This window comes from Myotis lucifugus, unplaced genomic scaffold, assembly GCF_000147115.1.
Source record: "Myotis lucifugus unplaced genomic scaffold, Myoluc2.0 scaffold_138, whole genome shotgun sequence".
NCBI classification, from domain to species: domain Eukaryota; kingdom Metazoa; phylum Chordata; class Mammalia; order Chiroptera; family Vespertilionidae; genus Myotis; species Myotis lucifugus.
In genome coordinates this window covers 2,484,600-2,548,367 of record NW_005871186.1, presented here as the reverse complement: position 1 = coordinate 2,548,367, position 63,768 = coordinate 2,484,600, and the positions used below count along the sequence as shown (strand labels likewise).

Below are 63,768 nucleotides of genomic sequence, written 5' to 3'. Positions count from 1 at the left end.
GATTTTCCTGACCCTAGAGGGCTTACTTATGAAACCTCTGATGTTGAAGAGAGGAGGAAGGAAGGACTGTGATGAGTAGTGAAGGTTTATTCTCTGACCATGAAACAATGGGACCTCTCTTAGATCAAGCCATCCTGTCTCACTGTATTTTATCTAGTTCCTCATACCTTGCCTGAAGAATTGTTCCATTGTGAAAAAATTATTTTCATCTGTCTAAGCCAACCTTAAGCTTTCTCAATTCTGTAAAATATTTTGGCCCATTCTTTACTCCCTAGAAAGAACCTTGAGAATCATATCTTTGACCCCCTTAATCTTTATTAAGTATGAAAAATACTGTAATACTGGATTATCATTAACTATTGTTTTGACTCGGACTCCTGGAAGGCAAGACACGTTACATATCTTATTCTTATTTATGATTCAAGCACTAAAATTAGTGTCTGGCACATAGAAGGTACTCTGGGAACATTTGATAGATGACTGTACTTTCTATAAGCCCAGCCCTCTCTATCCTCTCCAGCCTCCTCAGCTCTGACTAAATAAGCTTCATGTTCCATTTTTGTCTAATCCTCCATTGCTGCCTTCCTATAGTCCCAGCATAGACATTTCTGCCTGGGCCCCAGTCTGAGTCAGTGCCATGCTCTCTATCTTCATGATCTGCATATGCTTCTAGGCAAGGATCTGGCCCCAGGACAGCCATGCTGAATCATGCTGAGTCATGCTGACGCTTAGAGTGTGTGGCCAGATGTTTTCAGCCTTGAGTGATGACTGCTATCTGGGTCCCCAGCAGGAGGCTTAGAGGACAGATGGCAAGAAAAGAAGAAGTTGACTGCAAGACCAACTCCACCCCAACCAGCATTGTGAAGAGAAAGGGATCCCTGAGGCAGAATGTAACATCTTAGACTATATTCTCTTCTGATTTAAAAGGTTATTTCTGCTTGTCCCAATAGGTGGCATAGAATTATCAGTCAATGTTTATCAGATATTCATTTTGCAGGTTGCATCATATGCATAGAAGCAGAAAAATCTCTCTTGTCTGGATATGTATGGATCTTTAGTTCATAATCTAATGTTATCAGAATAACTTGAAACATAAGACCTTTGCCAGTGAGCTCCCTGACCCTTTCTCATAAACCAGGGCAGAACCTTAGTTTCTTCTTCTATATAAAGATGTGGCAGGACTAGGTGGCTAAAGGTATTTCCCAGCTCTCACCTTTCTAACAGTGCACATACTGAACAGCCACCTTAAACATAATTTTGTAGGTGTGGACAGAGATATGAGTATAAAAGAGAAAGGCATGAAACAGAAAAAAAAGACATCATTATTTGCCATTTCAGTGAACTTCCAGACATTCAGGTGACAAAGGGCCTGAGCTCTGAGAGGGCACAGGCTCACATGCTGGGTCAGCTCTGACTGGGGAGGTCGCTTAGAAGCCCTCAATTTAAAAAAGTCTCAGGACAGTCTTGGTGCTACCTATCTAACTGGGAAAATGTAGACAACTCAAATCCTATAGGAAAGAAACACTCCCTGAAGGGAGCCAACAGTGTTCCCATGTGTCAGTAACTGCCTAGGACTACAAAGGGCTAAATACCATGACACAGTGCCAAGGGGGAGAAAACCAGGAGGTTGAGGAATCAGAGAGGGCCTCCAGATGAACTACATTGAAATAGGCTTTGCTAGAAGTTAATGTTGGCAAAAGATGTTTCAGAAATGGGAAATGACTTAAGGAATTATACATTTAAGAAAAATAAATAAAAGGGGGTTGGGGGAAGGTGGTAGAAGGTAAAGGGGGATGAATGGTGAAGGAAGGAGACTTGACTTTGGTGAACATACAATACTAAAGACTGATGATGTATTATAGAATTGTACACCTGAAGCCTATATAATTGTATTAACAAATGTCAAACCAATAAGTTCAATACATTTTTTAATTAAAAAAAGAAAAAAATTAAAAGAGGGGCAGATAGATTAGTTCAACTGAATCACAAGGAATTTTGGAATGGATGTTCATTAGATTCATTTACTGCAATAAACTTCTTATGTTGGCACATACATATTATATATATAACATACATATATATGTATGTATATATACAGATACAATTATATGTGTGTTATATATGCATACATCTATGTGTCTAAGTATATATATATGTATATAGACATATATGTATATAGACATATATGTATATGTAAGTGTTTTCTTACAACTCTATGATATAGGTATTATTATTGTTCCACATTTTATAGATTAGCACTTCTAGGATCACATCTTCTGGTTTCTCCATCACTTAATCTGCTCCTACATTGAGCTTATTGTCATTCCTTGAAAATTCTAAGCATCCTCTTGAAGAGATAAAAAAGGAGACAATGAACTCAGACCCCAACATATTTTAGTTTCACTCTCATTTCAGGATATTTATATTTGAAATTCCCCATGCCTTTTACACTTAACCTCAGTTCTGTGTGAACTGGCTCATCATCTACCAGTAGCTTCTCAAGTGTCCCCTTATAGTGAGGAAATCCCTGCCACACTATGCAAAGCAGCAGTACCCTTTCACAGTTGTCTCGTCACACTCTGCCCTCAATCCAATGTCTTCCTTCATAGGACTTAACATCAATTGGGAATATACCATATATTTACTTGCTTGTTTACTTTTTGTCTGATTCCTCCCACTATCAACTCCATGAAAACAAGGGCTTTGTTTTTTCACTTTTGTATTCTTCATTCTTTTTCAGTGTTCAATGAATGAATGCAAAGCTAGACACAGACACAGACACAACTGTAAATAAAAAAAACATATATACATACTGGTACATTCAACTGCTATATACATCGAAAGAAATCTGTGGAGTAATGTTGGAAGAGGTAAGGCCAACTAGAGCTAGTTAGATCTCAATTAGCAGGGATTTTGATCAAATTATCGAGTTACAGGATGTGTCCCATTTGTTTTGTAGGTGGATTGGCTCTTGAAGGTTTATTTTAGCCAAAAGAAAGGCACACAGATTAAAATGGAAACCAGAGTACTTATTAATTTACATGGAGATTTATAACTGGACTATTCATGTCTATGTGAGCAATAAGTTTTTTCCTTACATCAATCAAGTAAAAGTAGAGGAAATAAACTATGAAGGTAGGTAGCTGGATGCAAACATGCTAAGTAATCATCTTGCCAAGGGGGTCAGATATGGCCTATTCATCCATCTTCAAGGATAGCCTTGGCCTGGATGTAAATGTTATGTGAAGTTCAAAACATATCTAGACTCTAAGCCAACAGAACAACTTTCTATACTCTCCTTGGTTTTTCCTTTTATACAATATTTTTTGTTGGCCAACTCTCTAAAGATTACAACACTTCTCTTTATATATCAAAACATTCCATAAGATTATAGCTAAGAGTTCTGGCCTGGGAGTCATTCTGTCTCTTTTAGGAGACTGACTCTCTCTCATTTGTCACTTAATTTGTTTTTAATTTGAACTAAATTTAAAGAATGCAGTTTATTCTACTGGCTTCCTGAGGCTTGCATGTTAACTAGTCACTGTAGCCTTCATGTTTTGACAATACTCACATACTTATAAACACATACTGATATATTATTATTATTATTATAGCATATTTATGAGGAGTTAATCATGCAGGACCCTCAAGCACTTCCATTATCTACTTGATATGAACCATGGATGGAGTCTTTGAAAGTAGGAAGAGAAACTTTCTCGCTATCACTGTCTTTAGCTACTCCCCTCCCTTGCCACATCTCTGTGTATTCCTGAGCCCTTATCTGTGCCCCCAGTTTCTGACCCCACCCACCTATCACCAGCCCAAGTCCCCAGAAGAAGAAAAACACTAGATCTGCCTGCCTCTGTTAAATAAAAACAAACAAAATAAATGCCTCCAAACTCTCAGAAAACAAGTGAGTAAATAAACTAAAGAAGAAGAAACAAAACAAAGAAAGAAAGAAAAACAAAAAAACAGGTACAGGAAAAACTAGTGACTTTGGAGCCTGAATGAGGCTCTTGTACAGAGAAGAGCTATAGTAGCTTGTTAGTTTAGAAAACCATGAGGTGTTCCTTTCCGTCCCATATGCCTCAAACTCCAGAAGGTAGTAGTTGTGGGAATTTGATTTCAGGAAGAACCCTCTTTGGGCTAGAATTAGCAAGCGCTAAAGGGGCTTTGTGGATGGAGCAATCTTTAACTGTCCCACTGGGTCATACAAACCAAAGGTTCTGGTTTCTCATAATTCCTTATGGTGAATTATCTTGTTAATGGATGGGGTCTAACCACAGTCATTGCTGCTTTAATCTATATCTGGCTTAGTTACCAAATCTAAAATTTACACTTTTCCAGGGAGATTGCAGATTTTTTTTGGGGGGGGGGCATGTTATGCTATAGCTTCAATATTGAAAGCCCAAATAAAGTACTAAAATAGCATGCCGAGGTTAAAAAAAAATGTCATTAACATCTTTGAGAATTTAAAAGTCACCAAGTCAAAGACTCCTAAATCTCGAGAAGTGAGTTGAGGTCTTAGCAAAGAATGAATATTTTTCTTTCATTTCTGGATACAGAATTCTAAACCCTAAACCTAGGAGAGTCCTCTTGAGTCAACCCTAAGTAGAAATTTAAAGAGCGAATTTATGTATAATTCATAGGTGCCACATTTGAACAAAGTTCATAAGTTTCCACTTGATTTGGGTCTTGGGTAAGAGCCATAAGATATGGACCAATGACCTATGCTTGTGCAATAAACTTAGCAATAGAAAAATTAGAAAGCACTGGTTCTAATTCTGACTCTTCCAGAGACATTTGTTTTTCTATATTGTTCATAGAATACATTAGCAATACTATTTAAGGTAAGCAGAAACATCACTAGTTCCCAGAATTTTAATCATGAAAATAAGTGAAGATAATTTTACTTAAGGTCAAAAAGCATCAAGGAAACTAAAAGTGTAAAGCTACATTTCAGAGGAGAATGAGAAATGTGTAACTTTCTAAGTTGCCAGGTTCACGATTTACACTTCAAGGTCCATCATATAGAAACTGTTAAATAACTGGTTTGTTCTGGCCTTTTTCCCCTCACCTCCCAGTGAAGATTCAGTCTATTTAATTAACATGTATATGTGACTGGCTACACCATGGCACAGTGTACACAGAGGTCTGTCAAACTATCAATGTCCATGTTGTAAGGCTCCAACCAAAAGATGCCACTCAGAATGAGACCCAGCTCTGGTTCAAAGTCACCTACAACCTTTGTGAGAGAAGATGCAGAAACACAGTGTTTATTTTTTTTCATTTTTAAATTATTTTTATTTTTCAATCACAGTTGACATCCATTATTTTATTAATTTCAGGTGTGCACCTCAGTGATTGGACTGTGATTAGAAAGTAGTAGTGCTGCCTAACCACAGGTTGTGGTCTATTTTCTCATTCTGTGCAATCATACTAGAAAATGTTCATTGGTTCCTTCATGGCAACTACAAGAATTTTTTTCCCAATTTATTTTGGGCTAATGCAACACCTAATAGGACCTTTGATCCCACCTATTTCTATTATAAGAACATAAATTCAGATGGATAATGGAAGCAGAGGAACTGACATTCTTTCTAATCAAGGGATCAGCTATACTACAAAGTCACTGTTCTCAAAACTGAATGGTACTGGCACAAGAACAGATACATAGACCAATGGAACAGAACAGAAAACCCAGAAATCAACCCAAGCCATTATGCTCAATTAATATTTGACAAAAGAGGCAAGAGCATACAATGGAGTCAAGACAGTCTCTTCAATAAATGGTGCTGGGAAAATTGGACAAATACATGCAAAAAAATGAAACTAGACCACCAACTTATACCATACACAAAAAAATAAACTCAAAATGGATAAAGGACTTAAACGTAAGATGGAAAACCATAAAAATATTAGAAGAAGCTATAGGCAGCAAAATAGCAGACATTTGTCGTAGCAATATCTTTACTGATACAGCTCCTAGGGCAATTAAAAGTAAGGAAAAAATAAACAAATGGGACTACATCAAAATAAAAGCTTCTGCACAGCAAAAGAAACCATCAACAAAACAAGGAAGCCCACTGCATGGGAGAACATATTTGCCAATGTTATCTCCTATAAGGATTTAATCTCCAAATTTATAGGGAACCCATACAATTTAACAAAAGGAAGATAAACAATCCAATCAAAAAATGGGCAAAGGACCTAAATAGACACTTTTCAAAAGAGGACATTCAGAAAGCCAAGAGACATATGAAAAGATGCTCAAAGTCGCTAATCATCCGAGAGATGCAAATCAAAACAACAATGAGGTACCATCTCACACCTGTCAGACTGGCTATCATCAACAAAAGACAAGTGCTGGAGAGGATGCAGAGAAATAGGAACCCTCGTGCACTGCTGGTGGGAATGCAGACTGGTGAAGGCACTGTGGAAAACAGTATGGCATTTCCTCAAAAAATTAAAAATTGAACTTTCATTTGACCCAGTAATCCCATTCTAGGAATATATTCCAAGAAAACAGAAACACCAATTAGAAAGGATATATGCACCCTTATGTTCATAGCAGCACAATTTACAATAACTAAGATTTGGAAACAGCTTAAGTCCCCATCAGCAGGTGAGTGAATTAAAAAAACTGTGGTACATCTACATAATGGAATAGTACGCTGCTTAAAAAAAAAAAGAAATTCTTACCATTTGCAACAACATGGATGGAACTGGAGAGCATTATGCTAAGTGAAAGCCAGTCAGAGAAAGATAAGTATCTTCCTCTCATTTGTGGAATATAATGAGCAACATAAACTGATGAACAAAAATAGAACCAGAGTCATAGAAGCATTGAACAGATTGTCCAACCTATGAGGGAAGGTGGGGGTTGAGGGGTAAGAGATCAACTAAAGGATTTATACGCATGCATATGAGCACAACCAATGAACACAGACAGTAGGGGAGTGAGGGCATGTGCTGGGGGTGGGGGCAGCCAAGAAGAGGTCAATGGGGGAAAAGGAGAGTCACATAAAACTTTAAACAATAAAGAACTTTTAAAAATCTAAGCAGTGTTTTGTACTTTCAGTGATTTATAAACCCTGTCTGTAATTTTTCTATTTTAAAAATAAAAGAACTCTTTTGTGGTGAAGAATAACATTTGACGTATTTTTCTTAGATAATAGTATGAAATGTGCAGTAGGGTTAAAGACCTGTTTTACCTAACAACAATATACTTTATACAATTCTCCACATTAAGAGCACCTAGAGATAATACAATATTTGACTTCTAGGATTAGTACACATGTCATATATTAGCTAGCAACATTTAAGAAAATACTTGATTTATTCCAGTTCAAAACAGGCATCTGCCATTTATTAAAATCCTGCACAGCACTTACAAATGTATAAATGCTACTACTGAATACCCTGGAGGCAGGAATTAATCCTTAACAAATTTCAGAGTTTATTTTTTCATCCACAAGAAGCCATAACTTTATTAATGATAGAAACAGTACAAATTTCAAGTCAAGTTGCAGTTACTGTTTTCAAGTCTTGAATTCTATTGATCTATTTTTATACATGTAAAAAACATTTTATAATAAATTTATATGTATATGCTTTTGTATATTCCATATTCCTCTTTGTTGATTTAATTAGTAATTCTTACATATTTATTATTTCATTTACTTGGCTTAGCATTATTTAGTACTAGTAGGTCATTGCTTTTTGCTTTTTTTAAATATATTTTTTATTATTGATAGTATTACAGATATCTCCCATCAGAGTTTCTTTTTAAAAGTCTTTTTGTTTAAGTACCTTGAGATATAATGCTACTATTTTATTAATTTTCCACTTTATAAGCAATAAATTACTATTCTTTTCTGACCATTTAATCTTTCTGATCTATCCTGGATAACTATGTCACTTATCTCTCTAAACTTTGGGTATTTCATTCAAGAAAGGAAGAAAATAATCATTACATTCCATAGGAGAAATACATAAAATACTTCAAAATGGGCATCTGAGATAATTTAGCTTGAATCAACAAACCCCTGATGAAACTACACTCAGCTGTCTTCAGAATCAGAATTCATAAGCCTCGTACTGAGCTACAAATATGCCTTATAACCTTTCCTTACAGTCCTTTCCCACATCCTTTAGTGATAAGAGAGCAAAGGATGAGCCAGATCCCTGGAGGCCAGCCAGCTCTGGTCCCTAAAGCCTCTAGTAGAGGAGTTATGGGCTTTGCAATGGGTGTGAAGGTTGAGGAAGAGGATCAACACCATAATCTGAAGCCAAGAGAAGACTGGTGCTCACACTCTGAATTGGAAGGAGAATGGGACGTACTCATAGGATCTGCTTCAGAGAGAGACTTGTTTCCCAAGCTCTTGGTTTTGAGAGACTTGGTTCTTGTTCCTTGGGCTTTGGCAATGTCTGACCCTCATGCCCAAGGTCTAAAGAAAAGTCATTTTCCTCACACTGTGGATCTATAGAAAATTTTCTTTGGAAACCTAGAGTTCTATCTCTATGGATTAAAAACAAAAACAAACAAACAACAACAACAAAAAAAACCTTGTATTAAACCAAAGATTATTCTTTACCGAGTAGCCAACTGTTTCTTGTTTTATTCATTGTTCTTCTACTTCAGTGATCAAATATCTTCTTCCTCACCCAAGAATCCTGTCATGCTAGGCTATGTGGTCTAATCCAGGGAGTCTTTCCTAAATTGATTAAGGGAGAAAAAAACTAAATAACGCATGTGAAGGTGACAGCCCAGGAAAACTGATCCACAAAAGACAGATTTAATTATACACCTAGGATGCTTCTCTACCTTTCCTCACCAATAATATCAACCAGATTTGAGTATAACAACAGTGAACGGTAATTGAAAAAGTGACAGGTCCAGACAATGTTTCATGATGAATTCTTAGGGAAGCCCAAGACAACAAGAGCATAAAAAAAAAAAAACCAAGGACACTAAAAAAATTTAAAGTCTCTGACATCTATGGCTACAACAAACATTAAACTGTTCTCCAACTCCTAGCCTGATTAACATCAATTAATCTATTCCTTAGTTTGATGACAAATCCTGGTTTAAAATAAGTTGTAAAAAGAGTATAAGTAGGACAGAAAATCAAGAAGAGAGCTCAGAGCTATATCCCCAAAGTAGCCAGTTTCTTTTATAGTCACAGAGAAATAGACAGACAGAGGATTCCTGGGAAGCATGGGATGTAAGTGTATTCTGTCATTCTTCTCTGTGAAATCACCCTCAGGTATTGTACTTTGGAATTAAGGTCCTAGTCCTATTGTGGATCCCTTACTACTCTCTTCAGCTTTCTGAAGTAACCATATATGTGTTTTGTCTCACTTGGAAAACTAAGATGCAGAGAGAACTGGCTGAGATTCTGTGTCAATTATATTTTTTAATCCTTACCTGAGAATATGTTTTTATTAATTTTTGAGAGAGAGATTTATTAATTTTTGAGAGAGAGAGGAAAGAAAAAGAGAGAGTGAGAAACACTGACTGGTGGCTTCCTGCAAGTGCCCAATGGGAAAACAAACTCAAAACATGACCTGGAATCCTGAGGCATCCTTCTTTTGTGAGAAGGCTGCTATCACTAATGTGTGGAGCAAAGTAAATGTGGAAGAGGCTGAAGGTGAAGTGCTGGGCAGGTAGGAACTGGGATTCAATGCATGGGCAAGGATGGTGAATATGAACCTTGACATTGGATCAGGAAGGTTGTTTAAGATTTTTGAGTCTTTGATTTCCCATCTGCTATAGTTCCATAGCATGTACCCTGACCTACAATCAAACCCACAACTTTTTGATGTCTGGGATGATGCTCCAATGAACTGAGCTACCCAGTCATGGCTGTATTTTTTCTTGAGACCCTGTTTTTGTCCTTGTCACTATCCTTAACACAAATATTAAGGTGTTTTGGCTGGAACTCTCTCCCTATCTTGGGTTTAGCTCCTCTCTCTGGGTCTTACTTGGAGAAGGAGAATGGGAGAGATAAACGTCATCCTGGAAAATGACGTGGGGAGACAAAAGGGAAGTGGATAAAATATTGTGCTGAGAATGAAAAGGGAGTCAACAAAAGAAGAATATCCCAGGAACCACGTTCTAAACCAGAGTGCCCTCTTCATTGCTGACCCTTTTCTGGCCTGACTCCACCCCCAAGGACAGCTCAGCCTTAACCAATCAGTTCCAAGTACTAGGGAAAACAAAGGGCCAGGGGGTGAGCAGTAAAGAATAAAAGGCTACCCCTTCCAGCAGCAGACATACGTGCTTTTGACACCTCTGTGATCTCCATAAGCTCTCAGACCGGCATCATGGTGCATTTTACTGGTGAGGAGAAGGCTGCTGTCACTAATGTGTGGAGCAAAGTGAATGTGGAAGAGGCTGGAGGCGAAGTGCTGGGCAGGTAGGAACTGGGATTCAATGCATGGGTGAGGATGGTGAATACGAGCCTTGAAAATTGATCAGGAAAGTTGTTTAAGATTTTTGAGTCTTTGATTGCCCATATGCTATGGTTCCATCCTATAGGCTCCTGGTCGTCTACCCCTGGACCCAGAGGTTCTTTGACAACTTTGGCAACCTGTCCTCTTCTTCTGCCATAATGGGCAACCCCAAGGTCAAAGCTCATGGCAAGAAGGTGTTGACTTCCTTTGGAGATGCTATTAAGAACATGGACAACCTCAAGAGTGCCTTTGCTAAGCTGAGTGAGCTGCATTGCGACAAACTACATGTGGATCCTGAGAATTTCAGGGTGAGTTCAGAGAATGTTCATGTGCTTTCTTTTCTTATTTAACTTTTGGGATAATAATGGAAATTGAGTCTTTGTTTGGGAAAACTAACAAAGATCTCATAAATTATGGGTCATGGGGTTAGGAAGGCAGGCCTCCAGTGGGCATAACCAAGGCCACCTTGATTCAGAACTAGTCACACTAAAGAGTGATGAATAGCCTGAGTTTGCTTAAAACTTTTCAGAAACTCTTGTCAGAACTGTGTTTATCTTAGGGAATAATATCAGAGAACAGCAAACTTGTTTAAGGAGGAAAGGAATTTGGCTTTTGGTAGGTAAAGTCCTACCTCAAGGAAGCAGAAATGCATTATTTTATGTGGTCCCTGATGATTGAAGTTTAGGAAGAGATTTTGGTGAAAGATTTTTAGACAGACTGTCTCAAAAATACAAGTCGTCTAAATACGTTCAGTTACTTGTTGGTATTGTGACCAAGTGGAGGCTTATTCTGGCAATGGTTGGAAACTTTAACTAACCTCACTCTGAGAGCCCATGCATAAGGAGTTTAATGTTCAGTGTTGGCTGGGAGTTTTGCTATTAAGCCATTCTTTTTTCTACAATTTGTGTTGGAAACTTCTACTCAACATGCATCTTTGTCATTTTGTCTTTTACCTAACAGCTCCTGGGCAATGTGATGGTGATTGTTCTGGCTTCTCATTTTGGCAAGGAATTCACCCCTGATGTGCAGGCTGCTTGGCAGAAGCTGGTGGCTGGTGTTGCCAATGCCATGGCCCACAAGTACCACTGAGTCCTCTTTCCAGTTCACCAGTGCCCATTTGTGTCCCCATTACCTTCCTTCTGCAAATGGGAACTGGGGTTTTGTCTTGACAGCACAACTTCTGTTTAATAAAGCACATTCTATTCCATAATCAGAATTTATATTGTATCTTTTACTCTTGTGTTAGAGGAGCAGAGGTTCATTGGCTAAGGGGTGGGGAGAGACATAAGAAGAAACAGCTTTTTTGAGAAGTGTGCATTGTGGAAGGATTCTAGAGTGGGAGGATGGCAAGATGGTTAAAAGTTTTCTGGGGTGGGGAAATGGATAATTACGTGAGCATGCACTTACAATGCAGTGTGACAAAATCTTATGTAGAGGGGAAAGAAGGAGGTGGTCAGCAGTGCCTAAGAAAAAACAAAGTAGATTTGTGGTACATGTCAGAGTTCAGACTTTGGGTAGTGGGCACACAATGCAATATGCAGACAATGTATTATAGAATTGTGTACTTGGAACATATATAATCTTATCAACTAATGTCACTCCAATACAGTTAATAAAAATTAAAGAAAAAAAATGTTATAGGGATCCAGGTCTAGGCTTGGGTTACTTTTTCAACTCACTCTAACTTGAATTTTAAATCATTTAACTTGTCATATGTCTGATGAGATAGAATTGGAGATAAAAGATGGGTTGAGGAATAGCTGGGAGCATTCCAGAAAAAGTCTCTATTAATCAACAATAGCCTGCACTTTCTTGAAGGGTTCCACTTTCTTACTGGGGAGCCAACGCTAAGACACATGAAATCATTGTGCATTATCATCTGGTTGAATATAACATACACAAAAATAAGTTAGAATTAAGATATTGTGTAAATTTTAAGGGGAAATAATGTCCAAGACTTCATGTAGGAGATATGATAATAACAAAGGCTCAGAGTCTAAATCAGCAAGCTAGGGTTTGGTGACTTGCATGAAAATGTCTATCTGGAACTAGAGGAGAGAGTACACATAGGTAGAGTATTAGGAAAGACTAAGTAATGGGAAGCCATAAATAAATAAATAAATAAATAAATAAGTTATTAGCTTTTCTTTTTCTTTCTTTTTTTCCCTTTTTTTTTTTTTTTTTACTATTGCTATCCACAAGAGTAAACAATAAATCTTTTTATAATTTTAAATGACTCAAGTAATAATACTGGGAGGGGAGATGCTTAATGCACACAAATGTAAATTCAAAATTGCAGAGACTAGACATGGATTCTAGTGGGCTAAACCCAAGAAGAGCAGTGAGGTCTGCAAAAAGTAAAGAATGAGCAAAGATAGAGTGAGGAGGCATGGTATCTGGTGGATGGGAAGGAAGGAGGTAATGGTAGATGACTGAAAGCTCCCAGCCCTGTAAATCTAACAAGAAGAGGCCACGCACTCACCTGTGGATCCTTGGGTAGGAGTGGCATTAATGGAATCACTTTTGGAGGAGTTACTGCTAGTTTGCTCAAGAAGACTTGACCTTCAGTCCTTGAGTCAAATTCTCATATAAAGGCTTGAGAACCTTCACACTCCATAAGTTTGAGTGTCATTTTTTTGGCAAATTTAACTCTTGCCTCCACACAGTGATCAGAACTTTCCCTATGAATTACCTTCTAATCTCACCTTATGTCTCCACAATAAGGATGAGATACCAGTGATTTATTGTAGTTATAGGCTGTCAACAGCACTGGTCCTTCTAAGCTCTATGGCCTCTCATTATGCCCCTAAACAGAGTAAACAGAGGCTATTCATGGCACTAGACCTTTTTACCCAGTCAGTCAACTAATGAGAGCTATGTACATTTTCAATCAATCAACCTCTTATCTTTCTTAACCCTCATCTATTATTCTGAATCTGAATAATAGGGCTCAAGGATATTGATGATGGAGTGGTGGGTTGAAGATACATTCTTTATCCCTTAGGGGCCTGGATTTAGATCTAGATTTTGTCAGTTTAACATAATTGAAACAGCTTTATAATTAATACATATGGACACACACAGCTGCACACAGGCAGGCCCGGATAACTCAGCTCTTTAATAGATGAAAGGATGACAACTCATTGTTGGTAGGCAATAAAGTACACCTGAGCAAAGTAATGTTGTGGTGAACAGAATATTCTTGGAATATTAAACTAGCAAGGAATACAGAGGGTTTTCAGAATATGTCATTACCAGGATTAAAATTCCTTAATGGCTTTTCACTCCCTACCACTAAAGACAAGTTCTACATTATTTGGCTTATGCTTTCTCTCACAATGCTTCAGGCCAGTCTCACCTTTACTATGTACATATCAACCACATGTGCCCATTATTTATATCTCTTGCATATCACAGGTTTGCTTGCCTTCCTCAGAGGTTTGTGTTTACTATTCTAACTTTTAGACTTTCTATCCCAATTTTTTCCATGATAGATTCCTTTTTTTTTTAAATAGTCTGGCCCCAGTTCAAATACTACCTCCTTAGAGAGACTGCTTGTGATGTAATTATGCCCCTCTCTCATTAAATTCAATATTAATTTTCTTCAGAGCAAATAATGTTTGAAATTATTTTGTTGATGGCTTATTTATCCATTTTCTATATCTTCCATCTACAAATTATTAAAGAAAAAGTTATTTTCTCTTTCTCATTTATCTTAAGTCCCCAGTATTTTGGACCAATTATAATGTGCACTTATTAAACAAATAGTTATTGAATGAATGCTTGAGAATACATGAGAATGAATGTTTGAAAAACATGGATGTCTCTTATAAAGAAAACTTATAAGGTGAGGACTTATGCAATGTCAGAAGCAATGACATGGAGAAAATGGGAAGATCAGGCAGTTATAGACAAGAAGAAATTTTGGAAGGTATTGCCTCAAAAATATAAGATAAAAGCAAGAGTTACAGATGATTTTTGATTCATTGGATTTCTGGAATAATGGGGAGATTGTTTGCAGACATGAGGGTTCTTAAGAATTCATTAGTTTGAGGAGGAGTAAGTAAGATTCACACTACCTGATAAGTTAGAGGATAAACTAATTTGAAGGTAGAGGTACCCTGCATTAAAAATTCACAGGTAACTTTTTAATCTGCTCTTTCATATGATTATCAAGTCTGGCCGCAGGGGCAAATAAGCCAGATTTCCAAAGCTTCAACCACCATGCTTTAGCAAGGGGTCAGTGGATTTCCCTCTGTACTCAAGATTGTCTCTTTTTTTCCTCCACTTCACTGATCTCTGATCTTAAAGAGAATTCTCTGGGTTTTGCCTCAAATTCTTATCTGTCTTTCACATGAAGTCTTCCCCATTTCCCCAAGAACAGATAACAGCTTCACAACTGTGTCAAGTAGACTGACAGGATTACTTCTCTAATAGCAGAAATTCAGCTCTAATGTGTTGGGTTGAGCTTAAAATTTTAGAGCACTCTGTAAATACACATGGAAGTAGATTTTTTAAGGGTTATTTTGTAAAGGATTTATTTCAGAGAAAAACAAACAAAGCAGCTTCCTGGAGCTCTAAATACAGGAGTAACAGACTCTGAAGGAAAATATCAAATGAACCAGTTCCTCTTCCATTGGAAGTGTTTGTTTACTGTTTCTAATAGTTTTTGTTGGAGCCATGAGATATACCACACAAAAGGCTAAAAATGAGATGATCTTAAAAAATGCAGAAAAAGCATTTGCTAAGATACCACATCCATTTATGATTTTAAAAATTTACCAAAATGGGTAGAAAAGGAAAGTAATTCAACACAATAAAGATCATATGTGACAAACTTTTAACTAATGTCAGACTGAATGGTGAAAAACTGAAAGCTCTTCCTCTGAGATCAGGAACAAGACAGAGATATCCGCTTTCACCACTCTTACTCAACATAGTCCTGGAAATCCTAGTTAGAGCAGTCAGGCATGAGAAATAAATAAAAGGCACCCAAATTGGGAATGAAGTACAAGTGTTACTTTTTGCAGATTACATAATTCTTTATATAAAAAAGCTCTAAAGACTCCATTATGCAACCTCATAATTTGCATTTGATTTGATCTGCAGTTCTTTGTTTCAAAGAGTTAGATTTCCAAAGCTTCAGAACCTCTGATGAGATAACATCTGAGATGATACATCACTCACAGAGGGGAGGAAAATTAGTAGAAACTCCGACTCTGTCACATTGTGTGTCCTTTCAAAAACTGCAGTGAATCAGAGATAAGCTTACTTAAAGTGCAGTGAGGTCCCTGGTATGACTGTGTGGACTACTAGTCAAAGAAAAAAAACACACCTCTGTTTTAGAGCTGTTTGGCATGCACACAGGAGAAAGCAAAGAGGTGCTTCCTGATGTTAGTTCTTATTCTAAGACCAGTTGAAAAGTGGACTAAGCAAGAAACAACATTATTTTTCAAATGATAGCAGTAATAGTGGTAGTAGTGATGATAATAATTATAATAATAATAATGAATGTTCTGCTAAGAATTCTTCTCTAATTGTCTTCAGTTCTATTTTAATCATGAGCTATTAAGTGTGAGAATCCCAGGGATTATATGTTGAGCTGTGAATGTGTGTGTGAGTGTGTGTGTGTTATTTTAACAAGAAAAAAAAACAGGGCCATAAAATATATATACACTTGGGAATTCTTCAAGTTAAAGATATAGGAAAGTTCTGATGGGAGAAATGGGTATGAGGGCAAGAACTCCTCAGAACCAAACAATTATATGGGCCCGAGTAAAGATTTCAGGGTAGGCAAGGGATCTGGATAGAGGCAGATTACCAATGTGGGGATCTGGAAGAAAAAAATTAACTGAGGTGTTAAGATGGTAAGGTCCAGGATATATTTTTAATTCCTTTCTGCTTATGGAAACACATTTTCTAAAAGCCACTGGTTTGTTATAAGCCCTTATGAGGATAGATTAGAATGGGAGGGGTTGGAGGTCAGAGGAAGGGATGACTCTTTTCAAAGTCAACTCCAAAGAACTGCTCCTGGGCTTTATTAAAAACTTTATGGTGTAAGTGGTGAAGCTGTCTCAACAAACTGATTGCATTGCCACTAGGAGAGAAAGAGTGTCCAAGTGTATACATTGACTGTAGCATTACGAGGAAGAGAGGTCCTTTAAACTGTTCATAGAGATGGGGCTTTATGTGGGGAAATGAAATAGAAAGAGCTCAGATAAGCACTGTGAGAGCAAAAGGAAAATGAAAGAAATTGCACAGAATAGTTAGAAAGGACAGATCTCAGGGGTATTTGTACAACTAGATGTTAATACCTGTTATAGGCAATAGTGCAAAGTGGTGGACAGGAATGTTTAGAAAGATGAGTCTGCCTGTGCTGAGTAGATTAGAGACCATACTAATATCAGGTTTACAAATCTCTACCAATTTCTCATGCCTCAGAGTATAATATCCACTCTAACCTGTGCCCATCTCTCCATCCTTGCTTCCTCCAACTCTTCCCTCAATGTATTTTACTCCGACCTTGTAATGCCTTTCTCTAAATGAAATTCCAAGTTTTTTTTCTTTCTTTTTTTTTCTTACTTGTTTCTTTCATTTTTTTTCCTCTCCAGCCTCAGAGATTTTCACTTGCTCTTCCTGCTCCCAGGAACTTGTTTCTCTAAACTACTTACACCTAGCTTAATCTTGTCATTAAGGACTCACTTTGGATATGTTTAGGACATCTTTCCTTATATTATTTTTCTGTAGTCACTTGCTATCATGCCATCAGATGCCTTTTTTGCCTGTCATAAAACACCATCTGAAATTCTTTATTCATTTACCTGTTTACTTATTAGTGTCAGTCTTCTCTGCCCACTAGAATGTGAGTGTCCTGGGACTTGACCAACTGTTTTGTTCTCCCAAGATTTCCAGTGTTGAAAAAACACCTGGCATGATTAAACCTCAATAAATATTTGATTTTTTTTAAATAAAATATGAGTGATTGGAAAATATTAGGTGTTTGTGATGATGATATAGCATTGATATGATAAACATTTAGATGACAGATGGAGCGGGGAGATGGGAATATATTGGAAGTGTGGAACAGCAATGAGCAAGAAAGAATCAAAAAGTCTGTGAAAGTGATTGTCTAAAGTGGGTGGAAGAAAAGCAGGAGTTAGAGGTAACTGCCAGAATCACTGTCTGGTTTTCTGGAAAGACAGGAGGAGGCTACTCACCAGCATTCAGAGTTGCAGGTGCCCCTGAGTCTGAGGGATTTCAGTGCACATACACTGTTGGAGGTGAGCATTAGCACCGGTAGAGAGCAAATACCCTGAGCCAGGCCTTTGGCCCAAGCCCACAACTAAGTAAAAGTAAAAGTCCTTGCAGTGGTCCAAGTTTGCATTTCTTTCTTTTTATTTGCCTCTTCTCTTGAAGCAAATCTTTTTTGGGATTGATTCAAACTATTTTCTTTATAACTCTGTTCCAAAGTACTCACATCAATAGAGCTTGGCACTGAGAGATCACAGATAATCAAGGTTGTCATGATAAACTAGCTTTTGGCCTTAGTAATTCTTTTCCACATTTCACACTGAGTATTTTCCAAGCTGAAGTGATGAAAGTCTATTGCTATATCAAGTGGACAGAAAGGATTTCTATTGTAAAAACAAAACTTCAGCACTAATATATAGTGTTGAACTCTTTAGATTTTAAAATAACTCTGTAAAAACACATCTATAGGTTTTCTTTGTTTGTTTGTAAGATTAATATTGGAGGGAAAAAAAACAAGCCTAGAACTCAAAATGTGTGAGCAATAAACTCTGAGAGAAAAACAACAAAATAAGCCTTTGCCTCTCCCACTGGATGACCCAAAAATGCTTGTTTGACATACATGAGAACAAAGTACCTTAAATCATAGTGGCAGTAGTGTGTGGCATACTGTCATTGAAGATTGCCTCTGCCTGACTGATATGAGAAAAAGTTAAACACACAAAGGAGTCTGGATCCAGCATATGCTAGGGGCAAATCCCTTAATCCATAGTCACTTCCATGGAGTCCTCTAATGCGCTATTCATTGAACACTTGATTGTGTATGTTCTGACACAAATGAGTAGATACATGGTATAGGCCAGATACACTTGTCCATAGAATCAGAGTGAAACAAATTTGCACAGACAAGTGCATATAGTATTAATAGAACCAAACAACAATAGGAAAATGTTCAATTCTTCTCTAAATTATCCAGTTCTGACCTGTCCTGTTTCTAAACTGATGCTGGATTAGGGCTGTTCTGTTTACAAGAACTATAAAAATATGAACCTTATCTAAGCTTTAGAAAAATTGGGAATCTAGTTGAACTGTGGCTTATTCCATACCCTAGGTGGACAACAGAATGTCTTGCAAACACCTGACACAATGTCCAACAGATTTCTAATTCTTACCCTTCCTAATTTTAGTCATGCCTCATGGTCAGCCTAGAGGTCACCAGGGATAGTGGTGGTGGGGAGCTTGAGATATGAGTTGCATAGTAGAAGCAGGGGAAAGAACAGCAGAATTCCTCTGATAGAGCGACCTAACACTATCAGTGACACAAATGTCCACCTTCCCTTGTCCCCACCCCTGGTGGTGACAATGCACCCTTGACCAATAGTCTCATTTCATTGGAAGAATCAAGGGGCTGGGGGCCAAAGATGAGGAATAAAAGGCCAGACAGAGAAGCAGCAGTACAGACTTGCTTCTGGCTCATCTGTGATCAATAGAAAGCTCCAAGACACCATGGTGCATTTCACTGCTGAGGAGAAGGCTGCTGTTGCTAGCCTTTGGGCCAAGGTGAATGTAGAGGTGGCTGGAGGTGAGGTCCTGGGAAGGTAAGTACTGGAAATGAGAAAAGAGGCAGAAGTGTTTCTGAAAGAGAAATTGATCGGGTCTCTTAAATATTCTGACTTCCCATCTCGTCTATGACTGTGTTCATCCCATAGGCTTCTAGTTGTCTACCCCTGGACTCAGAGGTTCTTTGACACTTTTGGCAACTTATCCTCTGAAACTGCGATAATGGGCAACCCCAAGGTCAAGGCCCATGGCAAGAAGGTGCTGACCTCCTTCGGAAATGCTGTTAAGCATATGGATGACCTCAAGAGCACCTATTCTCAGCTGAGTGAGCTGCACTGTGACAGACTGCATGTGGATCCTGAGAACTTCAAGGTGAGTTCTGAGCATGCTTGTATTTTGTTCTTTTGTCTTAGTTATTTGTGTCATGCATATATTAGGAAACATAGGCATTTAAGTCTTATCCTATATAGGTAATTGTAGAAATAAGTATTTCAGGAAAGAGCTAGATTTTGGTAGTTAAGTAGTTTCAAAAGTAAGACCAAATAGAGTAATGACTCTGACTAGGAGAGACCACTGGTCTGATATTTCAAAAAAAAGATGCATTGTTGTGAAGAGCAGCGGCCAAAACTGAGCTAAATGTTTTTGGCTTAGAAAATACAAATTGAGCCAGGTAGAAAGCATCTTGCCTTGGTTAATTTAAATTTTCTATAAATATGGATGATTATATCGCTGCATGGTTCTTGATGATAGAACCAGAACTAAGTAGGGCAAAGTAAAAGCAATCTTTTCAATGGATGGCTGTGTTCCTTCCCACTTCCCCTATTAGCAGTGATGAAATGCTGTTGTAAACACAGCACAGCGTTCTTTGTCATATAAGTATGCAAATAATTTACATATATGTAATATCTGGGGACTTAGATTGCTCATTTTGAGACACCTTGCAGCACTATAATCATACTTTAATAAAAAAAGAAAAATACTCTGAAGGAAAGAAGCATTTCATAGCAATATCATAGCAATGTTCTAGGGTGATGAACTGGCAGGACAAATAAGAGAAGCATTAAACCCAATAGCAGTACACAATTGGGAACTGAAGCCAACATCAAGCCCATAATGATGCACTTGTGTGGGATCATGACCCTTAAAGTTGCTCAAACTCTTATCAGAAAGGAAATGGGTACTGTCTATATTTTGGTCTTCTGTTTACAATATGCTAATTTCTTTTTATCCCCAATCTCTCCCCAGCTCCTAGGCAATATGATATTGATTGTCTTGGCAACACAGTTCGGCAGGGAGTTTACCCCCCAGATGCAGGCTGCCTGGCAGAAGCTGACAACTGCTGTGGCTAATGCTCTGGCCTACAAGTACCACTGAGTCACCTGTCCAACTCTGTGAGTGCCTACCAGAAGGTCCTATATTCCAAGAGTCCACCTCCTGAAAAATGGGATCAATGCCTTTTCCTCTAGACTTAACTCCTATATGATAAAAATAAAATAAAAATTATGCCTTATAAAGAATATCCTTGTCTTTTCTTTCTGTTTGTCTTTTATGTTGATTCAGCTAAAATAAAGCACTCTTATGATAATGAGAGTATTAGATTGGTAGTTTGGGGATGATAGAGAAGAAACTCTTGTGAGGCTCTACAAGATAAGAGTGGCTCCAATGGAGCAGTTACTTCTAGGAATGAAAGTAGGTTCTTGAACTGGACAATGTTTTTAGAAAAAGGGAGGTAATAAAGGTACTCTTAATACATACAATGCAATAGTTGATTGTGAGTAGGGCATGCTAGGACTTAGTATGGGTCCCATGTATGTTATCCTAATATATAAAATGCCAGGGGCAGTCACGACCAAAACAGCCAGATGGACGACCCAACAGCAGACTGTGTAGGGCGACCAGGCCGGCAGTGGGGGGTTAGTGAGGGACAACCAAACGACCCAACAGCAGGCTGCATGGGGCCACCAGGCCAGCAGGGGGTGCAGTTGGGGGCAACCAAGCTGGCAGGGGGCAGTTGGGGGTGACCAGGTCTATAGGGGGGGGCAGTGAGGGACAACCAGGCCAGTAAGGGGGGGCAATTAGGGGTGACAAGGCCAGCAGAGGGGGGCAGTTGGGGATGACCAGGCTGACAGATGGGGCAGTAAGGGGCGACCAGGCCTGTGGGGGGGCGGAGGGCAGTTAGGGGCAAATTTCATGCACCAGGGCTCTAGTTATTTGTATAAATTAATAATAGAACTCTTTTTAAGCTATAGTTCATTTCCATTTAACATAAGAAACATTTTCATCAATTGTAATGCAGTGAAGTTGGAGCTTCACACAGACCCAGTCAAGAGCCATGTTATAAAGGAGAGGGACATAAAAATATGGAATTTGTGGAAAACTGATCCACATGTGGTTATATTATTTAAAACATAGCACCTATCTTGAGCATAGCCATCAGTGTTTGCTGTGATTATAGTGAAGTGATAGGTAGAAGAATGAACTTGCAAACACAATGAAACTAAGAAAAAATAAGTAAGGAACCATTGTAGCAAATATTCCATAGAACTTAATACATAGTAAAATAAAGAATGGAGAAGTCACAAATGAAAGCCAGGTTTCCTGTCTGGTGAATGAAAAGAAGAAAATCTATTGACAAAACAGAAAATGCCTAGAAGTCTCTTGGTTGGATCTGGCTCTGAGCACAACAACTTTTATAGAAATCACTTCAAATTCCTGTACCCTAAAGGAGTTCATCTCCATCAAACAAAAAGTATATGAAATGTTAAAGGGTCTTATTGAAAAGAAGAGGAAGAAGAAGAAGAAGAAGAAGAAGAAGAAGAAGAAGGAGTCAAAAACATGAACAATAAAATGGCAATTAATACATATCTATCAACAATTGAATCTACTAACAAAATGAACAAGTAAAATAGATACAGAGACATTTTTGTTGGCTGCTAAATAGAAGGGAGGTTGGGGGCCTAAAAAGGTGAAGGGATTGAGAAGTACAAATTGGAGAGAAGAACCAAGATGGCGGCATAGGTGAATGCCTGTACTTTCTGCCTCCCACAACCACATAAAAATTACAACTAATATACAGAACAACTATCATCCAGAACCACGGGAAGTCTGGCTGAGTGGAAGGACTACAACTAGAGAGGTAAAGAAGAAAGCAAACTGAGATTGGTAGGAGGTGCAGAGGTGCAGAACGGGCTGGTCTGGCACCCAGGTGTGTGCTTTTTTAATCTCAAGGGAGGCTGCCAGAGGAGTGAGGGGTCCCAGCCCTACACCAGAGGCCCAGCCCAGGGTCCCAGAGATGGGGAAAGAAGGCCCTACAGGCAATAAGAAATACGGACTGTAAAAACCAGAGCGGATTGGGGCTCAGTGACGCACAGACTGCTAGAGACCCAGCTGCTCCTCTTAAAAGGCCAGCACCACGAACTGAATTTATAAGCTCCTGCTTGCTCTCAGCTCTAGTGCCAGACGAGGCTCTGGGGGACCCAGACACATACGGGAGAAACTGGACTGTCTGGCATTGGGGCAGGAACTCGGGGGCAGCTTCCTTCCAGATGAAGGTGCTCCCAGCAGTCATTGTTCCCATGCTGGGACCTCCCTGGTGCTGGGCTGACTGGTAGCCATTTCTTTTTGCTCTGCTCTGGTGACTTCCTGAGACCCCGCCCCACCCAATTTACAACCCCACCCAAGCTGTGCACAGTGGCTTTTGCATATGAATGACCTATCCTTTCTCAGTCTAAAACCTGTCAAACAAGTTGCAGCTGGGTCAGGGATCGCCAAACCTATCAATAAAAGGCCCAAGGCCAGCACCAGCACCAGCCTGCCTTGCTTCACAGATGGGCCTCTTCTGGGTACTTCCAAACCTGATACAAAGAGGAGGAATCTTTAGATCTCTCTGTAGCTCCTGCTGGGTGCCCCCAGGCAGTGGCTGACTTGGCACCTCCCTGGAAACCCAAGAGCCAGTGTACCCAGTGGTCAGTGTGAGACCATACCAGATTTCAACTCTTCATATCCATAAGTGACACACTCAATGAGCAGACTCAGTGAGCACCAAAGCCCCACTGAAGCAAGTTCTGGTCCATAAGGGTGTCTCCTGCACAGCAGCTCTCCCACTGTATTCGAGCTGGTCCCCACAGCCAATAGGCCTGGAGATCAATTCCTCCCAGTGACACCAATAGCAATCAAGGCTCAACTACAACAAAACTGTGCACACAGCTCACAAAGGGGTGCACCAAGAGTGTTCACCTCAGATGACAGGGGAGGCTGAGCCACTGGGCCCTATAGGACACCTACTACACAGTCTCTATCAACTTAAGGAGACTTAGCAGCTACCCAATACGTACATAGAAACAAACACAGGGAAGCAGCCAAAATTCGGAGACAAAGAAACATGTCAAAGTGATGAATAGCAAGAACCTACAACCAAGATTCCTCTACACAGAAAAGCTATCATTTAGAATTGAAGGTCACATAAAGAGCTTCACAGAGAAGAAAAAGCTAAAGGAGTTCATCACCACCAAACCAGTATTATATGAAATGCTGAAGGGTATTCTTTAAGAAGAGGAAGAAGAAGAAAAAGGTAAAGATAAAAAATTATGAACAATAAAGTGATGACAAATACATATCTATCAACAAGTGAATCTAAAAATCCAATGAATAAAAAATCTGATGAACAGAATAAACTGGTGAATGGAATAGAATCAGGGGTATGGAAATGAAACAGACTAATGATTCTCAGAGGGAAGGGGGTGTGGGGGGGTGCAAGAAGAGATTAGACAAAGATCTTATATGCATGTATGCATTACCTATGGACACAAACAATAGGGTGGTAAGGGCCTGGGGTGGGGTGGAAACTGGGTAGAGGGGAGCTATGGGGGGAAAAAGAGGGACATCTGTAATAATCTCAACAATAAAGATTAACGAGAAGAAGAAGAAGAAGAAGAAGAAGAAGAAGAAGAAGAAGAAGAAGAAGAAGAAGGAGGAGGAGGAGGAGGAGGAGGAGGAGGAGGAGGAGGAGGAGGAGGAGGAGAAGAAGGAGGAGGAGGGAAATTGGTTGTTACAGAATAGTTATAGGGATGCAAAGTATAGCATAGGATATATAGTCAATAATATTCTAATAACTAGGCATGTGTTGGATGGGTGTGGGATTTATTGGGATGATCACGTATTAAGTTATATAATGTCTGGTCACTGGGGAGTATAAACATTATTTTTAATTTAAAAATTCCTGTACCCAGGTCCTTGGCATAGAAGTGAAGAGTCAGGGCTTTTGGGTATAATGAATAAAGATCAAATTACATCCCCATTGACTTGCAAAGTATTATTTAAAATTTCTTGGTTTGTAAAATGTGATAATGATTCTAATTTCACAAATACATTCCAAGTTCTCAAGGAGGTATTTATAGGTTGCATTGTCTGTCATTTTTGATGGTTTATACCAGGAGTGGGGAACATCTGGCCAGCAGGCCATATAAGGCCCCAGAAATCATTTGGTCTGGCCCTGCCAAACATTAAGGGCAAGTTAAATAAATGTTTGACCAAATGTAGCAGGCTAATTTTTAAGTTAGTAATTTTGTTTGGCCCACAAATGGTGTTATAACCCAAATGGCCCTTGGCAGAAAAAAAAAAAAGTTCCCCACCCCTGATTTATACCATGTATTATGATGTGTGCTTCTGTGCCCTGTTTCACTGTGTATTCTTAACCTGATTGTATTTTATCTGAGCTCAAGACCCATAAATCTAACTATGTGCTTCACATCCAATTTTGGATTGTTCCGGAGCACATCAAATATAGTATGTCATGTCCAAGACTGAACCCCTGATCTCTTGATAACTTATTCCTGCTAACTTAGCCTTCTTCTTTCGTACCTCACTTCAGCAACTAATACATCATTCATTGCTTAAGCCTAAAAATACAGATGACATTTTTACTTCCCTCCTTTACTACAATACCATCCTATTTGTCTCTTACTTATTCTACCCCTAAAATCCATTTATACACTGAAGCCAGAATAATTTTTTTGTTTTGTTTTGTTTGTAATCCTCACCTGAGGATATGTTTTGCATTGATGAGAGAGAGAGAGAGAGAGAGAGAGAGAGAGAGAGAGAGAGGGGAAGGGGGCGGGAAGAGAGAAAAAGATGGAGAGAGGGAGAGAGAAATGTGAGAGAGAAAGATAGATTGATTGCCTCCCATACTTGCTCTGACCAGGGACAGAACCTACAACCTGGGCATGTGCCCTGACCGGAATCAAACACCTGATCCCTCATATGAATGGGATGATGCTCTAACCAACTAAGCCACACCAGCCATGGCCAGAATTATTCTTAAAAAATACAAATCAAATCATGCCACCCCCTTCCTTGAAATTTTCAAACTTTTTTGTCCCAGCTTAAGGTTAAAGAAAAATGTTCTGTAACTGAATTTAAAGATCATTTATGGCTCCTCTGTACCCTTCTATCATATAATCCTCTCCCCTTATGATCTGAATTATAGTCACACTGTTCACATTTTTATATAAAAATCATGTAGTTTGAATTATTGTGTGGTTACTTTTAAACATTTTTAAAAATATATATTTTTATTGATTTCAGAGAAGAAAGGAAAGGGGGAGAGAGATAGAAATATCAATGATGAGAGTGAATCACTGACCAGCTCCCTCCTGCACACCCACTACAGGGGACTGAGCCCACAACCCAGGCATGTGCCCTGACTGGGAATTGAACTGTGACCTCTTGGTTCATAGGTCAATGTTCAACCACTGAGATACTCCATTCAGACTTTATATTATTTTCTCTTCTTTTTACCTTTAATTTCATTCTCTTCCTTTGAATTGGTTTCTTCCTTCCTCCTTTCTACCTGCTTTCCATTTTACTTTTCTTTGAGAGCATAGCTGGAGAAATTTCTCCACTGGAATTTCTTTCCCTGACCCCTATCAGGCTTCAGGCTTAATCTGGCTGAATAAGGTAAATCTTTCCTTTCCTTTCTTTTCAATTTATCTGCATTCTTACTTTAGTCAGATCATAAGTATTTTTAAAATATATATTTTTATTGATTTCAGAGAAGAAGGGAGAGGGAGAGAGAGATAGAAACATCAATGATGAGAGAGAATCATTGATTGGATGCCTCCTATATGCCCTTCACTGGGGATTGAACCTGCAACCCAGGCATGTGCCCTGACCAAGAATCAAACTGTGACCTCCTGGTTCATAGGTTGATGCTCAACCACTGAGCCAAGCCAGCTGACAGATCATCATTTTAAACAATTATGTTCTAAGTATCAGATATTTTTCTTTATTAGATTTCCTCCATTATCATTTATGCTCCCAAATCTATTTCAGTAGTTGGTAGAGAAATAATGTTTATTATTTTTCATTATTCTAATGGGCATTCATTTTAAGGAAGAAATGGAAAAAAAGAGTGTTTTAACTGTATTTACCCAAGTAGCAGAAAAAAAGACAAATTAAAATTATGGCAAAATATTTATCCATTTCACCCACTTGAAAATATCTCTAGAGACAACGAAAAGCTCCATTAAGAGTCTACTTGATTAAATTTTTGCTTTCTAGGACTCAATTTTCTTATCTACAAGATGAAATAACTGGATAAATTAAACACTAAGATACACCTCACCATATCAGATTAAAATGTTTATTCATGAATGAGACTAGGAGTATATTTGTAGAACCAACTGCCAAAGGACATGAGGTCAGGAGATGAGTATAGGGTAAGAGTCAAGATACAAAAGACCTAGAAGGCCAGGTGAAGGGAATTGAGAATGAATATTCCCACATGTTCTCACAAACCAATGAAAGTCTGAGTATCCTGGACTAATCTGCTCAAAGGAGCTGGGAGGTGCCTAGAGAGAGGGCTGAGGGTCTAAAGCAGACTCCCAAGCCAGTGCCAGAACTGGCAAGGACAGGCATAACTGTCATCATTGAGTCCTCACTCTGTAGAACCACACCCCGGCCTGGGCCAATCTGCTCACAGGAGCTGGGAGGGCAGGGGCCAGGGCTGGACATAAAAGAAGAGCAGGGTTAGCTGGTGCTTACACTTGCTTCTGACACAACCGTGTTCACTAGCAACTACACAAACAGCCACCATGGTGCATCTGACTGCTGATGAGAAGGCCGCTGTCTCTGGCCTGTGGGGCAAGGTGAATGTGGATGAAGTTGGTGGTGAGGCCCTGGGCAGGTAGGTATCCAGGCATAAGGAGAGTGAGTGGAAGCTGGGTGTGTGAGTTTCTGACAGGCACTCACTCCCTCTGTCCTCTGTGCTGCATTCACCCCTCAGGCTGCTGGTGGTCTACCCCTGGACTCAGAGGTTCTTCACCTCCTTTGGGGACCTGTCCAATGCCGCTGCTGTGATGGGCAATAGTAAGGTGAAGGCCCATGGCAAGAAAGTGCTGAACTCCTTCGGCGAGGGTCTGAAGAATGTCGACAACCTGAAGGGCACCTTTGCTAGCCTGAGTGAACTGCATTGTGACAAGCTGCATGTGGATCCTGAGAACTTCAAGGTGAGTCTAGGAGATGTGCTACTTTTTGCTTTTCACTTTCTAGGCTTTCTCTTTGGTTCTTCACCTACCCGTTCTTCCAGGTTCCTTTTAACCTTACCATATTTCATTACTTAATGCTTTTCAAAATGTATATAGTTTTATATTTTTTTCTTTCAATATAATACTGTTTTCTGTCTCACAAACTTTTTTTTTTATCAAGCTGCTTCTCTAATGTCTTATTTTTTCACCTCTTTCTTTTTCCCCACCCAATTTTCCTTCTCCCTAGCCAGTACTCAAATTATATATATTAACTTTCACCTGCTGCCTCTACATTTAGAAAATTCCTCCATAAGGGGGATGAAAAGACTCATCTCTCCTCAAAGTGGAGAGATGACTTTTACTGTTATTCTAGAAGCTATAAATAAATAATTTTAAAATTGAAAAATAGTCTGAACTTTACAGCATCCATACTCAATGGAAAGGAAAAGAAAGTCAATATTTTAGGATGAAAAGACCAGAAGTAGGAAGTAGGGCAGCATAGTTGCTGCAGACAGTACATCATCTCACTAATTAATCAGTTATTAATGTATATAATATTTATCATAAATATATGCATTTATTTATATATAGACATGCAAATATTTACTCATTTATGCTGGTAAGGATAACCTGAGGATCAACTTGGGCTTAAGTGTAGGCAGGAAAAAATCATTGTTGGCCCACTTTCCCCAAAGCCAAGCTACTAATCATTGTATCTGTCTTCCTCACAGCTCCTGGGCAACGTGCTGGTGGTTGTTCTGGCTCGCCACTTTGGCAAAGAATTTACCCCTCAGGTGCAGGGTGCCTTCCAGAAGCTGGCACTTGGTGTGGCCACTGCCCTGGCTCACAAGTACCACTGAGTCCTGGCCTGTGTCCTGGTGACCTTTGGAAAACTCTCTTTCTCCAGATTCGGACTTCTTAACTTGGGGAAGTAATGCCCATTCTCAAGGGTCTGGCTTCTGCCTAATAAAGAACTTTCAGCTCAACTTCTTGATTCATTTCACTTATTTTATTATTATTATTTTCTCCTCTGGGGGTATAGGGACATCCATGAGGATCTATGTATAGGGAGCTCTTGTGTCTTATACAAGGAGGTCAAGGGAAATGAGAAAAGGAAGGGGACCACACACAATCATTAAAAGCTGACACTTCTACCTCCAAAGCATAGGACTTTCCAAAGAGTTCTGAAATATGGAGAAGATTCCGGCATTACAGGGGCTCTATGGGGGACCTCAAAACTAAGACATGGCCTTCAGGCTAATGCTCTGATCCATTTCCTACAACTACTCAAAATATGATGTGCTCAATTAGAGACATAATGCATGCTCAAGACACTTAAATTTTCTTTTTTTCTACATTCCTTGCCTGCACATTGTAGCCCCTAACACTAGACTCCATCAGGTGTTCTTGCTCTAAGAAATAACCTACTTCTTTCACTTGTCTCAGAACACCTCCAAAACTAGTCCCCATACCTCCTTCAGACACAGTTTAATGCTTGGATATCACTTGTGACCATTTTTGACACTGGCTTCAATGAACTTTAAAAATTGCCTAAGGGAATCTTTTCAACCCCCTCCACATTTTTCACATTTCTTATCCATTACACTAATTCTCTATGCTGTATAAACATTTCTGCCTATTTAGTACTATCCCACATGAGTACTGTGCTTAAAGTTCCTCTATAGGCAGTGAAGAAATATTTATTAAATGAAATAAATCAATTATAGGTAATTATTCCTTGTGTTAGAACTCCTGGGACCAATAGACCAATAGACCAATGCACAGAGTTCCTTGGGTGTTAATGATACAATATATAATGCGGAAGCACTTAGGAAAGTAAAGCACTGATCAGACATTTGTTTTCTAATCATAGCTAGTAAGATATCTCTGAAGGATTTCTAGAACCTTCTAACTTGTACACATTTCCTTAATTCTATATAATTTCTTGTTAGTTAATTTTAGGCTTGACTACCTGAAATGAACCCTTTTGCTTCCTTTTGTATGAAAGCGTTTTCATAATTACTCTGGGTATATTATCAGGATATAGACAACACATTACAGTTTATGGTTTTACCACTATATTTTGAATTGCCTGAGGGCAGAAGTTTTTATATTTTTTATTTTTCTTCTCAGGTCATTGTACATAGTGGACACTTAGAACTGTTTATATCTGCATAGGATATTTAACAACCATGGACTCAGAGACACCCAGAAGGTGCTAGGGAGATTATTTCCACATCCTTCATCACAGAAAAGTTCTTGTAAGAATCAGATATGCCGAGAGAAAGAGACTTTCAGAGAAATTGAAAAAGAGTAAGAGAAATTGTGGGTGTCATAGTCTCGAAAGGAGTAAAGAAAGTATCCTTCTTTCCTCCAAGTGATTATGAAAAGAACAAAAATACAAAAAGGCTTACTATACTCTTTGTTCCTTCAACTCTGGAACTAACCAATGAATCAAGACAAGAGATTGGGCCTAAAAGTTCCAATACTGAAATTAAAAATGTGTCTTAAAAATGAGTTAAACTACCATATTCCTAAACTATTCTGTGTTTATGTTCTTTGTTTCTATGAATTGTGCTCTTTCTGGAGTACCAGTATTTTCACTTCATTTCATTTTTGAGAGGATGCCAAACAGAAGTAACCAAGAGATTGTGCATGTGGGAGAAAAAAGCAAAAAATAACTGTGCTTGTCTGAGGAAAATAGAGATTAGATTGCCGAGATGGTCTTCTTGGGGAATTTAGAATTGAACGCTAGAGCATGCACAAAATGTTCTAGTTGAGTGCAATTTTTTAAACAAATGAAAAAAAACACCCATGCACCTCTGGATGAGTGTCATGATTCTCTTGAAGGAAGTTAATACTTACCCTCTTAGTCATACTCAGACTAGGCCCATTCTGGTACAAAACATTAGGAATTAGGTTAACTTGACAGAATGGAGTAAAGGAAAAAAGCTTCTGTTTTGGAGGGGTGTGTGTGTGTGTGTGTGTGTGTGTGTGTGTGTGTGTGTGTCTGTGTGGTTAGTGCTCAGTGGGTATGGAGTCAAAGTAAAGCAGACATCGAGGTACCTCTTCCCAGGATAGACTGAAGCTCACAACAGTGACAATGGGGCTAAGAAGCTTCCCAGAACCTTTCCATGCTGATCTGTATTTGAGCCTGGGGCTTTGAACATAGCCACATTTATTATTATTTATACATTCTCAATTTTGTCTGGTATGTCCCTGAGCTTTTGATGTCTTATTATAACTTGCAGCCTTGTCCTTGCAGGGTTTTGGGTAATAAAAGGAAAAGTCTGTTTTACTCTTCAGTCATTTGAAGTAGAAATAGTGAGAGAAAGCAGCAACTTCTGTCCTGAAACCAGGAAGACAGTGGCTGCAGCCACTGCCGGTACAAGAGTGACCCTTAGATCATTTATGGCCAAAGAAGATTTAAGAAAGAAGACTTCTGTTACATATTTGTTGCCAGTGATCGCAAAGGAGAGAGAAAGGTGATTCTATACCTCAGGGCACCTGAATCAGGAGAAGAATCTAAGGTAGGAGACACATGGACATAGGAAGTAGTGATGATTAAAATTAGGGAAAATAATTATCAGGCCTCGGGGAACCCAAAGGTCCTGTACCCAGCTCAGAACTACTTGCTAATTTAGGCCTTTTCATTGTATCTTTTAATAACAGGTAGAAGAAATTTACACTTTCTTTCCTAGCCTGAGAAGTTAACAGAATTTATTACATGAGAAAAAGGAGCTCCAGGGGTTATATGGGTGGGGCAGGGCATGGGTATTAGAAAAGCTGTAGAGATAAAAGAGTAAATTTTAGTAAAAGAAGTTTTAAACAAATAAAACATGGGTGATGAATTTGCATCAGAGAAATGATTATACACACAGAATGCTTAGTGGCCTAAGGAAAAAATAAGAGGCACTAAGGCAGGAATGCCTTTCCACTTTCCCACCCCTTCTTTTAAGTCACAGAACACTTCTCTATTCTCTCAGATACTGATATTTTCTTTCCCAGTTCAGTCCAGGAAGAAAAAATTTACGTGTCCCTGGGTAGTATTTTAACACATTGTTCCCTTCTGGGTTACTGACAATTTGAGGTTGTAATTGATTTTTTACTTATCCGTATGTCTTACAACATTGAGAGACCTCTAAGTTTCTATCTGTGGATCCCCAAATCTAATAGGGCAACTATTTCACAGAACATTCCTGATTTATATTTATTCTACTTTTTAATCATCATTTTTATTTGGTTATATGAGTTTTTTTAAATGAACAAAGTAGATATTTTCTTACCAGGAGGATATGATCCAAACCAAGTAAAGAAAGATATACTTAGAACTGGGGCAAAGGTATCATCCATGCTGTCCTTATAAATATGTGTACCCTGAAGACAGGAGTGAACCATCCATATACCCTTAAGTTGAATTTTCTGGACCTCAGATTCTTCATTTGTCAAAAAAGAAAACTGAGGAGGTGAACTCTAAGACATTACCAGGCTGTGATTCTAAAAATCATATAAGCAAATTTTTTAAGGAGGGTGATTTTAAGTAGCAATTTGTACTCCTGGATGGGACTTTGAGATGCCTAGAGAGGGCTGAGGGTCTAAAGCAGACTCCCAAGCCAGTGCCAGAACTGGCAAGGACAGGCATAACTGTCATCATTGAGTCCTCACTCTGTAGAACCACACCCCGGCCTGGGCCAATCTGCTCACAGGAGCTGGGAGGGCAGGGGCCAGGGCTGGACATAAAAGAAGAGCAGGGTTAGCTGGTGCTTACACTTGCTTCTGACACAACCGTGTTCACTAGCAACTACACAAACAGCCACCATGGTGCATCTGACTGCTGATGAGAAGGCCGCTGTCTCTGGCCTGTGGGGCAAGGTGAATGTGGATGAAGTTGGTGGTGAGGCCCTGGGCAGGTAGGTATCCAGGCATAAGGAGAGTGAGTGGAAGCTGGGTGTGTGAGTTTCTGACAGGCACTCACTCCCTCTGTCCTCTGTGCTGCATTCACCCCTCAGGCTGCTGGTGGTCTACCCCTGGACTCAGAGGTTCTTCACCTCCTTTGGGGACCTGTCCAATGCCGCTGCTGTGATGGGCAATAGTAAGGTGAAGGCCCATGGCAAGAAAGTGCTGAACTCCTTCGGCGAGGGTCTGAAGAATGTCGACAACCTGAAGGGCACCTTTGCTAGCCTGAGTGAACTGCATTGTGACAAGCTGCACGTGGATCCTGAGAACTTCAAGGTGAGTCTAGGAGATGTACTACTTTTTGCTTTTCACTTTCTAGGCTTTCTCTTTGGTTCTTCACCTACCCGTTCTTCCAGGTTCCTTTTAACCTTACCATATTTCATTATTTAATGCCTTTCAAAATGTATATAGTTTTATATACATCACTAAGGACTACACAGAACCATTTAATTTCTTGTGCCTTCTTTGCTCACAACTATTGCTTCCTCTTTTTATTCTCGTTCTTTTTTTCTTTTCTTTTCATTTTCTGCAATGTCTTCTCTTTATTTTTGAAGTAAACTGTTTATTTTGAATGTTTAATTTTTACAAAATAATACTCCACTTAAAATAACCTATACTCTCTCTCCTTTATGTCTTCTTTTCAAATGTGCTATTACTTCTTTGAATGGTTCTAAAGAATAATAGTGTCCTGGCCAGTTTGGCTCAGTGATAGATCATTGGCCTGTAGACTGAAGGGTCCTGGGTTTGATTCTGGTCCAGGGCACATTCCTGGGTTGTGGGCTTGACCCCCTGTGGGAGGCGTGCAGGAGGCAGCCAATGGATGGTTCTCTCTCTCTCTCTCTCTCTCTCTCTCTCTCTCTCTCTCTCTCTTTCTCTTCCTTCCTCTCTGAAACCAATAAAAATATATTTAAAAAGAATAAAAGTGATAACTTAAGTTCTGGGGTAAGACAGAAAGGGAAGAATGTTATCAAGTAAAAATTCAGCCTGATGTGGATGGATTTGCATCAATAGTAACATCAGAGATCCTACTATCTTTCTGCTTATATTTGAAAAACACAGCTTGGAAAGAGGCTGGAATATTCTAAGTCCAAGCTGGTCCACCTGCTAATGACCATGCCTCTTGTGTCTTCCTCACAGCTCCTGGGCAACGTGCTGGTGGTTGTGCTGGCTCGCCACTTTGGCAAGGAATTCACCCCCCAGGTGCAGGGTGCCTTCCAGAAGCTGGCACTTGGTGTGGCCACTGCCCTGGCTCACAAATACCACTGAGCTCCTTTTCCTGTTTTCCGGAAAAGGTGCCTTGCGCCCCAGAGCCCAACAGCTGCACATGGGAATTCTATGAAGGGCTTTGAGTATCTGGCTTCTGCCTAATAAAAAGCATTTATTCTCATTGAACTGGTGTTTTTTAATTATGTCTGCCTCTCTCACTCAGATAGGCACATGGGAGGGCAAGGCATTTAAAACATAAAGAAATGAGGGGCAAGGTCAGAGGTCAGGAAAGTATGTCTATATCCTGGATTCCATGAAAAGAGAGGTTGTAAACAATTAATATGTGTCCTCAGAGGAAAGGCAGGGGAGGATGGGTAGGAAGAGATCAACCAATGAACTTGTATGCATGTATGCATAACCCATGGACAGAGACAATGAGGGTGGTGAAGGCCTGGGAGTGAGGAGGGATGGAAGTGGGCTGGAAGAGGTTAATGGGGGGAAAAGGAGGACCTATGTAATACTTTCAACAATAAAGATTAAAAAATAATAAAATAGCCCTGACCAGTTTGGCTCAGTGGATAGAGCGTCGGCCTGCGGACCGAAGGGTCCCTGGTTCGATTCCAGTCAAGGGCATGTACCTTGGTTGCGGGCATATCCCCAGTGTGGGGTGTGCAGGAGGCAGCTGATCGATGTTTCTAACTCTCTATCCCTCTCCCTTCCTCGCTGTAAAAAATCAATAAAATATATATTTAAAAATAAATAAATAAATAAAAATAATAATGATGAAATAGTTAATATGTGGGAAGCAGACCCTGCTGTTTTTTTCTTTTTGTTTCAGAAAAACATTCAAGTTAAAGATTAATTTGGGGGTTAGAATTTTGCTATGTTTCATTTATATTATTTTTTAGCCTTGCTTATAAATGTCTTCAGTTGTCCAGAATGTCACAGCCCAAATCCACTAAATTCTTCTGCCTAGAGATACTCCTGTTCCTCTAAATTTTTTTTACATGTTTTGCTGTTCCCATTGCTCTTCCTCCCCATCACTGTTATGCTAGTTCCCTCATCACCTTATACAGATCTTCTTGTGGGACAGGAAGCTGGGGAAGGGCATTTCACTGCCTCGGCCCTGGAGCCTTTCACAGTCTGTATTTGGAAGAGGGGCCTGCTAATATTGTGAAAAAGATAGGACTGAGGGACTTTTTATGGCTTGATATTCCCGAAATCCTGTCACAGGCTTACACCAAAGGAATCCCAGTCTCTTCAGGATGCTTTTGCATTCATATCCAAGAATTGACTGGAGGTCTCTTCTCTTCCTTATCTTACCTCTGATGGCTGCTCTACCGGTGTAGTCATTAGCATAGTGTTATCATCAGCAGCACACCCTATGTTATTTCCTCATTCAATAGCCCCTTAGATGGGTGCTGGCTGCTTGAAATAAAGTAAGAATTTGAAATGGTTCATGTCTCCTCTGTACCCCAAATAGTAATCTAATTTGGAAGGTATTAAAAGTAAGGCATCTAACAAGTGACTATAAATCAGTGTGTACAGGATTTAATGAGATCAGAGGGTGAAATGAGTAATAAGGATGAGTAGATGCTGGTCAGAAATAGAAGGAGAAAAAAATGGAAAGGGTGAATAGCATGTACCAAACCATTGACAAATACAGTAGTAATGTAATAGGACCATCAATGGGTCCCTGCTGCCGGTCACTACTTGAGCCAATTAAGCAGAGATAAGGTTGAATCATATATGCATGTTTATTCCAATATTGCCAGCAATATGGGAAAACAGCAGGTCACCCACAAAAATCTGCTCTGTACCCCATCATAAGCCAGCTGTTTATATTGGGTAAAAGGAGGACAAAGACTACATGAGGAACTATCCAAAGGGTATGCCAAATGGGCAGTTAACAGGTAAGCAGAGGGCTGGGGCTCTTCAAAGGGCTTAGTGATATGCAAAAAGGGCAGCGGTCTTCAAAGGGCTGGCAATTCTGGTTTCTGCAGCAAAGTTGTTCATCTTTCCATGATAATAGATGAGGAGTATGGGCTGAATTTCCAGGTGAGCTCCCAGGTCCAGAGTGAAGCTGCCCACCAAGTTAGAATGTGCCTTCTTTAATCAGAATAAAACAATAACAGCTAACAGAGCATGTTTAGTATTTCTTACAGTTCTAGCTGGTTCCCCAACATTCCATTTTTGCCCCTATCAGTAACATGTTTGGTATTCTGATAATTTCAAGTAAGAAGGAAAGACAATTGAAGCAAAACTGCCTCCTGGTAGATAGGATAAGGAAGGATAGGACAGGGCAGGAGAAGACAGGACAGGATAAAATAAAATATGAATATAAACTTTGGTGAACACTGTAGAGGACACATTTAAAATTAGAAGTTTATAAACAAAAGAATGCAATCTAACCACTCTGCATATGAGATGCTTATACAGCGAATTGACAAGTGAGATAAAATGGTATAGCAGTTTAGAACATAAGCTTTGAAATCAAGCAGCCTGGATTAAATACATTACCACTTCACATATGCTGCCTGAACCTCATTTTTCTTTCCTATAAAATATCCAAAGTGATATATGTCTTTCTTATGGTGTGACTGTAAGGATTAAATGAGATAAGGCATACAAAAAAGTTTATTGCAACATCTGACACTTCACAGTGCCTGATACATGTCTTAGCAAATGTAATCTAATAGTGTTTTGTTAACATTATTATGAACAAGAAGAGTAGAAGTGGTGTCATTAATTAATATTCATTATGATGCCTAAAACGAACTGTCTCATGAAAGAGAAAAACCAGAGCAAGAAATATTAGTGCTTACCTAGTACCACTCATATCCCCCAACCTCTTATATTCAGGAATCTGTGTGATTTAGGAGGCTAAAACCACACTGAAATTTGAAAAGAGACATTTAATGATAAGGAATTATTAACTATAACCAGAGATTGGAGAAATTAAAGATTAGTCAATAAGGAGTAAAGAGGATTCTAAAAATATAAGAAGAGAAGACATAGGGAGCAGTCACTGCTCCTAGAGCAATCAATTAGAAACAATCTGGGGGAGGTTTTTCTCCTGGGACAGATAAACAAAGCTGTTGAGAGAGAGCATGCCTGAGGCTCAACAGAAGGTTAAACAATTTTTGAGGCTGCAAAGTTGCCTAAAGGAAGATGCATAAGTAGCCACCCATTGGGAGGGGCCCTGCCAGCAACATTTATTGAGAATCTGCTCCCTGGGGTGTCAGTGGAAGCCACCCATGTAAATTAACTGAACCTCAGTTCTTTCTATAAAACTGAGGGTTGAAGAAGTGAGTCATGGGAAAATTCCAGAAGAATAACACTCTACTGCAAAGCCATCCATGGGGTATAAAAAGGAGAGCCACTCACAGGAGGTGCTAGCCTGAAATGTTCTGCTGCAAAGCCATGTGTACTGCTAGAGGCTGGCACCAAAGAGGCTCAATGCCTTGCCCTAGTCTGGTGCTGCAGAGACAGAGATTTTTGCAGGATCATGACTAAAGGATCACAATAGAACTAGGGCCTCACCAGCACAACTTATCATTGTGTCAACTGGAATTTTTAAGAGTCTATCTCCATTATCATAGAAGAGCCCATTAAGTGTAGATTTGTAATTGAGAGGCAATCCATTGATAACTGACACCCTTGCATGGGGTAGGTGCTTGTCAGTAAAGTGCATAGGATAAAAAAAAAATATTGGACCTAGCAAACAATAAAGCAATTTATAGAGGCTTATGAAATCAACAACAACAGTCGGGCAGACTTACCACTGTTTGGATTAATTGTTTTTCCTCTGTATGCATTTGATAGACTTTATTCAACTTGTTCAGATGCTGGGCAAAGAAGAGAAATCTTGTTTGCATTCCCATATAGAAACAGAAAGATTATTTGGATTACTACCCCCTTTTTGGTTTTGTTTCAGTAATGACCACGGTGATGATAATTCTGAATTTCAAGCACACAGTTGGGTTCATTATACTTTTCACTGCATAGCAAATTTTCAACACCACTCCAGAAAAGTTTTATTTTCTTTTATTTTCCCATTTTATCCTGCATCCTTACATTGCTATCCCTTTTTATGTACTTAAGAACTATTCGGCTGCCAAAGAATTTAACAGATGACACCTCAGTAAAAGTGATGTACACTTCCAGTCAAGATGGCAGTGTAGATAAATGCAGTATTGGGAACTTCCTACAACCACATCAAAATTACAACCAAACTACAGAACAGCCATCATTCTGAACCACCTGAAATCTAGCTGAACAGAAGTCCTATAACTAAGAATATGAGGAAGAAACCACACGAAGACTGGTAAGAGGGGCAGAGATACAAAATTGGCTGGTTCTATTCCCACATGTATTGGTTAAAAATTGGGGGTGGAGGTCCCCTTTAGGAGTGAGAAGCTTCAGCCGCACACCAGAACCCCCAGCCCAGGGTTCTAGTGTTGGGAAGAGAAGTCCTGATAACTTCTGGATGTAGACACCAATGGGGATTGTGGCTGAGTGAGAAGGAAGGCTTCTGGAGCCCCAGACATTCCTCTTAAAGGGTCAATGCACTAATTTATTGCGATCTACTCACTCCAGCACTGGGGGCAGCAGCTTTAAAGGCACCAGGGACACATGGGGAGGAAATAAATTTTCTGACATCAGGGTGGGGGATGGAGGGGCACCTTTTTCCCAGGTAGACGTGCTGGCAGAAGCCACTGTTCCTTTGCTGAGCCCTCCCACCACAAAATAGGGAGGCAGATGACATGGCTGAATCTAAATCAACATCTCTAACACTGTTCACCCTGCCCTGGTGATTCCTTGAAACCCCACCCAACTTGTGGGTCCAAAGGCCTGTCTTGGCTCATGCAGCCAACTTTCCTAAAAACCTCTCAAACAAGCAGAATCTGGCCTCTGTGTGCCCCATACCTCTCCCTAGGTGGCCCCATTCCCTGCACTAGCAACCGCCAGCCTTGGTTCAGAGTGTGGCCTTTCCTAAATCCAGCACAAGTAGCAGCCATCTGCAGATCACTTTGTAGCTCATGCGAGGTGGCCCCAAGAAGGGCACAGGCAGCTGCTGATCTTGGCCTGCACTTCCTGGGAGGCCCCAGAGCCAGCACACCTGGTGAATGCCTTCAGGTAATGTGGAAGCACCACCCAATTACCTCCCTGAGCAACACACTCAAGGTGTGGACAGGGTGAGTACCTGAGCTCCACTGAATTGTATTCTGTTCCATGGGGTCAGCCCCTGCACAGCAGATCCTCCATGGTAGTAGCCTATCACCCTGGTGGTAAATCCCTGCCATTGGTGTGGCAAATGCAATCAAGGCTCAACTACAACAAGAGGGTGCACAAAGCTCACATGTGGGGTGGTCCTGAAGTGCCCAGCTCAGGTGACTGGGGAGGCTGCACCGCTGTGCCCTACAGGACCTCTACTACATAAAGCCACTTTACCAAGCCCGGGAGACTTAGCAGTTTTACCTAACACATAGAAACAAACACAGGAAGGCTGCCGTAACTGGTTTGGCTCAGTGGATAGAGCATCAGCCTGCGGACTGAAAGGTCCCAGGTTCAATTCCAGTCAAGAGCATGTACCTTGGTTGTGGGCACATCCCCAGTAGGAGATGTGCAGGAGGTAGCTGATCAATGTTTCTCTCTCATCGATATTTCTAACTCTCTATCTCTCTCCCTTCCTCTCTGTAAAAAATCAATAAAATATATTTAAAAAAAAAAACAAAACAAAAAAAACACAGGAAGCCTGACAAACTGAGGAGACAAAATCTTAACACAAAAACAAAATGTCCCAAATGTTTAATTCCAGAAAAAGAACTAGACAAAATAGAGACAAGTACTCTGCCAGATGCAGAGTTGAAATTACTGGTTATAAAGATGCTCAATGAATTTAGGGGAAGAGTAGATGAACTTAGTAAATACTCCAACAAATACATAGGAGACATAACAAAGGACCAATCAGAAATGAAGAACACACTAACTGAAATGAAGAATACATTACAGGAACTCAACAGTAAAGTAGCTGAAACAGATAGTCAAATCATTGGAACATAAAGAAGCAAAAAACACCCAATCAGCACAACAAAAAAAGGGGAAAAAATGATAATAGTGTAAGGAGTTTCTGGAACAACTTTAATCATACCAACCTTTGTATAATGGGGGTGCCAGAAGAAGAAGAGAGCAAGAAATGGAAAACCTATTTGAACAAATAATGACAGAAAACTTCCCCTACCTGGATTTTGGTACTTAATTTCTTAGAAAATCTTTACAAATTTCTTTATCTTGAAAATGAGATAACATTTTATTGGATTATATTTTACTGGCCTATTCTATAATTAGATTTTATTGGTCTGAATTAGATTTTATTGACCTATTCTACAATTCATTGGGGACAATTTTAAATATGTATAATACTTTATATATTTACTAGTGGACCAGTGCACAAAATTCATGCATGGGGAGGGGGTGTATCTCAGCCCGGCCTGCACCCTCTCTAATCTGGGACCCCTCGGCGGATGTGTTTGTCATTTTATTATATCTGTTTTTTATTTAAATTGTCTCACATTTTCTTATATATAGGAAAATGTTAAAATAAAACAGGTAAACTCCCTGTATTTATGTCATACTTTAATCAAATCACAGAAATCCTAAGGAAAATGTATTAAATATACAGATGGCAACAGTTAAACATATGTACCATATACTATAATATTTGTCATGCTTCTAAATTATGGATAATAATGTTTCAATATTTTAATCATGATAATAATACATTTATAGATAACTTACACAATATAAATAGAAAAGTATAAATATATCATAAAATATATAAACAAAGAAATAATATATAATAAAGAGCTCATTCACTTTAATAATCATAACACTTCATGTAAACTGAAATTTCAAGTTTACTCTGGCTTTGTGGTGAATAAATTATCTCCAGTGTTAGCATATCAGAACCTCTGAACACACATTCTTTGGATTAGCCTTACAGAAGGTTCTTAGTTCTTTAGCCATGCTAAGAGCTAAGATGCTTGGCCTCACTTATGTTTAACCAGGTTTAAAACAAACCTGCTTTATGCTTCTTTGAAGAAAGGGGGGGGGGGAGGGAGGAAGGAGAAGAATCAATGGATTACTTCTGCCCCCTGCTGGTGGACAGATGGGACCATTAGAGAAATTATCTCTCAAAGAGTGGCAATATAATTAATTAATTGTTCAAAGCAATTCCTGTGTGGGTGTCATTTAATAATTATACTGAAGAATAAACAAAAACCTGGACTGTCTTAAAAAATAACAACAATGTTTTCTATTCAATATAATTATAAAGACACTGATTTTTAGACCCAACATTCTTGCTCTATGCCTTTAGGGTAAGCAAAGACTATTGGTCATTAACCTATCTAATTTGAAAAGTAATAATACAGGATATTATTTTCAATGATAGAAATAAAAGTACAGATGCCTGAACATTTGGGTCAGTTTGAATTGAAAAGAATAAGAAAAAAGTCCCCTAAAAATATGATGTGTTTAATTTGATTACATGTGTGTTTTCTAAATGAACATTCCAGAATTCTAGACAAAGCACACAGAGGGAGTACCAGAATCCTATCACTTCCCCAGACTCAAATTCACTGCTGCTTATTCTGTTTAGTTATTTGTTTTATGCCAGGCATTGTTCTGGTTGCTACAAATTAAAAAGAATTATTATGCACCATGACTTCGAAGTGGCATAACACAGCATGATGTTTGGGGAAATGTTGGTCTTTTTGTTCTCTCTTTTTTAGTGCAGGTGGAGCATATGGTGCATCTGACATATCTGAACACTTTCCTCTTGAAATCTTCATTGATTGGTCTCATCAACACTATCCTCTTCTGACTCCCATCTACATCTTAAAATAGAACTTAAAAAAAATTCAAACATCTATTGATCTTCTGCTGCTAAAAGGCTGATACTCTCTGTGGAGGCACCATAAAAATTTGTGGTTAGTTTGAAGAAGCCTGAATGAGCGTATGTGCTTTTAATGTACGCCTACATCCTTTGATTCCTTTGTCCTCAATCCCAGGGATTTGTCTATATGTCTGGGTCAGAATTGTAGGAATCTTATTTGAATTCTGAATGTTGTACCCAAGGTCAGCAAGGATTCCTAGGGCAGCGTCTGTTTTATATGTCATCTAAACCTTATATTCAATGACACAAGACTGATTGCATGTGGCAATAAGGATGCATGTGGCATTTTTACAATGTATTTATATTTATCTTATTTTTTAAAAAATATATTCTTATTGATTTCAGAGAAGAAGGGAGAGGGAAAGAGAGGTAGAAACATCAATGATGAGAAAGAACCATTGATCAGCTGCCTCCTGCACGCCCCCTACTGGGGGTCGGGCCCACAATCTGGGCATGTGCCCTTGACCAGAAAGTCTGCAGGCCGATGCTCTTTCCACTGAGCCAAACCAATTAGGGCTTATCTTATTTTTGTACCTCTATAATTGTGCAGTGTTTATAAATATAAATATGTGTTATCAAAATAATAAAATATATGGGAACATGCTTTAGTTAAGGGGTTTCCTGAAAAGTGATGGTTGAGATGCAGAGGGAAATTTTAAGACTGTTTTTTTTTTTAGCTTACTATTATGAATTTATTATAAAGGATAAAACCCAAGAACAACCAACTAGAGGAGATGCGTAGGGTGAGGTAAGACTGTTTTACAAGAGGAAGCAAAGGTTGAGGAACTTTACCTCAACCCGTCTCCTCTTTGTGAAAAACCATCTTAGGCAGAGAGAAGATCGGTAGAAAAGTCTCATAAAAGAAGGGAAATGGTAATTTTAAAAAAATAAATGTTTAAAAGCTGACCAATTTTTCTTTAAAGGGCAAAGAAATTCCATTTGATGGAGGAAATGTATTAAAATAGTGAGCTAAGTTATCTAATGTTGACAGGGACAAAAGGTACATTCAGAAGAAGATTAACCTGAGGAGCTGCCTGGTGAGCTATAATAATAAAGATGAGGATTAGGTCACAAAAGCAAGCCAGAATCTGATGCTACTTTAACACATTGAAATAACTAAATCAAACAGGCAAGCCAATATGAACTTTTAAACACCTATCTACTTTACAGGAGCCTTTAAATCTTTTGCAAAGACTTTCAGGGCCAGAACTTGAGGCAGGAAAATTATGTGAAGGAGAAGCCAATCAATTCTACTGCAATGAGGCTTTTAAAATTCTAGACAGCTACTTGACATTAACCTTCTGGTCTATAAAATGGCAAATTCTAAGGAAGAAAAAACAATTGCTCAATCTCTTCCATAAAAGCATATTAAATGAATACTCAATGGACCCAATTGAATGAATGAATGAGTTCACAGAATACAATGGACTAATGCCAGAGGGTGTGGTACAACCCAAGCCTCTGTGCCCCAAAGGCACAGATGAGTCTAACATCTCAGAGGGACAGCGCTCCTGTGGGAAATCATCCACCAAAGGTCTTGCGTATAAATATTCTTCCCTGTCTATCACCAAGGAAGAAAAAGTAATTGTTGGCTTTGTCATCTGGAGTGGAATAAAACAGAAGCACCTTCATTAAATACTATATGGAGGAAAAATGCATTTGGAGGCAGCACAACGTAGGAAAAGATGGGTATGAAATGACTATTTAAATGCACTTATAATATTAAAGCTCCAGGATTATTCTTAAATGCTTAATGAACTGGAGGGAGGAGGGGGAGAATTATTTTGAGAACCTCAGCTCCCAATTTTACAGTTACAGCATCTCACCAGCATCCTTGGGAAAATGTCCCAGGCACCATATCTTTTCTGAAAATTAGTTTTCTACTGTAAACTATTCGTTCTTACATGTGGCTTCTAAGGACAGCGCTGAGCCCTGCCAGTGGATGAATAATGACTTTTAAATGACATCCAAAAAAGACCCCTCTCTTCCACACAGCAGGTAATATGCCTCTAAAACAGAGTTGCTTGGCTATGTTTTGTCAAGTCAGTTGATTTACAATAGCACAGTTTACTTCAAAATTCTATCTAACTCACCTGAAATTGAATCATTTCCCTTTGAAATAAACACTCTTGCTGCCTGGAAGATGTATTTCAGTTCCAGAGTGATTGCTTCAATAAGCCCTACTAGGAATTTCTCCTCCTTCCATCTCACTGGATTTTCTGGCCTGGAGCAGCAATATCCCTGGATCTCCATCCCCTTCTCTGCCATCTATGCCATGGTACTTCTGGGCAACTGCATGGTGCTGCATGTGATCCGGACTGAGCCCAGCCTGCACCAGCCCATGTTCTACTTCCTGGCCATGCTGGCCCTCACTGACCTGTGCATGGGGCTGTCCACAGTGCACACGGTGCTGGGGATCCTGTGGGGGCTCAGCCAGGAAGTCAGTCTGGATGCCTGCATTGCCCAGTCCTATTTCATCCATGGCCTGTCCTTCATGGAGTCCTCAGTCCTCCTCGCTATGGCTTTTGATCGCTACATTGCCATTTGCCACCCACTACGATACTCCTCCATCCTAACTAATGACAAAATCATAAAAATTGGGGTGGCAATCTTATGTAGGAGTACACTACTCATACCTCCGGTCATCATTCGCCTAAAGTTCTTAAATTACTGCCATCCCCACATTCTCTCTCACTCTTTCTGCCTGCACCAGGACCTTCTCCATCTAGCTTGCTCAGACATCCGATTCAATAGCTACTATGCCCTGATGTTGGTCATTTGCACACTATTGGTGGATGCTGTTCTTATCCTTTTCTCCTATGTCATGATTCTTAAATCAGTTCTGACAATCGCCTCTCAGGAGGAGCGGCGTAAGTCCTTTCAGACCTGCATCTCCCACATCTGTGCTGTCCTGGTGTTCTACATCCCTATCATTGGCCTAACAATGGTGCACCGTTTTGGCAAGCATCTCTCTCCCATGGTCCATGTCCTCATGGGCAACATCTATATCCTTTTCCCACCTTTGATGAACCCCATCATCTACAGTGTCAAGACCCAACAGATTCGTAGCAGAATGCTCAGACTTTTTTCTCTGAAAATCCATTGAGATACTCAGGTTTTTTAAGAAATAAAAAGACACAACAATAGTAAGTACACAAAAATAAATTTTGTTAGAGTTAGAGCTTTCATCCTGAGTCCATGATTCTTGATTTTAAAACATACTTTACATGTAGTCAGAGGATGACCTACAAACAGGTTCCATTTTATTCTATGACCTGGAAATGAGTTGTTCTTGGCGTTGGAGGTGGGAGACTCCATCTGAAACATTTCATAAACCCTATCAACTGTTGCTTTGTGCAAAACAAAACATATGTAAGTTATTCCACAAGTACAATAACATTCAAGAGAGTATGAAAGTAGTTAAGTGCCCCAAAATATTTTTTCAAGTATTTTCTTTGCAGTAAATTCAAATCCTAGGTCTTATAGTTTCAAAAGTGTATAACTTGCAGCTTCTTTAATTCTCTGAGATATAGTTAATTAATCTTCAAAATGAAAAAAGTTCCAAACTCACAGGAATATTGTGGTTACTATCTGGACCAGAATTGTCCAACCAGAATTTTTCTAAAATGATGGCAATGTTCTATAATATAGAATAAGTAGATCAATAGCTACATATGGCTATTGAGCACTTGGAATATACTTAGTACAACTGTGCAAATCCTTTTCAAATTCTGGTTAACTATAGTTAATTTATATTTAAATATTAAAAGACCACTGTATTAGGCAGTGCAGGTATAGTTTATAAAAAGAACATACAATCAAATACGACTTGCAATTCAACTTTTACCACATCTACTCTAAATTGAGAGCCTTATGTTTTGTTATATGTTATTATGTAGCTGGAAGTGGATTTTTCTCTGAATCCTTTGCTTTTAAATCCAAAACAATGTCCTAAACAGATGAAACTGTGTGCTTATGACTGACCCTGAGTTTATGAAAAAAAAAAGGAATCAGTTAATTGTCTATAGGGATAAAGAGAAGTAATTGGTTTTATCTTCCTATAATCTCTTAGATACATAAGGTGGAAAGTATTAACACTCAACAGATTAATGCATTAATTTTACACCAAGAAAGCAAGTATATCTTAATATTTTTATATATAAATCTAACATATGTATTTGAAACTTTTATTTAAAATAATCTGTTTATGCCTTTTTCTCCTTTCTGTATTTCATTCAATTAATTCATCTCTGTTTATTGACTCTGTCTCAAAAAGAAAAATATTGGCTTAATTTCCAGAACAGACTACATTTCCTGAACAGACTAAAGTATCTTTGCCAGAAATAAAAAAATGGAAAATTATCCACAGGGTAATAAATTAGGACTCCAGGTTTAGAATAGGGAGTTAATTAGAAGGAGAAGAGAGCAAATTTTCTGAAATCAATGAGGAGTTAGCCAAAGATACCAGAGTTAAAATAGTGTCTAACATGGGGATGAAAAATAACTGTACTCTAATTGCTAATTGAATGGGATTTATCCTCTTGCTACAGAACCAAAATAACTGTACTATAATTAATTAGGTTAATATGAATGTCAAATATTGTACTAGTGCCCTAATGATGATGGATACTGCATGGGCCAGATCGACAGACTGAAACATGGCCAGTTTCATAAGATTTGTATGGATCAATTTTAGAACGAAAGTAGCAGTTAGCTATGGAAGCTGTAAAGGTCATGTAGGTGTCTCACACATAATCTTTGGGCACATGTTGCTCAATAACCAGACAAGTTCCCTTCAATGCCTTGATACTATATAATGACCTCTCCTCAGAGCTGACTCAATCTTGGGGAGGCAGGGACCTCTGCAATAGCAGGATATATTTTCCACCTGCCAGGCATGATGGAAGTACCAACATGAACTTATGCTGAGTTAAAGGAATAGAGTTATATATCCAACACACCTGAGTGGTTGGACTGAGAGTCATGTTTAATATGGTGAGTATGAGGGTTCATCTGAGAATTTTACACTATGAGTATCTGTACTTTAGATTATGGCAATTTATAAAACCAACATAGTTGGAAAAAATGGCTGTGAAAAATAGGCATGAAGATATCTGGTATATTCTCAGAAATCATAGTTTAATTTAGAACTATATAGTTTTAGTATGATGATGAGATTTATGAAGTACTTCAGAATGTTTAAAATTCATGACAAAATGGAAGGAGGTCTACCAAAGGAAGGAAGATGAGTAAAGAAAGCTGATGAAAGTAAATTTCCTATGATTACTAGGTTTTACACAGAAAGGAAGAGGTTTATAAAGTCTTTATTTTTAATTGTTTTCTGGAAGCTTCTATCATGGGGAGCTAACTGGTAAAATAACTACACTTCTTCCTAGGGAGGAAAGACCATTTCAGAGTCATCCACTCAGGTCCTGGCAGTGAGAACAGATAGACGTATCACAGGTGTTAAAAGCACCATCTGGCACTTTGCAGTCTTTTGAGAAACTAGGCAGAAACATTCTTCCATAGATTCCAGAAAGCCAATTTTATGAAATAGGAAACCTTTCATTCATGAATTAAGTCCTGACACTGTTGTCAAAGTAGTGGCCTGGAGAGCCGGTGAGAAACAGTAACCTTGTAGGAGTTGACCAGACTTCATTATGAGACCTGAAAGGCTACAGTCCAGCTTGAGTGGGAAGCACTACTAAAGGAACACAGTGAGTTTAGGGAAATACACATTCTCCTCTTTTTGGTTGTGTTATAGGCAAACTGTCATGCCATTGTACACTGCTCCCTTAAATAAAGTCAGAACTAATAAGGAGAAAGCCAAAGTGTTGCAGAATTTACCAGGTGACCAGAAAATACACAACGAGTACTCAGAGATTCGGGGAAAAAAAGAAACCTTTATTCAAAGCAGCGCTGCTGGCTCAGGGGATTCGAAGATCCAAAGCCTGAACTTCTTTATACAATGAGATTACTCTTTATATATATTCCTAAAATTCTTGTTTCCCAACTTCTGGGCTTTTGTGGTGGGCTTTTGCAGTCCTACTTAAGTTAGTTAAAATGGGAAAGTAAGATTACAGCTAAAGTCCTGGTCTGGGTGGTACCAGTGACCTCTCCTCTGACTAAGCTGTTAAATTCTTCATTTGTGGCTCTTGGAAACTGGGAGTATTTAGGAAAACAGATTATTGCCTAATTAAGGGGCAGTGACTTAATTATAGGCTAACAATAATGTGCATTAGGATACTGGTTACTGGCACAGATTGCTACCTCCCCCCACCCAGGTTGCCCCCTATATTCTCCTTCAAAAGAATATAGGCTGGGGTGAGGTGACAGTAGGATGCAGGAAATCAGCAAGTCTAGCCTCAGTTGGATTTACCCCCAAATCAAAAAGCTAAGGGCCATGATGGGAAAGATCAGTGATTCTTGGAAGTGAGGAAACAAGCTTATAGTAAAAATAATCTACTCATAATAAATCCACCAGGAGATGCTCATGGTACACTGACTAATTTTCCTAGGTCTATCAAAACTTTAGTGTTAAATAGACTCAGAAGATTTTATACATGAGGCCATGTGTTTGTTCCCCAGGATATTTGTGACCACTATTTTAAAAGGGGAGAATCTGCTAGAGTAATAAATAGAGACCAAAATACATCCATTTTCTAGAATGACTCCATTGGAAATTGAAAACAAATAAATAAACAAACAAAACAACCCAGTCAAGAACTCCTTTGCAGTGGTAACTGGTGTCCTAAAGCTCTTCTACTAAAAGTGTGGTTTCTGGTCCTGTACCCTCAGCACATCAGTAGCCTAAAGAAATGCAGAATCTCAAGCTCCAGTCCAGCCCTACTGAATCAGAATCTATGCTAGTTTTGGGATGCTGGTGGTGTTCTCTTTCTTGTTCAGAGTGTTGCTTATATGCTTTTGTTGATTGTGTGCCAATTCATCAATCTGTATCATTATTTATGCACATTTCTGTGCTTAATTTAGTAATACAATGCAAATTTAAGGAATATTAAAGTGTCAATTTACATGTAAACTTGGCAGATTGAAAAGTTTTATTTCTGCTACTTTCTATAATCCAATAAACTTATAGTTGTACATGCAGATACACTGAAAGGAAATGATAGTGGTTTTTATTAAAAAAAATTTTATAAAGATAGGAAATCTTACATAGTATTCTCAAAAACAAGACAAGATAGGTAAATATGAATTCCAAGTATTTACAGGAGGGAATACTAAGAAGAAAAATGATCTGCATCGAGCAACCCTGGAAAAACTCAGTGTGGGACTGAGCATGGATCGAAAAGGTGAACATCAGTGTGAGATTTCCTAATGAAAGTATCCAGATACCCACTCCTTTTTCAGGCAAAAAAACAACAACTACAACAAAAAAACAATAATAAATGAGATAAATATGATTCATATTTTTAGAATTAGGTATAAAGGATATAAGGACTAAGGTGTTATATATATAAAATAGAAGAATTTTGTAAAATAATACATATTGAATGCTGAAGCTCATGGAAAACACTTTCCTATTTATCTCCTAAAATACTAATCAGACTGATATTCCACAATTAAAGAGTTTGGGGATTATTTTCAGTAAAAACTGTCTCAAAAGAAAAGACAAACAGATACTGGCATTTGAGTATTCATTCACCTAATTGGGGAAGCTCCTTTCTCAGCAACCTACAAAGTGACTGACCAGATAACAAATCCCACCAAGTTCCTAGAAATCCCTACTAAATTCTTGGTCCTTCACCACAAAATAGGGAGGGACAGCAAAGGATTACCAGGGCTGTGATTAAATACACCAATACAAAAAATAACATATCCAACACAAATTTTAAAAATTAACTGAGTACAGATTTTATTTAGAGCAGAAAATAAAACTTAAAAATGAAGATAAGTCCATAAATAATACTCTTAATGAAAAAGTCATATTACATCCTTGATATAAGAACAGAGTATTATTAATAAGAAGCAATTAGATAACACAAAGATTATTTGAAATTAAGTAATATGAGAGATGAAATAAAAATTAATAGAAGTCTCAGGAGATAGATTTAAGAATGTAGAACAAAATAATTAAGTATTAAATATGAGAACTTGGAGAAGTAAAGTATATAAGGTCAATCCAAGAACACCAAAAACTCATTAATAGAAGTACTAGAAAGATAGGGAAGATAAAAATAAAAGAGAAATTGGTTAAAATTAAGAATTTGAAAATTATACAAGAGTTTTCTTAGAACAATAGACACAGCAAAAGCTCACAGATTCCACCAAGTATCCAGAAAAAAGAAAGAAAAAAATATATATATATACATATATATGATTTCATAGTAAGTTAAGAGAATAAAAAGACAAGCTATAGGCTGGCAGAAAATATTTGCAAAATACTTATCTAATAAAGGACTTTTATTCAAAATATACAAAGAGCTCTTAAAACTCAACTATAAGAAAATAAACAACTAAGTTGAAACATGATCAAAAGATCTGGACACATCACCAAAGAGGATATACAAATGGCAATAATTACATGAAAATATGTTCAATATCATTTGTTAGTAGGAAAGTGCAAACTAAAACAGTCATGAAATATTACTACACACCCATTAGAATGGCTAAAATTCAAAACACTGACAACATCAAATACTGGGGAGGATGCAGAACAATAAGGACACTCATTTATTGGTGGTGGAAATGCAAAATGGTACTGACACTTCGAAGAAGAGTTTTACAGTTTATTACAAAAATAAACTTTGCCTTATCATGTGATCCAGCTGTTAAACTCCTAGATATTTTACCCGAGTTGAAAACTTATGTCCACACAAAGATATTCACATGCATGTTTATAGCAGCTTTATGTATAATTGCAAAAATTTGAAGCAACTAAAATGGGTGGATAAACAAATTGTGGTGCATTCATACAATATAATATTCTTTGTTTATAGACTGAGCTATCAAGCTGTGAAAAGACATGGAAGAACCTTAAATGCATATTGCTAAGTGAAAGGAGACATCCTGAGATGGCTACATATATTTACAAGATTTTAACTATGTAACATTTTAGAAAAGGCAAAATCATAAAAAGAGTGTAAAGGTCAATTGTTGGTCAGGGTTCAGGGAGAGGGAGGGAGGCAGGCAGGGATGAATAGGTGGAGCACAGAGGATCTCTTTATAGTCTTCTTATTTAGGTCCTATGGTGAGGTGAAGGCTTTCATTAGACTTTCTCTCTCTCATTTTTTGGCTGATGTACTAGCATTCAGGAATCTCTCTTGCCTATAAAACAGCTATGGAAGGTCAGCTTAGAGAAACTTAAATATTAAAGCATATTTAAAGGAAAAATCCCAACCAGTTCATCACGCTTAATTTACAGAAAACCAAGGCCCATGAAATTTCTACCATTATTTTAGTTACAGAGTTACAATCCCTTATTCATTCTTTTGAAATCCGTGGAACTTTGAAATCTGAAGCTTTTGGCTGCACAAGCTGGCCTAAAGCAATGACAAAACCGTACATAAACTGTTGTGAAGGTATTTGCATAGTTCAATATTCTATGTTTGTTGAAATAATATCAATCTATTTGACTATGAGGGACTCATCAATACCCCAATAATATTGTTACCTAATATCAAGAATATGACCATGTAATTTTTCTAAAATCTAGAAAATTACTTTCCTAAAAATGTGACCCAAGTATTTCAGATAATGGGCTAGAGACATCTCTATAAGAGAGACTAAATGTATGGAAGGTCTTAAGTAATAATTAATCTCTCTGTATAGGATATTACTGGAAATGGGCTTTAAATTAGTAATAATTTACAGCCCTCTGGTATTTAAAACATTATCTACCAAAACTTATTTATCAAAAAACATAACTATATCCGAAGAAAATATGTATCTGAAATCATTATTTACCAAACCCTTTTGATAAAAAACAAACGAACAAAAATCTTCAGAGATTAAATAACCACGGCTGCAGAGTCCCCAGACTGGAAAGTATCAGAATAAGTAGAGCCGACAGCCTCAACCTGTGCCTCCATTCTTTGTTCTGGTCACCATCAGAAAATCAGATGTAGAGACCAATTTCTATTGTCACCTAATTTCTCACTCTTCTTCCTCAGTCTCTTTTCCTCTACTATGCTTTGATTCCCTTAATTTCTTTTCCAAGGATAGGTGGGAAAATAAGTATTTGTCCTTTTTTATATCTAAAACCACTGGGAGAAGCTATTCAATAAACCATCATTTTTAGTTTCAATGTCTTTGGATATAAAGCATTTGAAATGTAGGGAACATTTTGTGGCTCTCTTTCCAGACAATATTCACACTTGAGTAATAACATATTGCTTCTCTCAGCCAGTAATTACAAACATGTCCAGGTAACTGACTGGCCGATTTGGCCATTTGTCTGATATTGATCATCCAATCGAGGTCAGCTGATGGTCAGTCATTACATTTATAGGGAATCTATGCTAATATAGGTGAAAGCAGCTTTCAGGAAGTCTTTGTTAAATATGAGCACATCAGGGTTATTTGGGAGGCTCCATTTGAAAGAAGTTAATGAGGAAGCATTCCTTTCTCCACAAATCTCTTTCATTTTCATGGAGTCAGTTTTATTTTTGTTTTATTTTATTTTATTGTACTCATCATTGCTCCTTTTAATTCACTATACAGAAAACAGAAGAGTACAACAACATTAATCATTGAAGAGACAAAAATGTTGTACCAGATGTTTTTTTAATATACATATTTTACTTTATCTTTTTAAATCCCATTAGTATAGTGGAACTTGTATCTATCTCTTTTTTCCTCCAACTGTAACCCACATTAAAACTTTTAAAATGTGTTTCAAAGGATGAAAGGGATCTTTATAGTAGCTGGTAGAATTTATGGACCCCTCTGATGCTGACTATGTGACCAAGCTCAGCAGCCTAAACATTTCAAAGTAAATAAGATGACAGAATGCAGTTTTAGGAGCCTTCTAAGAGCGTACAATTCTTCCACAGGTGGCACTGAAAGCTTGTGGAAGCTTGTACTGCAGTAGCACGAGTCTCTGACGTGTAAAGGAAACTTGGAATTTAGTTGCATGTGTTAATTTGAGTGTCTGAAGATGCTCTCCAGAGGAGCAGCTGAATAAATTGTAGAGGATGAGAAAGCAAGGGTGCTTCTCCCTGAGGACTATGTACCAGAACCAGCTTGAGGCCATCTCTTTTCTAAAAGAGGAATAAAATGCAATCCTCCGGGGACTGAAGATGCTGCTCCCGAGAGATGCCTAAAAGAAGGTATAAATAGAGAGTTCCAGATTTCTATTTGTGTTGTGAAAATCTTGCTTTTTATTTTTTTCTCCACTCAACTTTCAGGATCCTAGAAACTAAAGGTAAGTAAACTGAGTTATGCTTAGTGAAGACATATAGATAAAGACACCAGGGGGAAAAAATCAGGAAACTGTAGAAGCTGCTCATTCTTTCTGGATCTGAATCATCTTGCAGTTTCTTTAACCCTGACCTATGATGCATTGGACGTGACTTTAACTCTGAACTTGATCTGCAATTGTAGTATCTCTTTGTGCTCTTTTATTGAATGGGACCTCTGCAAAGAGCACAAATACATGTATTTTTCATTTAGAATATGTTAATGTAATGGTCATTTTTCTTTGACATGCAGATCTGAATGTAGTGTTTGTATACATTGAACTTATATTCCAGTAGTTAAAAACAAGGCTCAGTTATTTAACAAGTTTAGTAAAGATAAATTATATACACAGGTGTCCCAAAAAATGTACATACACTATAAATATCATTACAAAGGTCGTGTTTATTAAAAATACACTTCATTTTCACTTAACAGCTATCAGCTGTTAAAATGTATATACATTTTTGGGACACATATATACATATACATAAATATATTCATGATTTTTTTCATAGAATTTACTGAATATTCATTACACATCAGGTATTGGGCTAGAAAAAGCTGAAATTCAGATATTTAACTCTCTTTTCTATATAACAAAGATGTTACATTGGTGATAGGGCAAGAATACTCTATTTCTAAGCCCAACTGTCCATTATCAGTATGTTAAACTTCCTGTATGTTATAAAAGTAAAAGTATAGTTTTGGGGTGAAAATTATCAATTGGTATCATGTGCTCACTACGGGAAAACAAACCATGGCTTTTGTGGATATCCTAAACCAGGTCAGTCTCTGTATACTGGCTCATAAGCCTAAAGTCCAGAAAATGAAATTTTTAGTCTTAATGATGGTAATTTTGCTAGTGCCCTAATTGCATATGTTGTTGGCAATAGAATCATATCTAGTTTATGTAGTGAACATCCTAAAATACTAACTTCAGAGTTGATGCACATTTGTAATTGGTGCTTGTTTTTAGGTATTTTACAAATAAAAACTGAACCACAAATTAAGTAACTTTTAAATGGCCATGCAGCCAGAACATGACTTAGCCAGTATTTAAATTCAACTCTATGTGGCCCTAGAAGCACACTTTTTGTATTTCCACACAGTTCTCCGTGCATTTATTAACAATTTAGTCAGAATATTCCATTAGTAATATTATAAATTAATGCTACAAGGAGCCCCAGACCTATAAGTTAGGTAACCACAAGTGATAATGCTAAAACCTAACAAAACAAAACAGATTAGAGTTGGAGGAACACTTGCCAAATTTATTTTCCTCCCTCCCATCTACATTTCTGTATTTCTTTCTATTACTTAGACTCTTATCTCCCCAATCTTTTTTTTAACTCTTTATTGTTGAAGATATTACATATATACTCCTTTTCCCCCATTGGCTCCTTCTAGCCCATCCAACCTTAATGTCCTTATGAAACCTCTCTTACTATAAGCCCCACCTTCACAATTGCACTACACTCATATATGGCTCTGTCATAGGTCTGTATAAGTGTACTCAAAATTATCCTTTCTCCCACTCCCCGAAGCATCAAAAGCCCATTAAAATTTTCAAACAATTAATCATAGCTATATGTTAAATGGTTATTCAATTAATTTATATAATTAAAGTAGATCCATATATTTATGCATATCAATATATTTTATTATTTTAAAAGAATTACACTGCAACTTATATAAAAGAAAAATAGGATGACCATTTGAGTATATTCCAACTTATAACAAAAAAATAGAGGCCAAACTTTTCAATCATATAAAAAAAGGGATTACGATATTGAAGACCCAATAAAAATAAAAGTAAAGGTAGTAAAACTATACTGTACAATGGTTAATACACTGGATTGCAGTAAAATCAAGAAATAAAAAGGTAGTCATTCTGACTCCTATGTACAACCTTAAAAAATAAGATATTTAGCTAACTTTTATTGAGAATTGAGACTGGGGGAGGATGGGAGCCACTTGTCATCCATTTATTTTGTACCTATGTCTACACGTTGGTTTATATCTATGTCTATATGTATACAAACACACTTTACAGCTTATCCTAATGTTGTATCTCCTAGCCTGACTTTTCACCCAACATCTCCCTTCCTTCTGTCTACATTCTTTGGGAACTTATACAAATAGTAATCAATAAATTACCTCCCCTTCCTTTTATTGAAGAACTATAGACTCCTGCTTTATAATGTGAAAGCATTAAGTGATTTGCTGCTGTGGTGGTCTTTGGAAGTACAAAGTATATTGTCTGATTTTCAATCAGTGACCCAAGTGGTTTAAAATGATTTTCCTTCACCACATGCTAATCATATACATTTAAGAACCCAACTCAATTTGGCATTAAAAATATAGTTTTTAATGTCAGTCCTACAATTTTAAGGGATATATTGATTGGAAGACAGGGATCAATTAATTCACCTGTGTCCTCAACGCCTAGCACAGGGCTTAGCATCAAATCAATCAATGTTGAAAAGGGCATAAGTGCCATATTTCTTGAAATCTATTTTGTCAACACCTATTTTTTTCCTCTTCCATCAGCAGTATAATTCAATTTCACATCTGCCTGTTTACTCAGGGATGTGATCAATGAAAAATTCAATGACATGGTTATATCTAGTTTTATTTTTATAGCGAGTATTGACTGGTCATTAAGATCAGAGCTTTCAAGTTTATCCTGCCTGACTTTGAATCCAGTGGGACCGGCAAAAGGCTGAAGGTCTAAAGGATGTTTTCTTTTTTCATCTATAGAAATAATAACAGTATCCATGTCATGGATTACTGTAAAAGTCTTTTTAACAGTCTATCATGAAAATTTAATAAGTTAATATACATAAAGTACTATAACATACTAAGAACTTATGAAATGTTAACTTTTTTCCCAGGATATATTTAACTCTTCCATGGAAGGAGTCAGAGTGCACTTTTAGGCTAGTTAATCCATCTCCTTATTCTTTCACAGAGAACAATATATTGTGGGGGGAACCATTTGATCCGATATCATTCAGCCAAAGGCGGAGCTCCTGAATCCTCAGTCAGCCCCATGGTCTTTCAGTAAAGGTACTAGGCCTGGAATATGCAGCCACAGATGGTGCCTTCCTTTTACAATCATACCGATCCCCAGGATATGTGGTATGTCCTGATTGGAATCCCAGGACTGGAAGATTCGCACACCTGGATCTCCATCCCTATCTGCTCCATGTACATTGTGGCTGTTGTAGGCAATACCTTCCTAATCTTCTTAATCATGACTGAGTGCAATCTCCATGAGCCCATGTATCTCTTCCTCTCCATGCTGGCCTTAGCAGATGTCCTGCTCTCCACAGCAACAGCCCCCAAGATGCTGGCAATCTTCTGGTTCCATTCCATGGATATATCCTTTGGTAGCTGTGTATCTCAGATGTTCTTCATACATTTCATCTTTGTGGCAGAATCTGCTATTCTCCTGGCCATGGCATTTGACCGCTATGTGGCCATCTGTTACCCACTGAGATACACCACAATCCTAACCTCCTCGGTCATTAGGAAGATTGGCATAGCAGCTGTGATCAGGAGCTTTGTCATATGCTTTCCATTTATTTTCCTGGTATACCGACTTACATATTGTGGGAGAAACACCATTCCCCATTCCTACTGTGAGCACATGGGTATTGCTAGATTGGCATGTGACAGCATCCATGTCAACATAATTTATGGTCTGACTGTGGCTCTACTCTCTACAGGACTGGATGTAGTGTTTATCATTGTGTCCTACACAATGATCCTTCTCACAGTGTTTCGGATACCTTCTTGGGCTGCCAGATGTAAGGCTCTTAGTACATGTGGTTCCCACATTTGTGTCATACTTATGTTCTATGCTCCAGCATTCTTTTCATTTTTTGTCCATCGCTTTGGGGGTAAAATCATCCCTCACCACATCCACATTCTAATAGCTAACCTCTATGTAGTGGTGCCCCCTATGCTCAACCCCATTATTTACGGGGTGAAGACAAAACAGATTCAAGAGCGAGTACTTTTGCGTTTCTCCCCCATCAGCACATGTTGTTAAAATAAAGAATACATTAAAAAGTTAAAGATAGAATTGTTATAATACCCGGCAATCCCTCTCCTGTGCATCTACCCTCCCTCAAAGTTTGAAAACTTTCATTCCCCAAAATATATGCACCACAATGTTCATTGCAGCATTATTCATGGTAGCCAAGACATGAAAACACTATGGCAGATGATTGGATAAAGAAGATGTGGTACACATGTGCAATGGAGTACTACTCGCCATAAAAAGATGAAATACTGCCATTTTCTACCACATGGATGGATTGTAAGAATATCATACTAAGTGAAATAAGTTAGACAGAACAAGTTAAGAACCATATGGTGTCACTCATATGTGGGGTATAAAACTGAAAGCTAAAAATAAACAAACAAGAAAAACAAACAAAACTCATAGACACAGACAATAGTATGGTGGTTACCAGAGGGAAGGGGGGTTTGGGGAGTAGTAAAGGATAAAGAAGATCAAATATATGGTGATGGAAGAAGATTTGACTTTGGGTGATGGGCAAACAATGCAACATACAGCTGATGAATAACAGAATTATACACTTGAAACCTATACAGGAACATCTATACTAGTGTCAACAATAAACATAAAGTAAAAAATCAAAGCAATCAAGAGCTCCAATGATAAATTCATTTAGGCCACTAAAAAATAATGAAATAAAGAAACATATATAATCTTATTAACCCATTTTGCCCCACTAAATTTAATAAAAAATGTAAGTGAAACATAAATTAACGATATTTTCAACTCTCCCAGGAATCCATTATCATGCATTTTATTTTTAAGAATAAAAAAGATAACTAACAAAAGAGAACTATAGTTCAAGTTTAAGCCGACTGATTTTTGTGTGTGCAAAGCTGGGAAGTGAGAGGGGTGAGTCACTCAGCTTTTTAATAGACAGTTGAAATTTTTAATAGACATGGAAATAGAAACACTCTTGCTACAATCAGTTGATATTTGGACCAAGAGAATAAAGCCACCATATTTTAGTTATTTTTTCTGTACCCATTTATTAAGTTAAAATGTGAGCTCTAAAATCAGATACTAGTGTTGATTGATCACTCATAAAGTATAATGTATGTGATAGACATACAATATGATATGTATCTTTTGAATTAATGGGTAGTACTGAAATAAACAATTAGTATCCAACATTTAATTATCCCACCTACAACCACATAAATAACTTAAAAGCTAAGACTTTTTTTTCTACATATTGGGGATTTTAGACCCAAATCATCAAGGAGCATCCTGATATTAATAGTTAGTTCACTAGAGGACTAAAGGATTGCAAAGTTTTATACCCAGGACACAAAAATAAAAGGTAATGGAAAATTAAATAGGATATTTACACAGAATCTTGCATAAAAATGACTGTAATCAGGTCAAATGTAATATCTATGAATTTATCTCTAGACTGTACATTAATTGTTCATATGTAGAAAATATTTTTATTATCTTTCCTTCTCAAGGCCTAGCACAATGCCATGAGAATGAGAATGAAAAACAAACAAACAACTTTGAGGTGTTCTCTTGAATATTTGTAACCTTTTGAAGGTTAGATGTTTAATCCGTTTATTTATAACACACACACACACACGTGTGCCCCTCTTTTAAAAAAGAAAGCTGTGAATAGGCTTTCCTATATAGCTTTCATTTTGGGGAAGGGAAAGAAGACAGAAAATACAAGTGATCTGTGCCTAGTGGTATTAGGCTAAATAATCACTTGATTTATCTTCAAAATATTTGGATTTCACCCCCACATTTTTTAAAATTCAAAGTAGGTATATTTTTCTACAGTAGTTTAGATATTTTGCTGTGAAATTTATATTCAGTGCTATATTTACTCATCACAATAATACTAATTGATGCAGGTAACAATATCCGCATTTTCAACATTCAGTGTAAGAAATGAAAAGGTTATTTCCTTGACCTTGGAGTACTGAATAATTACCTTGGCCTAAATATATATTCTATTCATTTTTATTTCAACAAGGAAGTATATTTTAGGGGTTAAAAAACTTTGATATTAGAAATTCTGGTTTGTCACACACTAACTGTATGAAATTGGCATTCTATGTTAACTACAGGGTGTCTCAAAAATATGTATACACACTTTAACAGTGGAGAGCTCAATTTTGAAAATAAAATATATTTTAATAAACACTGCTTTTATAATTATTCAAAGTGTGTATATACATTTTTGGGGACACTGTATTTTGGTTATCAACTGGTAAAATGGATTTATTTTAGTACCCTCCTCGTTGGTTTGATAATTAAATGAAATATGTCATATGATGTATTCAATATTTACTTATTATGTATTTTTTTGTTTTGATAATGATGATAATTTTTCTGAATAAATACATTAAAGAACCCAGTCCACCAAACAACCTAGGCCTGCTTCCTATAATCCTCAGAAAAATTATTGGAATGGGACACCATCCTAGATACTGAAGTCACATAAAATGTTGATAGAAGTTGCAGCAGGTAAGAAGTTTCTGGCCCAGCAGGCATGGCTCAGTGGTTGAGCATTGTCCTAGGAACCAGCAGGTCACTGTTCGATTCCAGGTCAGGGCACATGCCCAGGTTGCGGGCTGGATTCCCAGTTGAAGTGTACAGGAGGCAGCCAATCAATAATTCCCTCTCATCATTGATATTTCTGTCTCTCTCTCCCTTTCCCTTCCTCTCTGAAATCAATAAAAATATATTAAAAAAAAAGAAGTTTCTGATTCAAGGGCAAATTATTCAAGGAATGAATCAATAGATTAGAGCATGATAACAGAATTCACAATTAAGTGGCATAGAGACATCTTTATGCTCCCATTTGGCAATGGGAAACTAAGAAATGGCAATTTCAAATTCAGAATGTATGATAGAGGAACAAAATATGATTACATTTACAGCCTTAATTTTAAAGAAATCTTCAGGTTGAGGCGCCAGGAATTTGTAGATGCTGAACGGAGTTAGAAGGTCACTGTCTATGCTTAGCTGCCAAATGCAGTATCACTGAGCTCTGGCCCAGAAATTTTTGAAGGAGGCTTTTTTGTCCTACTATTCCTTGACTATTAAATCTTCAGCTAGTTAACAATGACTAAGGGAGACAGAGTGCCGCACAAAATGGAAATGAGGAGTTCTGAAGGGGCTTAGGACAACTGACATACTCTTTCAGATAGAATACATATTTTTAAAATAAGGGTGCTGTGAGTTGGCTAAATAAAGTGAGAAGAGCGCCGGCCGGGTAACTCAATTAGGTAGAGCATAGTCCCCATACTCCAAAGTTGCTGGTTTGATCCCCAATCAGGGCACACATACAAGAATCAAGAAATGAATGCATAAACAAATGGAACAATAAATCTTTCTCTCTCTCTCTCTCTCTCTCTCTCTCTCTCTCCTTTCCTCTCTCTCTCTCTCTCTCTCTCTCTCTCTCTCTCTCCTTTCCTCTTTGGCTCTAAAAATAAAAAATAAAAAAATTTTTAAATGAAGTGAGAAGAGTCCTTTATATGAGGAAGAGACTGATAATTTGTCATCAGACTTTGAAACTCGGAGATCCAAAGGATATATTACTCAGTATTTGAACTGTAGCTTTTCCCCAGAGACAGATTTAGAGGCACTACCTAGTCCAGTGATGGCGAACCTATGACACGCGTGTCAGAGGCGACACGCGAACTCATTTTTTTGGTTGATTTTTCATTGTTAAATGGCATTTAAATATATAAAATAAATATCAAAAATATAAGTCTTTGTTTTATTATGGTTGCAAATATCAAAAAATTTCTATATGTGACACGGCACCAGAGTTAAGTTAGGGTTTTTCAAAATGCTGACATGCCGAGCTCAAAAGGTTCGCCATCACTGAGAAGTCTAAATCTGCCTCCTCATGGTTATTCCTCTGCCCTAAGTGGCCTTGTATATGATGAAGCTCTATGACATAAAAGCACAGAATGTTAAGAAAAGGTATCCAAAAGTGTAAAGCGAGTAAACAAGACCAGGATAACCAGTGTCAAAACTACTGCAGAATACTGTGTTATAATTGACTTTTTTATCTAATATATAATAGAGAACTACAGGAAACAAGAAAAGAGACGAATCTGAATTTTGTTTATTAATTTTTATTTATTTATTTTTCAGGTGGTGTGATTTTTTAATCTATAAAGCATAGGAAAGTCAACAGAGTTCTATAAGAACAACTTAAAAATCCATAATGTTTATACTATATTATGTACATGAAATTTGCCGAGGGGGCAAATCTTGGGTATTTTAGCTACAATAAAGAAGAAGAGAAAAAGGAAACTTGTACAGCAATGAAGTGATGGATATGTTGATTAGCATGGTGTAGGTCAGTGGTCGGCAAACTCATTAGTCAACAGAGCCAAATATCAACAGTACAACGATTGAAATTTCTTTTGAGAGCCAAATTTTTTAAACTTAAACTATATAGGTAGGTACATTGTTATTAACTTAATTAGGGTACTCCTAAGGCTTAGGAAGAGCCACACTCAAGGGGCCAAAGAGCTGCATGTGGCTCGCGAGCCGCAGTTTGCCGACCATGGGTATAGGTGAATATTTCACAATGTATACCTAAATTGGGTCATCAGGTTTTACATATTAAATATATACATTTTTTGATTATCTGTTATACCTGAATAAAGCTTGAGGAAAATTCAATAATGTTCTATAGCAGTAATTATTAATGAAAAAATTAAATAGAAAATGACCTCATTCAAAATGGTAAAAAAACATATATATGTGCTGAAAATAAATGTAGGAAATGTACATTACATATTGTTTATTATAATAATAACCAGAGGCCTGGTGCATGAAATTTGTGCACAGGTAGGGTCCCTAGGCCTGGCCAGCAATCAGGGCTGATCTGTGGAGCGACCAGCAGGGTGATTGGGGTCCCCTGCTCGCACCTGCCTTGGACTGGCACCACCCAATTACCTGCTCCACCATCGCGCCACGGTCCTGCTCTCATCTGGGCCCATCAGGGCCAGCACTGCCTCCAAAGCCGCCTGCTGCCAGCGCCGCATCACCAATACCCACCATGTTCCACGCCGCCCCCTGGTGGTCAGCGCACATCTAACTCCAGATCGGTTGAACTCCCGCCCATGGGGACAATTTGCATATTAGTCTTTTATTATATAGGATTCTCTTCAAAACAATCTATAAATCCAACGTTATCCCACCTGCCTGCCTGCCTGATCACCCCTAACCACTCCGCCTGCCTGCCTGATCGACCCTAACCACTTGCTTGGGGGCAGGGCCAGCCCTGCAAGGGGCTGTCTGCCTACCTGATTGCCCCTAACTGCTGGCCTGCCTACCTGATCACCCCTAAGTGCTGATCTGCCTACTTGATCACCCCTAAACACTCTGCCTGTCTGCCTGATCTCCCTTAACCACCTCTGCCTCAGCCCCCGCCACCGTGGCTTTGTCTGGAAGGACGTCCAGTCTAATTAGCATATTACCCTTTTATTAGTATAGATATTTAGTACTTTGCTCTGTTTTTATACATGCTGGTTGTAATTTTATACACTGGAAAGCTGGTTGTTAATGTTTATTTGAAAGAATAAATATGCAAATATTAGCAAGAATTTTTCCACTTCTTAAAATTTATTTTTAGTTAAGTATAATTGATATGCAATCTTACATTGGCTACCTTTATTTCAGGTATGCAATATAGTGATTCAACACTTTTATTATTTACAATGTGATCAGCCCACTATTCTGTTAATTAGCAGGAATTTAAAAACATAGCAACCAATTAGATGTAAATTTATATACTATAAAAACAGAATAATTACATCAGTGAGGTATGACAAAACAAATATGCAGATCAAAGAGCAGACTACACAGTCAATAAGTATATTTTATTTATATAAAAATCAAAATACTAGTAGAATATGCAGCCTTCAAAATGGTTGAAGAACAGACCACCAATTAATACATAGCATTAAATAAATTATTTACATATTTGAGAATAATTAAATAAACCCCTAATCACCCAAGTCCTCAAAACAAACTCCAAATGAAGTTAAAGTTTTATTTCTTTTCTCTCTCTCTCTCTCTCTCTCTCTCTCTCTCTCTCTCTCTCTCATCTTTGTCTTCTATTGCCCCTTTTCACTATTATTGTTTCTATTTCTCTTTTATTATTATTTTCCTATATCATTTTCTATATTTACTGTTCTATTTCTTCCATTATTACTGTATTTTTGACTTTGTGTATGGAATAGCTTCTTAAGAATGAAAAGTATATGTCATAAAAATATGTTAAGTTGACTACATAAAATTTTGTATGACATGTGTGTGACAAAATGAACAAAGTTCAAAGACAAGAGAAAGCCATATTCGAAACATCTAAAATATAAATA

General features: G+C 38.0%; 6 protein-coding genes across 7 annotated transcripts; all 6 read left to right on the top strand.

Annotated features, from left to right (window-relative positions):
- The first annotated feature begins 10,329 nt into the window (after window positions 1–10,329).
- HBE1 (hemoglobin subunit epsilon 1) lies at window positions 10,330–11,547 on the top strand. Its single transcript, XM_023758782.1, has 3 exons — window positions 10,330–10,421; window positions 10,544–10,766; window positions 11,419–11,547. The coding sequence occupies exons 1-3, from the start codon at window positions 10,330–10,332 to the stop codon at window positions 11,545–11,547; spliced, it is 444 nt and encodes a 147-aa protein (XP_023614550.1).
- A 7,665-nt stretch (window positions 11,548–19,212) lies between these two features.
- LOC102431594 (hemoglobin subunit epsilon-2) lies at window positions 19,213–20,640 on the top strand. The gene is made up of 3 exons (XM_006094541.1): window positions 19,213–19,304; window positions 19,416–19,638; window positions 20,512–20,640. The coding sequence occupies exons 1-3, from the start codon at window positions 19,213–19,215 to the stop codon at window positions 20,638–20,640; spliced, it is 444 nt and encodes a 147-aa protein (XP_006094603.1).
- A 6,680-nt stretch (window positions 20,641–27,320) lies between these two features.
- On the top strand, window positions 27,321–28,766 carry LOC102430960 (hemoglobin subunit beta). Its single transcript, XM_006094539.3, has 3 exons — window positions 27,321–27,448; window positions 27,548–27,770; window positions 28,520–28,766. The coding sequence occupies exons 1-3, from the start codon at window positions 27,357–27,359 to the stop codon at window positions 28,646–28,648; spliced, it is 444 nt and encodes a 147-aa protein (XP_006094601.1). The 5' UTR covers window positions 27,321–27,356; the 3' UTR covers window positions 28,649–28,766.
- A 3,804-nt stretch (window positions 28,767–32,570) lies between these two features.
- LOC102431276 (hemoglobin subunit beta) lies at window positions 32,571–34,134 on the top strand. Its single transcript, XM_006094540.3, has 3 exons — window positions 32,571–32,698; window positions 32,798–33,020; window positions 33,882–34,134. The coding sequence occupies exons 1-3, from the start codon at window positions 32,607–32,609 to the stop codon at window positions 34,008–34,010; spliced, it is 444 nt and encodes a 147-aa protein (XP_006094602.1). The 5' UTR covers window positions 32,571–32,606; the 3' UTR covers window positions 34,011–34,134.
- Window positions 34,135–44,053: 9,919 nt separating this feature from the next.
- On the top strand, window positions 44,054–45,016 carry LOC102437816 (olfactory receptor 51V1). Its single transcript, XM_006094625.1, has one exon. The coding sequence runs from the start codon at window positions 44,054–44,056 to the stop codon at window positions 45,014–45,016; it is 963 nt and encodes a 320-aa protein (XP_006094687.1).
- Window positions 45,017–50,908: 5,892 nt separating this feature from the next.
- LOC102437519 (olfactory receptor 52Z1-like) lies at window positions 50,909–57,385 on the top strand. Of its 2 annotated transcripts, XM_023758801.1 has the most exons (3): window positions 50,909–50,922; window positions 51,614–51,645; window positions 56,475–57,385. In XM_023758801.1, exons 1-3 carry the CDS (start codon window positions 50,909–50,911, stop codon window positions 57,383–57,385), a joined length of 957 nt encoding a protein of 318 aa, XP_023614569.1. The 2 variants fall into 2 exon arrangements, with proteins under 2 accessions (XP_023614569.1, XP_006094686.1); XM_006094624.2 differs by lacking the exons at window positions 50,909–50,922; window positions 51,614–51,645 and having other exon boundaries at window positions 56,390–57,385.
- Window positions 57,386–63,768: the final 6,383 nt, after the last annotated feature.

Coding starts and splice junctions, on each gene's coding strand:
- LOC102431276 (XM_006094540.3), top strand. CDS start 32,607: ATGGTGCATCTGACTGCTGATGAGAAGGCCGCTGTCTCTGGCCTGTGG. Junction 32,699..32,797: donor GGTGGTGAGGCCCTGGGCAG/GTAGGTATCCAG, acceptor TTCACCCCTCAG/GCTGCTGGTGGTCTACCCCT. Junction 33,021..33,881: donor TGGATCCTGAGAACTTCAAG/GTGAGTCTAGGA, acceptor TCTTCCTCACAG/CTCCTGGGCAACGTGCTGGT.
- LOC102431594 (XM_006094541.1), top strand. CDS start 19,213: ATGGTGCATTTCACTGCTGAGGAGAAGGCTGCTGTTGCTAGCCTTTGG. Junction 19,305..19,415: donor GGAGGTGAGGTCCTGGGAAG/GTAAGTACTGGA, acceptor TTCATCCCATAG/GCTTCTAGTTGTCTACCCCT. Junction 19,639..20,511: donor TGGATCCTGAGAACTTCAAG/GTGAGTTCTGAG, acceptor ATCTCTCCCCAG/CTCCTAGGCAATATGATATT.
- LOC102437816 (XM_006094625.1), top strand. CDS start 44,054: ATGTATTTCAGTTCCAGAGTGATTGCTTCAATAAGCCCTACTAGGAAT.
- LOC102437519 (XM_006094624.2), top strand. CDS start 56,414: ATGCAGCCACAGATGGTGCCTTCCTTTTACAATCATACCGATCCCCAG.
- HBE1 (XM_023758782.1), top strand. CDS start 10,330: ATGGTGCATTTTACTGGTGAGGAGAAGGCTGCTGTCACTAATGTGTGG. Junction 10,422..10,543: donor GGAGGCGAAGTGCTGGGCAG/GTAGGAACTGGG, acceptor TCCATCCTATAG/GCTCCTGGTCGTCTACCCCT. Junction 10,767..11,418: donor TGGATCCTGAGAATTTCAGG/GTGAGTTCAGAG, acceptor TTTACCTAACAG/CTCCTGGGCAATGTGATGGT.
- LOC102430960 (XM_006094539.3), top strand. CDS start 27,357: ATGGTGCATCTGACTGCTGATGAGAAGGCCGCTGTCTCTGGCCTGTGG. Junction 27,449..27,547: donor GGTGGTGAGGCCCTGGGCAG/GTAGGTATCCAG, acceptor TTCACCCCTCAG/GCTGCTGGTGGTCTACCCCT. Junction 27,771..28,519: donor TGGATCCTGAGAACTTCAAG/GTGAGTCTAGGA, acceptor TCTTCCTCACAG/CTCCTGGGCAACGTGCTGGT.